The sequence below is a fragment of the Giraffa tippelskirchi genome, chromosome 5 (genome assembly GCF_054371585.1).
Source record: "Giraffa tippelskirchi isolate mGirTip1 chromosome 5, T2T-mGirTip1v1.2.pri, whole genome shotgun sequence".
In the NCBI taxonomy this organism is placed as follows: domain Eukaryota; kingdom Metazoa; phylum Chordata; class Mammalia; order Artiodactyla; family Giraffidae; genus Giraffa; species Giraffa tippelskirchi.
In genome coordinates this window covers 7,607,769-7,670,321 of record NC_137279.1, presented here as the reverse complement: position 1 = coordinate 7,670,321, position 62,553 = coordinate 7,607,769, and the positions used below count along the sequence as shown (strand labels likewise).

Genomic DNA, 62,553 nt, shown 5'->3' with positions numbered 1-62,553 from the left:
AAATAGGAATATTTTGGGAATTAAATGTGCTAATATATACAAAGCAATTAAACTAGTGCCTGGCACACAGTTTTGCTATTATTACTATCATTGTTAGTTTCTGTTCTCCTGTGAACATCTGAAAACCCCTATCTTAGTTTATATATACATAATCCACATCCTTCCCTGCAGAGAGCCTGAGAGATGAGGGCAGGGAGGAGTGGAAGCTGGAGAAACAGAGACGCACAACCAAAGGCGACTACTTGGCACCAAAGGCTGCTGGATGCCCCCCTCCCGCTTACCCCCCTTGCCCCCTATCCCACCCCAGCCAGACTGTGCTAATAGAATTCAGAAGGTAATACAATCCCCAGGCTCTGAATTCCTTGAGGACCCTGGCTGGGGGCGACGGGGAGCTGGCAGGAGGCCGGGAAGGCAGAGAGGCTCTGATAAGGATCAAGTACCCACAGCCCTCGCATTTCAGCCAGGGCTGCCTCCTGAAGCCTGGCCTCTGCACAGGTTTACAGATTTTCTGCAACTGGCTGCCTGGAGAGAAAGTGTGCAAGCTCAGAGTCTCAGGAATGGGAGTCTAATGAGATCCAGGTGTGGAGAAAACCTCACGTCCCTTCCCCTTGTTCTTGCTGCTTCCACCCGGCCTGGGAGGAGACAAGAGTGGCCCGATCGGGGTGGGGGGGGGTCGGGGGAGGGGCCTTCCTCTGGGGGGACCTGGTGGCCAGAGCCCCTCCCCTCCCCCACTCTTCAACATCCTGCTCCAGGGCTGGAGTTCAGAGAGGTCCTCGCCCTGCCCGAAAACCTGGATGGAGGCAAGGCTTTTGTTCCTTTTTTTTTCTTCCTCCAGGAAGAACAACAAAAGTGGAAGCAACAAAATACAAGAGAGCTGGGACAGAGAGGAAAGGAGGGCAGAAAACACACACCAAAGAGCCTCATGCTCCCAGGCTGCGACAACATAGCCCTTGCCCAGAGGGCCTTGTCTGGGGACAGAAACGTGAGGCATCCCATGCTAGAAAAGGAATAAGACAGAAACCTATTAACAAGGACATGATGTGCGGCACCAGATAGAGCTATAAGGGCTGGTTATATCCCATTGTTGCAATACTGCCTCTGCCAGAAGAGAAGGGCGGGGACAGGCAAAAACATATTTTTGACCTTCTTAGAAACCAACTTCTTGGCAAAGCATGAACAACTTTGGCAATAAACTAGCTGGAGTGCTTCCTGCCCTCTTCTCACTGAGGCTTGGAGTCCACGCTTCCAGAACGCTTGTCTACACCAGACGCTTGTCCATTGTCCATTCTCAGTGTTGGTGGTCATTTCATTTGTAAAGCTGCTCTGAACCTCGAATTAGCAAACACTGAACCATCACTCCCGGGGGAAATATGGTGGTAGGTTCCTGTGGGTCTCTGGCTACAACATTTTCATCAACCAATCAATACACGACCTTGTTTTATGTGTTTATTTAATATGTATTTTTGATTCATTAACATTGGACGCACAGCCAACAGCACTATAACTCACGCCTGAGTGAAGTTCATCTAACCCATGTCTTTTCTTTGTGAGGCACATCACAGCCGTCTTGTGCTGGAGGCGGCGCTTCAGCGCTGTGCTTGGGGGCCATTTTAAACAGCGAAATTGTCAACAAAAAGCACAAAAATGCCAAAAACATGGCACTAAATAAGCCACAAAGCAGACACTTGTTTACAGTATGAGAGAGGAAAAAGAAGGCAGAGCATGCCTTATTTGGCCTCAGCTGCAAATGTGCATATCAGCTGACTCAAAATTTATGCATCTTTATGCATGTCCAGGAATGATCTTGAATACACAGCAAATATTGATTTTAGGTTTACAAATACATTTGAGTGAGTAGGTTGAATTTGCAAAGATAGAACCCCACAAACAATGAGAATTGACCATCCATTATCTCGTTCATGTTTTCTAACAATCCCTTGTGGTGTGAATTATTATTCCATTTTAAAGATTGGAAAACTGAAGCTCAGAAAGGTTGTGCAATTTGCACAATGCAATACAGCTAGCAAGTGATGCTTTGTATTTCACTGACTTCAAATTTAAGACATGTCACTTGGAAAAAATACCCTGCCTCAGCTAAACCTTTATTCTGTATTTATTCACTGTACCTAAATGGACTTGCTCAGCTGTGGCTGTGAGTTCATGTATTTTGCCTACCTGATGTAAGAACGCTTCTGGGGATTGGGGAACCATATCCTCCAGCCCCTCTCCCCGGATAGAAGCTTCATAGGTATAAAAAGGGTCTCTTCGGCTGCTTATCCCCCACGAGTTCTGGAAGCAGATTCCTGAAAAATCACCCAGATCCCTTTCCTGGATTCAGTTACTGCTACAAGCTCAAAGGATGTGTACTCCGGGCAAGTATGGGAGGCCACAGGGAGGCTCTGCACTGATTGATTCAATGGATGCAACAAATATTGGTCCCCTGTTGTTTGCTTAGCTCAATGCTGAGCTCTGCTCAGGGTCTCTGTGAAGACATAGGGAACATCTCGATCCTAGTCCTCTTTCAAGGAGGTTGCATGTAGTCTGGGGAGACTAAATAGGACACACACGTCATGGGCTGGTCAGAACCACACCAGGTGCAGTGCCAAGCTTCAGGACAGTGGGTAAGGGGATCCCTGAAGGCTGGAGTGGGTGCTTCTCCTTAGAGAAGGAGTATTGAACTGGGCCTCATGGGGAGAGGGATAGAAAGAAGGAAAGAGGGAGGGAGAGAAGGGAGTCCAGACATCACAAAGGAATGACCAGGCATAGCCTGTGAGGAAACCAGTAGGGCTGGAGTCTGGGCTTTGGGTTCAGAATGGGGCCAGGCAGTCCCCAAAGACCATCCAGGGAAAAACCTGTGACAGGAAGCAAGATAAGAGAGCTGTTGGCTAAGGGTTTGCGGCAGGGGTTGCAGAAGGCAGTACGTTCTCTCAGTTCCCTCCCAAAAAACAGTGTGTGGAACCCAGGAAAAATTCATCCAGGTTCCTTTCCAGTTTCAGTAGAGCTTCAACCCCTCCCAACTTCTGAGTCCCTGGGCATGAAGAGCCAACACAGACACCCAGACTGACAACAGGACAAGCTATAGAGAGGATGCTACGCCCAGGCTGGGGTTCTGTGGCAGCCATCTTTACCTCCAGAGACCTGGAGCTATCTTCACCTCCCCAGTCTGGCTTCCAAATAACACCATACTCAAAAGAGTCGCCACTGACCTTCATGTCACTACATCCAGGCACGTTTTTTTCAGTCCTCAACTAGATATTTCTCTCCTAGAATGTAATCGTCATGAAGTCAGGGAATTTTGCATTCACCACTACAGTCCAGCCCCCAGTACAGGCTGGCATAGAAGATACTTGATGAAGTCTGATGAATGAGTGAATGAACTGTCTTCCGTTGGCTTCTGTGATGCCATACTCTCCTCCTACCTCCTTTTCTGCCCTTTCTCTGTCTCTCTTGTAGACTCGTCTTCTGCATACTGACATGGGGGGCGGGGATGACTCTAAGCCTCTATTCTAGGCTCTTTTCTCATCTAGGTTCTCTTTCCTTGGGACATCTTATTCATTACCTTCAATTCTCATCTGTGACAGATCGTATAGTCCAAGGATAGATACATTTTTATATTTATCCCATCCCACATACTCTTCTTACAATGTAACTGACACTCTTCCACCAAAAAGTGGGATCTGAGTTCCCTCCCCTTGAATCCAGGTGGCAGCTTATGCCTTCTTGGGCCAACAAAGTATGGTGAGAGTGATAGTATATATGACTTCTAAGGTTTGGTCATGTAAATGATACAATTTCCACCTGGCTCTCTCTCTTGGGATTTTTGCTTTTAGGACCAATCCATCCCCTTGTGAGGAAGCCCAGGCCACATGGAGAAGCCACATGTGGGTGTTACAGCCAACAGCTAAGCTAAGGTCTCAGCCAAGAGCCAACATCAACATCAGATAATTCCAGCTCCCAGCTCCCAGCCATGGAGAATTCCAGCTGAGACCTCAGACATTGTAGAACAGAGTTAAGTCATCCCCTCTGTACCCTGTCCAAAGTCCCAACAGACCCAAACCATAAGAGATAATAAATGACTGCTGTTGTTCTAAGTCACTCAGAGTTGAGGTAATTTGTTACTCATCAATAGACAACCACTACACCATCTGTATGCTGATATCTCCTACACTTATATTTCCATCCCAGTCTTCTCCTCTGATCTCTGGAGCCATATTCCAAATGCCTACTCATCATCACCACTTGGAGGTCTCAAGGGAACCGCCATCTCACCATGACCAGAGCTGAACGCTAATTTTCCCACAAGTCTGCTCCTTTTCCAGTGTTTTCTTTCTCAGTAAACGGCTCCACCTTCCTACCATTTTCACAATCCAGAAACTTAGAACTCATCTGTAACCCTTTCTTCTCTCCCCCGATCCACAACAAATTCTGTTAATTTTCTCTCTTAGATATCTCCCTAATCTAACAACTTTTCTTCACCCTCACTACCAGCCTGGCTCAAGCCACCAACACTCCTCAGCCTTCAGCCCTGCTGTTCCCCATCTTCCCAAACCTCACTGGATTCTCTCCAGTCCCTTCTTCAGACTGCCATCAGCGCAGGAGAGCACTCAGATGACATTTCTGTGTCCTTAAGCTCAAGACTAGAATACTTAGCATGTAATACAAGACCACAGGAGATCCAGCCCTTGCCTAACCTCTCAAAATCTGGGCCACCCTCCCCTGGATCTCTGCTCTGCCCTCCACTGCCATTTGTCAGTTCCGGGACTGAGCTGTGCTCTTCCCAACAGAGGGACATACACAAGTGCTCATCTTCCCAGGAAAATCTCCTTTGTTCCCTATCTTTCACCTAATCAATTTTTATTCATTCTTCGGATGTGATTCTCCCCCATCCTCCCTGTATGATCTTCTGTCAAATGCTGTCACAGCTCCAGATACTCTTAAACCATAGTGTATCTCTGTCTGCAACTGCACATCCTCCGTGAGATTCTTTGATCAATATCTCCCTTACAAGAGCAAAGGCTCTGGGCCAGCAGCAACCATATCTGTTTCACCCCTAGCACAGGGAGAAGGCGTTCTGTAACATCTACCGTTTATGGAATGAATGATTTAGGGAGTGGAGGATACAAAGTGGATAGGTGAGTGGCAAGCTACAGCCTTGCGGGCCAGGAGCACATTTCTGAGTTTTAGAAAGTGAAGTAGAAAAGTGAAAGTCGCTTAGTCTTGTCAGACTCTTTGTGACCCCCATGGACTATACAGTCCATGGAATTCTTCAGGCTAGAATACTGGAGTGGGTAGCCTATCCCTTCTCCAGGGGATCTTCCAGACCCAGGAATCAAACTGGAGTCTCCAGCATTGCAGGTGGACTCTTTACCAACTGAGCTATCAGGGACGCCCTTCTCAGTTTTAGGAGCCCAGTAAACCAGGGAGATTTTGTCATGAACTATTCGGCACACTTTCTCCTCTCTGGAAGACACAATATTTTCTAAACTATAAATTGCCTTCAGGTTTCAGACCCCAGTACCAGTGTGTGGGTGAGGGGCATAGGGGTGACAAATCACAATTAATTTAAAACCAGGGATTCAGGGGAATCCCCTTGCCCAGGACTGAAACAGGAGTCAGCATGGGGTACAAGGCTTGTGAGACAAGAAGGGAAGGTGAGCTTTAAAAAGGGACAGAAGGATGCTCTTGGGTGAAGATGTAACGTTGGAGTCATTGTAGGCTCTTGTGGCCCAGAGAGAACACAGGCCCTATAAATGGCAGAGGCAAAGCCTAAGGATGGAGAGAACAGAATAACCGATCTAGAACTGCTTGTGGTATGGGACAATAAATGGTTTAAGCCAGAGCTTCTCAACAACACTACTGACATTTTGGGCCACATAATCCTTCATTGTGGGTGGCCGTCCTTATACATTGTAGAATATTGAGCAGCACCCCTGGCTTCCACCTTCTAGATCCTAGTAGTAGCCCCCACCCTGCCCCAGTCCCAGCTGTGAAAACCAAAGACTCCAAACAGTGCCAAATGTTCCCTAGGGGATCAAATCATCCCCTGTTGAGAACCACTGATGTAAGCCAGCTGAGCTTAACTGCTACTTGTAGTCAAAAAGCATCTTAAGTGATATAGCATCCCCCGAACTTTGTTTACTCAAAACTAATCTCTTTTCACCTTTGCCCACCCACGTCTTCCTCCAGCCCCAGACCCGCTCTGTAATCACAGATCCCATTGGCATGATTACACTGCGCCCACCCATCGCCTTCCATCCTAGCCTTCCTTACCTCTGCTTCCCCTGAATTCTCAGAATTCACTCACGGCTGCAGCCGCATCCCCAACCATCTCTGCCTTCACCATCTCCTGCCATTTGCTGAAGGAGCAGTTACTCGCTTTTGCTCGGACGTAGATCTCTGCTACTTCTCCCACACATCCAGTGAGGCCACTGTAAGTTTCCTACAGACATTCCTACTAAGGCTCCTTCCCCACACCCCCATTCCTGCCTCATTCGTCTTATCAGTCTATCCCTCCATCCACCCATTCATCCATCCACTATTTAATTCATGTTTTGCACATTTAGTGGGAGCTGCAATAGGCCCTGGGTACCAAATGTATAAGATATGGAACTTGTCCTTAAAGAGCACACAGCCTGGCTAATAAGACAGTTTACTAAGCCAATGAGAAGTGCTACTCATGTTGAGGATATTTGACCTATTACGAAACAATGTGTTTTCACACCCTGAGCAACCCTCAGATTTAATTACGTATTCAAGAGGATGCTGATAACAAACCCCATCGATACACGAAGCAGGTCTAGCAGGACCGTATCTGCCAGTGTGGCTAGTCCAGTTCCAGTAACTCAATGAACTTGGGAGAAATAAGACAGCCTACATTTCAACGTGTTATGTTAGAGTCAGACTTTTTTGCTTCCCCTCCAGACTGTTCTCCAACTGGTCTGAATTAGTGAGGTCCAACTGTTTCTATTTAAAGAAAAAGGCAACGAAATCTTCAGGGCGTGCCTCCAAAAATCATGCCAGAAACACACACACACACACCGCCACCAAGTCCATCATCCACACACTCTGCCCTAAGGACAGGGATGCACACTGACGCACACTGTCAGGCCGTTGAGGAAAAAAACAGAAATCGGGCAGCCGCTCAAACAGCTTGTAGCTAAAGAGATGGAAGGATGGCAGAGGGAGGGGCAGGGCAAGAGGGGGTTTGGTGAAGCAACGGTTCCAAGCACAACAGAAGAGCTCTCGCCTGAAGATTCTGGATTTCCTCTTTGGTTCTTTCAAAGAATAAGTCTCTGGTTCTATTTGGCTGGGGGACCAGCACTTGTGGGGTGTGGCCTTGGGCTCTCTCTTCCCCTTCACAGTAACTCTATTGTTCAGAAACTGCGGCCAATTTATGGAAAGAGGTGGAATGTTTATGTAACTGACTCTGCTTTAGACAAGACGTTTGAAAGGGGGGAAAAAAATGACAGATGGAAGGAGGCCAGTCCAAACAGGGTTTTTCTTCCTTTCTGGACACAGATGTTGGAAAACAGAGGAGAGGAAAGGAGGGAGGGGAGAGAAGAAAGTCAGGGACTGAGAAGGAATGCCAAAGTCCGAGCTTGGCCAGAGACGCCCGAGTCTGTCTCTGTGGCCCTGGGCAGAGCCTTGGAGCACAGCCTCCATTTTTGGAAGCTGCTGTTTTCATTAAATAGGTCAAACCAGTCAGAGCAGCCCTGGTGTGGGCTCTGGATCTCATTAGCCTAAAATGGGTGGGGTAGTGCTGGCTTGTGAAGGAGTGTATCCCCTGGTGTGTACTTGGGGGGGTGGGGGGCCAGGGATGAGGGAACTTCTTTACTGCTTTCCCCAAAGCCAGGCCCCAGGCAGCTGGAGCTGCCAGGAGGGCCAGACCACAGATGGAGAACGCGCTTCATTAAGCAAGGAGTCCGCTCTGCAGCCTGGGGGCCCAGGCAGGCTGGAAAAATCAGAACTGCTTTGAGCAGGAGTCTCAGGGACAAATCTCACTCCTGCACCCAGCCCAAGTGGGCGAGGAGTTAGGAGAAGGAGCTTCGTGCTTATAACTACCCCAGAATCTTGGGAGCTAACTTCAGACATAGAAGGCTGCACCAGGAGGAGATGAAATCTTTATCTTCCAGATTACAGGATTCGGGTCTTTGGGAGCACCTATCTAATAGGAGAGACAGTTTGTTGCTCTCAGGGAACCTCAGTTTCACTGGGAAAAACTCAATCCTTGAATGCAGGGATCTCCCCGTAGACAGCTCCTGACCGAGTCTCCAGTCTGATTGGGGAGGCAGGACTGTAGCAAATGAAACACATTTGAAACTCATATCAGATTAGCATGAAAACAGGCTCCAGTGAATTTTGCACGAAGTGAGGACATGCTAAAGGAATTACATTTAGTAATACTATGTAAGGGAATTACACTTACAGTGAGATGGGGTTAGGGATGGTTCCTACAGAAGGCAGTTTTGAGCAGCTGAATGGCCATGGCTTGGCGAGGACAATAGAACAACAGACTGAGTGTGAGTGTGAGCTGCAGCCTTAGCTCTTAGGGAGCAGGAGTCAGAAGCCCACCTCCCCGGGGTTCTCGAGTTGACTGGCTCGGGGTGGTGAGGCAGGGCCTGGGTGTCCAGCATCTGACAGCAGGAGAATGAAGACGAATCGACTGACCGACAAGTTTTCCCCAAGGGATTCCAAACCAGCTGCTGGGATCTCTGGGGCAGGCTGCAATGACGTCTCTGTCAGCACACGCTAGAGGCCAGAGACCTGTCCAGTGTCCCCCAAGAATGAGATGGCTTATCATTCCTCATCGAAATGGGGACGCTGTGGAGAGGGGAAGGGAGGTTACTAAAGGTTATGCTGGGCCCACAAGCATGAACCAGGCCTGTTCCAGATAAACCAGGACATTTTGCTACCATCCCTTCCTAAAATCTTTAAGGCTCTAGGTGTGTGGGCAGTTGAGATTTTAAGAAAACCAGAACATTAGCTTCAAATATCCTCCTCAGCACCTTAATTCTATCTGATGATTTTTACAGAAACATGATTATTTTATATATATATATATATATATATATATATATATATATGTAGTGTGTGTGTGTGTTAAGTCACTTGAGTCATGTCTGACTCTTTCCAGTAGTCATGTATGGATGTGAGAGCTGGACTATAAAGAAAACTGAGCACCAAAGAATTGATCCTTTTGAACTGTGGTGTTGAAGAAGACTCTTGAGAGTCCCTTGGACTGTAAGGAGATCCAACCAGTCCATCCTAAAGAAAATCAGTCCTGGATGTTCATTGGAAGGACTGATGTTGAAGCTGAAACTCTAATACTTTGGCCACCTGATGCGAAGAGCTGACTCATTTGAAAAGACCCCAATGTTGGGAAAGATTGAAGGCAGGAGGAGAAGGGGACAACAGAGGATGAGATGGTTGGAGGGCATCACTGACTCAATGGACATGAGGTTGGGTGGACTCTGGGAGTTGGTGATGGACAGGGAGGCCTGGCATGCTGTGGTTCATGGGCTTGAAAAGAGTCGGACACGACTGAGCGACTGAACTGAACTCAAGTGAACCCTGTGGACTGTAGCCCACCAGACTGCTGTGTCCATGGGATTCTCCAGGCAAGAATACTGAAGTGGGGTGCCATTTCCTTCTCCAGGGGATCTTGCCGACCCAGTAATCAAACCTGGGTCTCCTGCATTGCAGACAGATTGTTTACCAATGGAGCTATGAGGGAAGCGTGTGTGTGTATACTTAGGAGTATATATGTGTGCTCTGTCAGCATATATACATACTTATGTCTGTATCAATAGATAGATTGAGATATATACGCATATAATACAGAAGTTTCATGAATTTTCAAAAAATATTCAAATTAAAATGAGAGACCTCAAAAAACTTAATTCTCGTAGCAAACCTCTTGGGACTATGTCCTCTGCTTCCCAAGGGGCACTATCAAAGATGTACGTTATCCGTGGTTGCTCAGATCTTTGAGACACCCTCTCGATATTCTGACAGTTCTTCAGGGTATATACCCCACCTTCCCAAGGGAAGAAAAACAAAATGAAACTGCTCATTTTCCAGTTTCCCTTGCTGTGAGAAGGCAGATAAGGGATTTAAGTTCCACCAGTCAGATGCACTTTTTCTTGAGAACAGTGTTACCTAAAGACAGGATGTAGCAGGGGTCATCCTTTTTGCTGGTACCAGATTGCTGCAGGCCCACTGCGGGTTGGAGGCAGCGGCTCCTGTGACCGCCAGGTCTACAGTGTGGCTCTGGGAGTTGTCCTAGAAACTCAGCTGGAGTCTATTTTTTCAGTCCTCCCAATGTCCATAATAAATCTCATTATACTTAAACCAGATGGAGAAAATTTCAGATTTTTTTTTAAATTTATTTTACAAAGAAGGAGTATGTTATTTCAGATGATACAGGGGCAAAGTTTGAGGAGAATATGGCTACACAGTATGAGGAAAGGGGCTCATCTCGGGGGAAATTTAGCTCCAGGGAATGAAAGTGTTAGTTGCTCAGTCGTGTCCAACTCTTTGTGACTCCCATGGACTGTAGCGCTGCCAGGCTCTTCTGTCCATGGGATTCTCTAGGCAAGAATCCTGGAGTGGGTTGCCATTCCCTCTTTTCCAGGGGATCCTCCCAACCCAGGGGTCAAATCCAGGTCTCCTGCATTGGCAGGTAGATTCTTTATCGTCTGAGCCACCAGTGAAGGCACGGAATGAAGTGGGACTCTAAAGCAAGCCCATCTCATTTATCCAGTGCCTGGCCCTGGCCTCTTCAACTGGGGTCCACATCCACTGGCTTCCTTCTGTCCTTCCCCCCGCCGTCCCACATCTCGGGCGCTCCATCACATTTTCTGCTTTTGTATCTTCACACGGATCCTCAGAAGTAAAGAGTAGAGGGATGGTTCTGCCTCCTGAACCTTCTCTCTATGGTTCAGAAGGGGAAAATGAGGTCCAGAGAGGTAGAGTCGTGGCCCCGAGTGTGTAGCGGCCAAGGGCAGAGCTGGGATGACACGTCCATTCTTAGTCTTTGTCTGGCTTCCCAAGCTGGGATTTCCTGGATCCGCGAGCAGCTCAGGTCCCCGTACACCTCGTTAGTTTGGTGAACAGTGAAAAGAGCAGCCCGACTCAGATGTTTCCTCTCCGCACTGAGGTGGAGTCATCTCAGGTACCTCACTGGCCCTCTTTGAGCTTCAGTTTCCTTATCTGCTAAATAAAGGCGTTGGAATAGCTCTCTAATTCTTAACCTTTTGGACATCATAGACTCTGTTAAAACTCTGATCCTGTTTCTCCTTGCCTCCTGCCCCATAACAGACATATAATATGTTCTGTAAAATTTCGAGGGGGTTGTGGACCATTTAAAGTCCATATTTTCAGTGAGGAGATTCAAAGTTTTAACCAGATTCCTCCCCAAAACTAAAATCCTCACATTTTAAGAACACTGCTCTAAGATCTCCATGGGTGATGATTTTGGAGAATTCAATGCTGAAAAGGCCTGTCTGCCGGTTTATCTTGGCACTGCCCCTGGAAGGAGTCTTTTGCTCTACTGAGCCACAGTTTTCTTATCTGTAAAATAAAGATAATACTACCTGCCCTAGCAACCTTATAGGATTGTTAGGAGAATTATACCATAATTGAAGTAAAAGGTTTTATAAACCACAAAATGTTTTATAAATGTGAGAGCTCAATTAACTGGCTTACTTTCTCCTTTCCTAACATCTAGGGGCTCGTAGTGACCTGCAGCCAGAACTCACTGAATTCCTGGTATGAGAGGTGAACCCTACCTGTGTTCCCTTACTGACAGCTGGCCCTTTACCCATTCCTGGGGCTTCAGCGAGGCTGCGTCACGTTCCACAGTCTAGGCCTGTGAACATCATTTCCATCCAAGCTGCCTTCTCCTTGTAACCCTCACATCCCTCCACTTAACATGTTGACATGGGCACAGTCAGCCACATGGTCACCCACCCAGCTCTGTTCCACAAGGTGGCAGAGAACAATCGGGAGGGAGGGCAGACTTGGTGAGTACAGTGCCATCTGTCCCAGCCCTGTGGTCCTCTCCATCACGTTCCTATTTCTCAGAATACGTGTCGAAATTTGGGGCTCAGAACATATGAACCCGGGACTCATTCCCCTGGGATATTCACAGTCTGGGGGGATGCAGAGACAGGCACATGCACCCTGATTAGAAGTTAGGACAGACACATTCTCATCCGGTTAGACTCACCCGGGGAGGGCTGTCTGTCACAGGCTTGACCTGGCCTGCATGGCACCAAGGCACGACTTCAAAGGAGGGGTGTGGTAGAGTTGGCAGTCACTCGGGCATGTGGCTTACCTTCCTGCCAGTATTTTCCCTGACAAGACTTTACTTGCCACCCACATCCTGCCTCTCTGGTAGCACAGAGGATTAAAGACCACTTGGCTCCTAACAGGCAGGGGCCCTTGCCACCCCATGAACACGGCTGTCTGCAGCCCCTTCCCATCCCCTGCCTGGCCAGTCCTGGTTCTATTCACGCTAGGATAGCTCATACCTCCCTGCCTGGGGAGTAGGGTTGATGGGGGGAGGGAATGGACCAGAGCCAGGCCATCCCAAGACGTCAACCCTCCAGTGCTGGGAGTTTTCATTGGAAATGCTGAGAGTGGCAGAGCTTTCAATGCTTTTCTGTGGTCCCATGGCCTTGAACTAGAGAGCTAGGCTGGAGGTCCTCAGGAAGCATGAATATGATGCCACGAAAAGGGATGTAATGGTGAGCCAGGTGGGAGATTCATAATTCCTTGTACAAGGGATCAGCAGGATCCAGGCTTAGACCCACAGCCAGGCCTTGGCCCAAGGACACAGTATTACAGTCCAATATGGTAGTCACTTGGGCTCCAAGATCACCGCAGATGGTGACCACAGCCATGAAATTAAAAGACGCTTCTTCCTTGGAAGAAAAGCTATGACAAAACTAGATAGCATATTAAAAAACAGACATTCTTTGCCATCAAAAGTCCGTCTAGTCAAGGCTATGGTTTTTCCAGGGGTCATGTATGGATGTGAGAGTTGGACGATGAAGAAAGCTGAGTGCCGAAGAATTGATGCTTTTGAACTGTGGTGTTGGAGAAGACTCTTGAGAGACCCTTGGACTGCCAGGAGATCCAACCAGTCCATCCTAAAGGAGATCAGTCCTGGGTGTTCACTGGAAGGACTGATGCTGAAGCTGAAACGCCAATACTTTCTTTGGCCACCTGATGTGAAGAACTGACTCATTGGAAAAGATCCTGATGCTGGGAAAGATTGAGGGGAGGAGAAGGGGACGACAGAGGATGAGATGGTTGGATGGCATCACCAACTCAATGGGCATGAGTTTGAGTAAACTCTGGGAGTTGGTGATGGATAGGGAGTCCTAGCGTGCTGCAGTCCATGGGGTTGCAAAGAGTCGGACACGACTGAGTGACTGAACTGAACTGATGGTAGCCACTAGACACATGTGACTATTGAGCCTCTGAAATGTGTCTTGTCCCAAGTGGTATGTGTTGTGTAAAATATGCACCAGACTTCGAAGACTTAATACACAAAAAAAAAGAATATGCAATATTCATTATTTTTATATGGATTACATCTTGAGGGCTTCCCAGGTGGTGCTAGTGGTAAAGAATCCACCTACAATGCAGGGGACCTGGGTTGGATTTGTGGGTTAGGAAGACCCGCTGGAGAAGGAAATGGCAACCCACTGCAGTATTCATGCCTGAAAAATTCCATGGACAGAGAAGCCTGGTGGGCTACAGTCCACAGGGTTGCAAAGAGTCAGAGCACATGTTGAAGTGATAATGTTTGGCACATGTTGGGTTAAATAAACTATATTATTAAAATTAGTGTCACCCATTTCTTTGAGGGCTTCCCTGGTGGCTCAGAGGGTAAAGTGTCTGCCTGCAATGCAGGAGACCCAGGTTCAATCCCTGGGTCGGGAAGATCCCCTGGAGAAGGAAAGGGCAACACACTCCATTCTTGCCTGGAGAATCCCATGGACGGAGCAGCCTGGTAGGCTACAGTCCACAGGGTCAAAAAGAGACATGACTGAGTGACTTCACTTCACTTCTTCATTTCTTTGAAAACTAGAAAAAATTTTTTCTAATGTGGCCACTAGAAAATTTAACATCACGCACCTGGTTTGAATTATATTTCTATGGAAGAGTGTTGGTCCAGCAAAAGTGAAGCGAAGACCCCGTCCAGGCTGGTTGGCTTTGGAGAGAGGACCAGCAAGGAAGGGTCTACTATGGCCCCCTCACAGGCCTCACTGTGAAGTTCAGCTGGGGTTAGGAGCCTCCTCAGAACAGAGAATGGGCCCAACCTGAACTAGAACAAGAGCTCAGGACACCCATTCCTATGCTGGATCCTCTCAAGACGAGCGCCCTTATTCCCTCACTCTCAGGGCTGGATTGATGAACTTGTGGCTTGTCGTGTAGGAGAGGGAGGAGATGCCCCCTCCCCACACCGGGGATGCTGGGGCCTCTGTCTAGGGGACCCTCCCTGCTGGACCCATTGGGGTTTCAAGGACTGGGGGAGGGCGTGGTGGTAGGGGTGGTAGCCATTTCTTCCTGCTGGGAGGGCTTGTCACAGCCTTTGAGCTCAGAGAAGAGAGATACCCCTTCCAATGCAGGGCGTGTTCTATTATTTATTAACCTTGAGGAGGGCTGCCCATGCCGGCCTTCCAGCTGGTTAATTGGATTTCATGACAACTTTTTTAAAGGGAATTTTCTGAGGAGCAGTGTTGTGTCCTGCCCCAGGGGTCCTGTGAGGTTTCCTCCATCTCCTTGCAAACACAGCCACTGCTGTATAACACGGGGCTTTAATCATCCATGTCAAGCTAGTCCCAGCCCCATCGGAAGCTGTGGTGGGGCTCACATAGCCACTGATGCTCGGGCATGGGAAATGAGTCCCTTTCTTGGCTGAGATGAAGAAAATATATAGCGTGTCTGATATGCAGCAGACTGCTGGCTAATCTGTGTGCTGCTTCGGCTGTGAGTACAGCCCCTGGTAGGTGAACGTGTGCTGCTGATCAGAATCAGAATGTCATAGGTTCGCGCTTCCTTCTGGTTAAGGAGACATTAAAGGCCTGGTGTGCTGCAATTCATGGGGTCGCAAAGAGTCGGACACGACTGAGCGACTGAACTGAACTGAATAAACATAAGGTCTGGGGAGAATAGTTATTGTCAAGGCAGAGTTCCTACTTAGACAGTTGTTTGGAGAACAGGCGGCTAAACGCTAGCACGTTGTGATCTGCTCATTGTCCGTCCTCCGTGGTCAGTTCTGCCACGGTTAAGACTTCACGGAAAGGATGCTCAGGGGTGAACAGCAGGGGAGGCTCTGGCTGATCCACAGCCACTCCCTGTCCTGCAGCCTAAGCAACAGATAAGGACAGGTGCAAGGTCTGCTGTGCAAAATCTGCAGATATCCCAAGCTACATTTTCAAGCACAGGCAAGAATTGTCTCTGTTACGGTAGCATATACTGGAGAGCTCTTTTTAACTGTCAGAATGAGTTCATTTATAGAAAGGATTGCTGAATATGGTGGCTGAGCAACTTAGAGCAAGAAAGCAAGATGACCTTACGTCTAGCGTTTTCTTGTGCTGAGTTCTGACACTAGACGCTCGTAGGAAGTATGTGCCCACAAACAGCTGTCCTGTGGTCCCCAGAGAAGAGTCCTATTCCAAGGTTTGGAAGGAACCCTGGAGAGAAGGGATGAAAGGGAGGCTCTGAGGCACTGAAACCCCTAGAGACGAGGCTGGCAGGAGCTCAGGCAGCCAGGGAATCCCTCGAATTTCGTCCCACATCAACAAGGACAATGATCACAGAGCTATTTGCACCACATGCCTACACTGTGTAAAATGACTTACATCCTTATCTATTTACATATCCCACAAACTGGTACAGACTTCCCTAGTAGCTCATATGGTAAAGCATCTGCCTGCAATGCAGGAGACCCAGGTTCAATCCCTGGTTGGGAAGGTCCCCTGGAGAAGGCAATGGCAACCCACTCCAGTATCCCTGCCTGGAAAATTCCATGGACAGAGGAGCCTGGCGGGCTATAGTCCATGGGGTTGCAAAGAGTCGGACACAACTGAGTGACTAATGCACACAACGTGGTAGTGTAGGCATTACTATTAGCCTCATTTACTCATGCTGGAGGAGGGCATGGCAACCCACTCCAGTATGTTTGCCTGGAGAATCCCATGGACAGAGGAGCCCGGTGGGCTACAGTCCATAGGGTGTCAAGGAGTTGGACGTGAATGAAGTGAAGTAGCACACACACACATTTCCTCATGAGGAAACCAGAGCTCAGGAAAGTCAAGCCATCTTCTAGACACAAAATATTTATAGTGAGGATGTGCCCTTTAAACCACTTCCCAAATTTATGGAGAGCCAGGAGTGTAACTGAGGTCACTAATGCTAAAACCCCGTTTAATTCCTACTTTATAATTTAAAAAGATTCTAGTTGAAAAGTCATTATAGATGGGGGAGAGGATGTTACATTTCATACATCGTGGACCAGCTTGTAACAGCTTGGAAAGATTTCATACAAAATGTGGACCTTGAATTGGCCTTGAAGGGAAGTTACTCTTTGCATAAGAGGATACGGAGCAAGGTTACCCCAGGCTAAAGGAGAAGCTGGGGTGATGGTTTTGAGATGAGAAGGCACAGGTCAGCGGGGGAGAATACTGAGGAGACAAAGTGGCTGGAGTAGAAGGTGGGGTTGGGGAAACGGCCTGGGCTGAGATCTGGAGGGTGTTGAGAGGCCTGAGAAGGGGAGAAAATTGGTAGCCTGGTGATTCTGGACAATCAGCCACAGAATGGACGGGAGGGAATGCCTGGGGACAGATGGGGAGCTTTTGAGAAGGAGTGAGGTCTGGGGTAAGTTAGGGCTGTAATGGCAGTTCATTCTGGGTAAGTTAGGGCTGTAATGGCAGTTCACAGAGTCGGACACGACTGAAGCGACTTAGCAGTAGCAGCAGCAGAGAGAGAAAACTGGCCAATTATGGGACAGAGGGGGAGGCTTAGGGGACTCTGGGACTCCAGCTGGAGAATGTGGACACAGGCTCTCTTCCAGAAGCTGTCCTCCAGCACATCAGGAGGCTCCGCAAGACTAAGGGTCCCTGCCCATCCCCCAGGGCACTCCCGTCCGGGCTTGGGACTAGGGTCTCCCTTGCCAGCTCCTCCCTGCACCCTTGTGCAGAAAGACTGAGACATTCCCCTTTTCTCCAGCCTCTTGTTTCTCTAATTTTATGATTGTATGAAAATAAGGTTCCCAAATTGCCTTTAATTAGCTTTAATAAGACAGCCTTTTTGCTAATTAAAATGATTATTAAGAAACCATTTATTGAGAATGAATGCAGTTGTTAGAACCTAGGAGAATTCTGAACTCTTAATAATAATAACATCAGACACCAGCAGCCCCTTCAGACCACCAGTTCACCTGCCACACTCCTGAACTCAGAAGGGATGGCGCTCAGGCTAGAAGCCCAGGGTTTCGACACTGTTCCCTCTCCAGGGCACCTCCAAGAGCAAGCTGCCGCCTGCATTCCTAGGGCCGCTCCTTTCCTGCGCACTGGGGCTCTGACTGTAGAATAGGGGCCTGGTAAGTAAGCACCCGGGTTGGCCTATCAAAGAGCCTTGGTGTGCAGCTGAGCGAAGCTGAGCGGGCAGTCAGAGGGCTGGGAAACCTGGAGATTCACTTCACCTCCCTGGACCTTGGTTCCCTGGACTGCGAGAAGGGCGAGTGACAGCTTGAGACGGAGGCCTCTTCCGCTCTAGAGTATGGTGGTGCTAAGGCGCCTGATGGAGGCTGCACTCCTGGAAACGCACACCTCCGGGTGGCGGGGGATCTGGGACTGGTAGAGCCCCCCGTAACTCATTTCAGTTCTCCTCCTCTTCCTCTCCTGGGGGGCTGTGCAGGCAGCCGAGGCCAGGGACTGTGATCACGGAATTCGTGAGAAACCTCAAAGACGCCTGGCGCCCGCAAGCAAGGAGCGGGCGCAGGGCAGCGAGGCGCGACCCAGGCTCTGGCGCCGAGGCCCGGAGATGGAGGCGCGGAGACGGAGCTCCGGGGTCCCTGGGTTCCGGCCTGCGGCGCTCCCCACCCCACCCCGCCCCCGGCGGCGCAGCTGCCGACAGCTCCTGGGTGGCGGGGAACGGCTTGTGCAGTCCTTTTCCCTTCCTGTAGGAAGGGGGCTGGGAGCCGGGGTCTGCAGGGGGCTGGACCGCGGGCGGGGCCCAGCGGAGGAGGCGGCGGTCAGGTCGAAGGTGGCGCAATCATCTCTCCTGGAGGAGAGGCCCTGGGCATCTTCTAGGGATGTATTCCGGTCTGTGTCAGCCATCTCGGGCCGTGGGTCCTCTCTTCCCCACGGTCCTCCCAAGGTCCTTCCAGGGACCTGGCTGGTCAGTCTGAGCTCTGCTGCGCATGAAACATTTATGTTTGTTTTTAATGTCCCAGTGGCAAGAACGTGGGCCTCGAGTCCCCCAGTCCCGGGCTCCAGTTCGGTCGGCCGAATTTGCGGCTTTGTTGACCTTTCGTGACTCTTAACGGAGGCCTAGTTTCCGATACTTTTCTTCCCACGGGCAGCTCTAAGGATGCTATGCAAATACGGCGATGAAGTTGCCCAGTCGGAAGCTTGAGACCCGAGCGGTAGCGTGGGAGGACTGTGCACTTGACCTCAGCCGGCGAGGGCGAAGCTCGAGGCCCCAAATGCAGGGCTCGGCGTCCTTCGCCTCCTCGGGCGCTGGCTGGAGGCCAGGTCAGCGCGTCTGCCTGGTTCTCACCCTAGGACGGGTGGGAGACCGCGCTGGAGAGCCCTGGAGGGCCTGTTATTAGCGAGTCTGGGGTGCAGTGGCCGGGGGTGGTGGTGGTGGTTGGGATTGTAAAAGGTCCCCAGAGGGTTCCACGGGCCGCCAGCATTGGGAACCAGCGACTCCTTTCCGCCCCAGGGAAGCAAAAACCAAAGAGGCCTAGGTGAGGAGGGAGCGAGTGGGCCTCTCCGGGGTGCAGGTGGCCTCGGACGGAGTCACAGGCACGCCCACGCGCACACCCAGAGGGGCCCGCAGCATCCGTGCCCGCGCGCGCGCGCGCACACGCACACACACACACACGCCCGCTCACTCTGTCGCCGACACTCACACCCACCCTCGCTGCCTCCTCTGGAGGCCGGGATTCTGGCCGACCTGGCGAGGGGGCGCGGATGCCGGCATTGGGGTCCCGCCCCGCAACCCCGAGGGTCTCCGGCCCCCGGGCGGCCTGGGTCGCGCGGCTGCTGGCTGACAGCGCGGCTCCTCCGAGCCCGGGGCGCTGCGCAGAGCCCCCGCCGGGCCGCGCGGCGCTCGCTCTGGCTCTTTGTTATGCTAATTCCCCTTCCCAGCTGGTGCCAGCTGCCTGCACAATGAGCGCCCCGAGCCCTCGCCAGTCCTCGCCAGCCAGGGAGTGGGGGCGGGGTGTGTGTGTGTGTGTGCGGGGTGTGTGCGTGTGCGTGTGCGTGTGTGTGTGTGTGTGTGGCGGGGGGGGAGGTGTTCGGCGACCTGCGCTCTGGATCCCAGCTTGGCCCAGCCTGGCGGGGTGGTGAGCCGCCCCCCGCCCACCCCACGCCGACTCCTAAGCGGCACCCCCCTCCCCCGCGTCCTCCCCTCCCCCACGCTTGCAGGGCCGCGCCCCTCGGGGCCTGCCGGGCATCCACTGATTCATTCCAGTCGCCCCGGCTGCCGCCTCCAGGTGCCAGGGCTGGATGAAAAGTAAAAGGCTCCTCGGCGGCTCGAGAGCAGTGTGGATGAAAGGGAAGCAGCCGCCTCCCAGACCACACAGCTAATCCTCCCATAAACCTCGAGCAAATAAGGGGAGAGGAAGAACAGGCCGGCTACAGATGTGGAGCCTCCGGGGATCCCCAAATTAAAACTCGAGCAGGGGAAGCACTTGGACCACCACCGTATGACACTAATTGGGTTATGGGACCATAATCTTGGCTCATATGGAAAAAAAAAACACAACAACCCAACAACAGTTACAGTCACAGCTGCAAGGACTGTCTTCATAAAAAGAAGGGGGAAAGTCCGCTATTTTATTACTCGTAAACACGAGAGAGAAAAGGGTTCTCCGGTCTCCTGCCTGCGTAGTGCAGGCAGGCTGGTTGCTTGAAGAGAAGGACAATCTTTGCATCAGGCGGAGCGGCTGTGCCTGGCTGGCTGCGCAAGTGTGGAGCTAATGGGGGGTTGGGGGGAGAGACCTCTCCGGGAAGGGGGAGGGTATGTGTACTGAGACACCGCGGGGGAGCGTGGCGTTATCTGCAGGAATGTATTTCAGGCAATTGGTTAGCAGCCATATGCAGAAAACAATCATCTGGACCGGAAAACTCAAGAGATTTATTCTTTAAGAAACATCCCAAAGCAATGTCTTGGGTTCACGGGGCGGGGAGGCGAATAATAAGGGCATCCTGGGGGAAAGGAAGGAGTGAGCCGGTACAAAATTCTAGTGAAAATCTTCAGAAAGCTCTCTGGTTGTTTTGAGTCCCTGATGTTAAGGCCAGAAGAGATCTATCTTACAGGCCCTTTGAGGGCAGCCTCATCATTTGACAGATGGGAAATTAAGACCCAGAAAAGTTAGGGTATTATAGATGGGTAGACAGCTAGTGGGTAGCAGAGGGAGTAGTTAAAGCCAGGCAAGAACCTGTCCCCTAACTCCTAATCTAGAGCTCTTAGCATTAAGTTGGTTATAATTTTATGGTTAAGAAACAGCAGTCATTTGATCAGAAACCAATGCAAGAGACTGTAAGAAAACAAGAAGTTACACCATTTTAGAAGGATTGAGTTAAACCTTGTCTGCTCTATAGTGACAGTAAGAACCGGAAATCAATCAGTTCTTGCAAATTCCATCCCAGGGTTCTTCTGAGCCTTTATCTATTCACTCATCTATTACAACACCCAGATGAACCATGGCCCCAAGATTTCTTTATGGGTCCTTCCTGTGTAGGACTAGTACCATTTCCAGATAGAAAGATACATGCCCTCCAACCCTATGCTTCACGTCCCTTGCACGTTGTCATCTGGGCTAAAAGCAACTAGGTTAAGGCTGGACTAGTTAAGAATTCTAATTGATCATCCTTATTGGTAGGAATCCTACTAACTGAAAAACTAAAAATTTACTCCAGCTGCTGAGTTGCCAGTCATGGGGAGAACAAGAGTCTGGAGCTGGCTGGCCTGGATCTCCCTGGACAGGCCACCCCCTCCCCATGCCCCCTCGCAGCTGTTTGCTGGCTCAAATGACAGCTACTGGTTGTCACCTATGAGATCCTAGAGCCCGACTGGGTAGGAGGAGAATCTGTCCCAGAGAAGTTCTGGAGCCATCATGGCACAACACTGCATCTTCTCTCATTCTGGCACCAGTTTCTGTGTCTCAAACCATATGGTTCAGTTTTTGTGGTCACTTCAGTCCTAACAATCAACAAGCATCACTACAGGCATACCTAGCCTTTGGGGAAAATATATACTCTTGGAACACTGAGAGAGATAGAGATGTAATTTTTTTATATGTAATACTATTTTCATTTAAGTCATCAGTTAAGACTCTGAGTTTATAGACAACATAGGGAAAATATGAGATTTTGAAGTAGGGACAAGCACTCCATAGCTGAACTCTTTAAACTTAGGTCTCGTAAGTGGAAACTTGCGTAGTTTTTTTATAACTACTTTGAGGCCACGTCCTCAACGTTATAATTATACAGAAAATTCTCCTTTGGCCTCCATGATCAGATATAGGACCATGAGGAATAATGCTTGGTCTATTGATAAATCTATTTACTCAATACTGTATTTTTTTTCTGAGTAAAAATCAGGTCTAAGAGAATCATTCAATATAGTGTTTGGATAAACTTGATCTTCGGTTGAGTCAGAGGTTAGTGGTTTTTAATCTTTTCATTTGTAAAGGATACCTCTTACTCCTTTCACATAGCCAGTGTTCCAAAAGATTCTATCCTCAAAATAAATTGTATTTATTAAAGATAATGCCTTCATGTTTTGAATTTCTTCCCAGTCTGATCTGTGTTAACTCAGAGATGATTTAATTCTAACCAAAGGTAAAGAAATCTGACAAGGTACAGCAATGTGACTATTTCCTGCACAATTGCTTATTAGAAACTTTATGATTTCCAATAAGCTTCTGAAATATTAAAAATATCTCAGGAACACCAATGACTACTTTCTTAGCTGTCTAAGGGTCCTGGGTTCGCAGGTTTGACTGGGTTCAAAGGTTTGACACCATCCCCCTATTTCATTTCAAATTTGCTGTACAGAATCTAGGAGCAGAATACTTTACTTTCCCCAAAGAGGACCTAGTACTGTCACCTCCAGCCTTCAAGGGATTCAGGCACATTAGTGGAGAAGTTATGGAGGCTCACTACTATTTTACATCCATAATGTGTGCCCAGGCAAAGTCAAGTCACTTCCCTAATATGAAAGTCTTGAATCCTGACAACCTGACAAGGTGGGTATAGCATACCACCCCATTTTACAGACAAGAAAAGTGAGGCACTAGGAAGTAAAATGGCTTGCTGGCCAAGGCCAAGTTTCCACATTGCATTACATTAGCAGAGCTGGAATTTGTGTTCGGGGAGTTTGACTCCAAATCCCACTCTCTTAACCCTGTGCTACATTCCAGTTTCACGAGAAACCCACATCCCCTGTGCCCTAACGGAACAGGAGAGATGAGCTAATGCCTCTACCTACTCACAAAGACAGTTTGGTGGGTTGTCTGCAAAGCACAGCATCGACTTGAAGAACAATGAGAGCCCTTCCCAGCTCCCTGAAAGGACAGACAAGCCATTTCTCTCTTCTTGAAAATAAGGAAATCCTTTAGTCCCTGAAACGGTTTTTCCTGTCTTTATAAAGAGGTTTGACCCCCCCCCCCCAAAATTGCCTTCTTTCCTTTTTAATCTTTAGACTGCTCCTTAAAGAAAGTGAGTATACTCGGTGCATGCAGAGGGCTGCCCTCCTCAGACTTTGTCCCCTCCACTCTATCAGAGATCAACTCCCCAACCAGTTGCTGAAATCCCTTGCCTTGCTGCCTGTCCTTCTCCATCTTTTCCTTATTATGCACACAGGGGTGGTATGAGTTTTGAGGATGGTATAGATGCCAGGGCGCTGTGCCAGGTGCATTTCAGAGAGATCTGCACGCTTCTAGATGGCCAAAATACAAGGGTTATGTCACATCTGAACTGAACTGAGCTTAGCACCCTGCAGTTGTCTCAGAAGACATCTGCAGAAAAGCACCATGTCTTGAAATATCCAGGCTGGGTTCAGGTGCGAGCAGACCAATCAGTGTCGTGGAGAATCACACCTGATGCCTGGACTCAGCTGCTCCCATGAATGACCTGGACGGTGGCAATGTCTGTTGAAAGCCAGCCCCCCTCCCCAAGGTTCTGCTATTTACCCACTGTCTTGGGATGTCAGCAGGAAGCAAGGTCGCAACCTGCATCTCTGCAAGTTCTTTTCTGTGTGTGTTCTCCCCCCAAGATATGGTGTCTTATAAGGTTTCATAATTTCAAATCAAGGCAATAGTTGCCTCGAAAGGCGTTGAGAAATATGGGAACTTTCATGAGAAATGACTAATTTCATCTCCGTACGTTCCATCAGTTTCATTGCGGTCAAAAGCAGGTGTTTCCAGGCTGTGAATAAGTGGTTTGCATTTTAAAAATTAACAAATTGGACCAACACCAAGAGAAAAAAAAACAGCCATAGACAGCCCACCAGAGAATTGTTTACCAAAGAAGAAGAATCTCATGGCGATGGTTTGCAAACACCACCAGACTAGCTTGTGTAAATTCCCTCCGTTTAGTCATCGCTCTTCAGCCTGTCACAGACAGTGAAGGGAAATGCAGAAACAGGAAATTACAGACTATTTTAAACAGCATGTTTTATTAAACTCACTTGCTGATGCACTTTATGGCAGGATGCGAGATTCAAGTGTTCATAACTTACATCTTTGCAAGTGCTTTTCCTAAGTGAATTCTCCCAGCTAAAACATGGCAAGTACACAGGGCTGGAAACAATCTCTAAACTAGGAACTGTTTCACCTCAGGTTATGTAGCTACATCACATAAAATGGAGAAGTTTTAGCCAAGGGAAAAGACTATACCTTGCTTGTTCGCTATACTATAACTCTAAGAAAGCACCAGAGGCATCGTGTAGTTAATTTAAAAGATCCTTAATGCATTTATTTTAAACCACAGAATCAAAACACAACAATCTTAAAATGAATTCCTAGAAAATATATATTGTCTCTTTTATTATTTAAATATTGATTTCATTCTTATCTTCATGGGACATTTCTGCATCTAGTTTAAACCATCATTATTAATGCCATGCCAAATCCTTGTTTTTGAAAAGGCCTAGTAAAACTGGCAGCAATGTGACTTCACTACAAATACAATGACTACAAATTTCAGGGGCTGTCATAAAAATGGATTTGAACAACTAATTATTTTCAGAAACGTTTTCTGCTCATAGTTTGTTTGAGGGGTATAAAAGCTTAGCTGCATTGCAAATGTCCTCATGTTCCTGTCTGATATTTATTGTGAGTTTGACACCTCTTAACACCCATGTTTTCTGCAAGATCTTGGCTCTCGATATAAAGGAAGTACTCAAGGAAAGCTGTAGTACAAGTTCACGTTTGGAGGGGTGGGTAGCCTGCTTTGATGAAGTTGTCTATGAGCTCTAAAAGCAAAGACCTTACATTCACTTGCTTCAGCATCTATGTAACAAAGTAGCAGTTAAGATGTTCCACATTTCCATTGTCTTCAAAGATGAGGCCAAAGATGCTTGACCCTAATTATTGATTGCTGTCAACTAGTCTTTATTTTCACCTGGTTTAGGTTTTCCTACTTTCCCCCCAGGCTCCTGTCCTTACAATCTTACCCCTAGGACCCCTTCAAGGTGAACTACAGAATAATAGGATTTTAAGAATCGAAGCATAAGATGATGATTCCTTTGCCCTTTTAAAGGGCCTTTGCCAGGCTCTCATCTACAAATCAGCCACTTGAAGAGAGGAAGGACCAGAGGCTCAGGTTAATGATTTGGTTAAAGACGTGCACCTAGGTGCCTAGGGGAGTAGCAATTAAAGGCACACTTCGGGGAGCTGGGCCATTTTCTTGAGTGAAGATTTCCCCTCATTTAAGTTTTAAAAGTCTGGATTCTGGCCCTATGAGATTTTCCTTAAAGCAAAGAAAGCAGAGCAATAAGAAAAGGTGTTATTTCCAGGTAGAGAGACAGCAGTGCAATGTGCAGGGCGGTCTTGGCTTTTCCCATTTCCGAGGATATAACTAGAGAACCCAATTCACAGGCTTAACTTACAATGAAGGGGAGCCTTGTCCACTCAGGAAAATCTAACTTAATATCTCTTAAGTAGATATCACACAGGAGGCCATAATGCTTTCGTAACAACACTAGGAACATTTTTGATATTTGGATGGATGTTTAGGGATTATTTTTTCTTTAAAGAAAAAGTATTCAAGTATGCTGGAACTGTCCTACACTCAGAAACTTGATTACGAACTATGATGCATTTTAATGCTGCTGGATTCAAAGGCAGGCCTCATCCTTCAGAGAAGTACTAGTGGGTTCTCTGGAAAATCACCAACTCCATCATTTCACAGCTTTGGCCACCATTAATTATCTGGTAATGCTGGGGGAGGCGAGGTGGTTTAAAAACAAAACTTTCTTTCATATTCAAATTTCCACGATGTAGTATGCTCATAATAAGAATGCTACTTTTGGCAAATTAGTTTCCAACCAGCTTGCCCACTCCCTTTAAAAAGATATTTTTGGCCGCACCTCGTGGCATGCAGGGTCTTATTTCCCCCACCAGGGACTGAAGCCTCACCCCTGCAATGGAAGCACAGAGTCTTAACCACTGGACCCCCAGGGAAGTTCCAAGCTCACCTCTTTTATCAAATGAAATGTTAGCCTCTAAGAAAAACAATAATACACAATTAAATGGAATACCTCCACAGCTGTTTTAACCATTTATATATGACAACTGTCAATTGACAATCGCACAGTTCAAAAGGAATCAGTTAGGATTCAGTATTTATGGCTTCCCATTATGCTATTTTTTTCAGAAACGTCACAAAAGCCAAAAAATCTTCAGATCCTTTAAGATAAAACCTTATCCAACACCAACCACATCATTTATTAACACTATGCTCTTAAATCAACAGAAATCTAAACCTACAAACTAGGACCATTCTAAAACACCTGTTGGATGGGCTTCTCAAAAAGCACTCTCTAACTCTGGAAACGCCTGTGTGGCCACTGTCCATGACAGTTTCTAGCCCCTTTGAGTTTTTTTTAAAGGAGAATGAGCAACAGAAAAGAGAAACAGCCAATAGTCATTAAAATACGAAAATCTGAATGAATTTTGATCATTTTAATAAATATATATCAAGAAAACCTCACTTTATTACAACACATTCATATACAAGCATCTATCATCTAAGTTTTCAACGTCAAATGTTTATCAAATATTGAAAATAAAGGACAAAACATCACTAGACTATTCAGCCATAACACAAGAACAGGTTTTAAAAATTGGTCCTTGTGGACATTGTCCAAATGACGATCCTACTCATACACTGTATGAATGAGACCTATATTTAATATTAATAGCAATAATAAAAAAAGCTTTATCTTGGAGAAACTAGGAGGACTTATTTCCTCCATTTGGAATTTGGTTCCTGTGAAGTATTGTGTAAGGAGGCCCAAGTCAGTCAGTAACCTTGGAAATGGGAATACAGTTTAGCAGGAGGAGTTGGCTGGCGTGGAAGGATGTTCAGAGGGGCCCCTCTGAACACTCTTGCCAATGTACACATGAAAAAAACGACTGAGAAAAATGTTGGCCAAATACATAGGAGCTTTTGCCGACTGAGTCCCATTTCTCCAAAATAACTTTCCCCAAACGAAAATCTTTACATTCTTTAAGATAAAACCTTATTGATCACCACATCATGTATTAACATTGTGCTTCGTAATCAACAGCAAAAGTCATATATAAAAAACCACATGCTTTTATAATCTAAACGAGTGAAATGATGCAAAACAGATTAAAGTATGATGCATGCTACTGGTTCATGAACTTCATTGGACAAGAAAACAAAACAAAACAACCCAAAACCCAGAAAACCCAAACCCCAGCAACAGACCGTTGCCATAGAAAAGCTTGAGCAGCGAGTGCTGGTTTCTAACAGCTCTATTGTTTCCTCCATCCCTTTCTAAAAATGCCAAATCCAAAAGCAATTAGGCATCAAAAATAAAGGAAGAATAGAGATGCTGAATTGAAAGTTGAACGCAATAGTTCGACGTTAAAGATTTCCAAACAATATTGATCCACCCTGTGTTTCTATTTTTTTTTTTTCCTGTTTGTTAAATCCCTGCTGTACTCTGATTTATCCTTAATTTTCACGCTGGCAAAAATTAAGATAAAGTAAGGCACCAAAAATCGCCCTGTATAACACCTTTCTAAAAGCCTCATCACCCATCACAGGCAAGCCAGGAACTTGCAGGGATCACCCTCTTCTCACATCGTTGATTGTTGCCCCTGGTCAGGTGTTTCACTACCTCCTATCCTATTTTCATCTGTCACACAAGACGGTTGAAGCCAAATATTTAACAGCACCAGGAAGCCATTTCTTCTAGCTCCCTGTCCTTAGTCTTTTATTCAGAAAAAAATACTGTATCATAGAGAAGAAGCAGACATCCTTTGCTGGTTACATCGACTTGCTTACCAAATAACTACCTAATTAACTGGCAAACAGGTGGAAAGTTCATCGCTAGTGACAGGCTCCTTGCAGGTCATGGAAATAGCACAAGGGCACACGGTCCCCCAGTCTAATCTGCTGATCTTCTCGGTAAGAAAACTAAGATATACGTTTAAGTGTTAAGTCAACTGTCTTCTCGGTAACATCACCACATTTATGAGTAGCTCACCGATGCCTACAATACAGATGTTTTATGCAATCTGCTCTCCAGGCATTTAAACGACATGGCATGTTCATGGCATAATTGTATCAGTTGTACAAAACTATAAAATCCATTCAAAATAAAATTTATGAGCGCTAATTGATCATGCTGTGCATGCTTCAAAGTTTGCGTAAGAAGATGGCTCATATTTTACTTCCTTTGCTGCAGCACAGTTTGTTACTCGGTGAAGGCTCCTTTTTCCTTAAGGACTTCTTCCAAGACTCACTCTCATTGCTTTTTTCGTTATATCCAGTCTCAAAATAATCATAAAATTGGCCTTTGCCCTCAAAAGCAAGGTCGTTGCCCACAGGTCCATGGCTCAGGGGGCCACCATCCCTGTTGGTGTCATCATTTGCTTTCTCATCATTTAATTTGGCCTTTTCCTGAACACCAAGTGACCGGATATTAGTAACAAAGATTTCACTGGCAGGTATCTGGCCATCACCCTTGTAAACAGGTGCGCTGCCTATATCAAAATCCACCTGGTGGGAACAGCTTGGTAAAGGCAGAGGGGGAGAGGAAGAGGAAGACGAGGGTGGGGAGGAAGAGGAGGCAGTGGTGGAGGCACTTCCGACATTAGCATTGACCGAAACGGGTAAATTTAGGTAGTGACCACCACATTCCTGGTACAAGCAGCAGGCATGAAACTTTTCACACTCCTCTTTGGCCATCCGAGGTCGTTTCCGGTAAGGACAGTCTTGAGCCATAAACCACTCCTGGGCAGAGGCGCCATTGAAAGAGCAGGCAGGAAAGCACCAGTTATTCTGCATGATAATTTCTCCATGGATCCTTTTCATCAGATTGTTTATAAGGACAGATCTTCGGAGGTACACTTCAGGATCATCGATAAACTTTAGCTTTTCTAACGACATATAAAGGATGTGGGCTCGCTCCTCAAAGATTGAGATAGTCTAAAAATCAAAAAGGGAAGAGAAAGCTTAGGAAGTGGCCTTTATTAAAATATCATCACAGCACATTTCTCTCTTTGCAGTTTCTGGGCCTGGGGACGCTGTGGTCTGGTTTACCTCGGGTTCATTTACAGATGTTCTCCTGGGGGGCTGCTAACGTCTCCCCTTCCCAGCAGACTGGCTGGCGATGTCAAGCATTGGGGAATCCAGCCACAACGCAGACCTTGGCAGGGACAGGTCAGGATATCTGCTCTTTTATGGTGCAGTGAGGGGGATGGCGAAATGCACAAAACTAACCTATGCTGTTAGAAGTGAGGATGGGGGTTCTTTGGAGAGCTGAGAAATGGTGACTAGACAGGGACACTGGCGAGGCTCTAAGTTGCTGGTTACATTGTTTCTTTATCTGGATGCTGGTTCCATGGCCATTTCACACTTTGTGAAATTCATCAAGCTGGACTCTTTTGACACTTGGGCCTTAATGTGCGTGCTAAGTTGCTTCAGTCGTGTCTGACCCTGTGCATCCCTATGGACTCTTTGCAACCCTCTGAACCATAGCCCGCCAGGCTCCTCTGTCCATGGGATTCTCCAGGCAAGAATACTGGAGTGGGTTGCCATGCCCTCCTCCAGGGGATCTTCCTGATCCAGGGATCGAACCTGCGTCTCTTATGTCTCCTGCATGGGCAAGCGGATTCTTTACCACTAGCGCCACCTGGGAAACTCTGGGCCTTTATGTGTGTGTATACAAATATACACGCCCATACATACTCATCTATTCTATGTCAATAAATGCTTTTTAGAAGGTGCCAAGTTGCAGGTCATCAAAAGTATATTTCAAACCCTGGGCGAGACATCAAGGAGCATGAGCTCATGCTGCCTGTGCTGTTTTTCTGGGTTTCATTCTTGCAGTTATCTCTGCCTGATAGAGGGACAAAAATAATGAAAGAGGCTCAAACCCTAAAAGGAACTGCTGGTGGCAGGGCCAAAGTAGGTTTTTTTCTGGAATTGGGCAGGAGAAGAGATGCAGAGAGGAAATCAGAGGACTCACTCCCAGGTTGTGCGATGCCATTACTGTGTGATGGTTGGCACAAATGGGCAACAGTTTGGAAAACTGCTACAGCCACAACACAGACCAAAATGGACATAAAATGCTTCTGTCCTGGGATCCAGCTCTTTCAGGTCATTAAAAAAAAAAAGCTAACCTCAGGAGCTGTGAATTAAACCAGCCCAAGCTGGCCAAAGGCAGGAACTACACATACACGGAAAAGCCCAGCACCTGCCAATGCCTGCTGATGTCCTTTTATGAGCAGGGTCAGAGCAACATCTAAAGGCTGGGGGTGGAGGAGATGGAGTGAGAAGAGAGGAAGATGAATTAGAACAAAATTAAACATCCTCTCTGCATTTAAAACAGCTACAGCCTGGGTTATCCTCTCCTCCATTAAGTTAGCAGATAGTTTTTGAAAGAAGGTAACCATAGGAAAACGAACTGGTATTTCAAAAGCTTAGACAGCCAGTTTTAGACTCCTGTGTGCTTTCCTGATCCCGTAATTTTCCTCTTATTCATGCAAAAAAGTTAGTTTTGGTTTTTTTCTTGGGAATGAATTATATATTTTCACAAACAAAACATATGTCATGAATGCACCACGAAGGACACTTCTACTTTCATGCACATGTTCAAAGGATAGGGAGTCCACCTCTGAGAGGTCAGGAAAAGCCCTGGGTGACTACCCCTGTGTGGGCACACAGGTGGCACTGGCCACGGGAGCCTGAGTTCAGAGACGGGGAGCAGGTCTGGAAAGAACAAGTGCATTTCTGCACATGTGAAAGCACCAATCGCCATGAACCCTTAACGCAACTTGAGAAAAATGAAATCATGAGTAAAAAAAAGGCATTCCTTGGATTATATAATTCTGTTATTTCTGGACAGAGGAGTTGTTGCTGGCTCTTTCGTCAAATACTTGTGAAAAATAACACAGGACCCCAAAAAGTGACAACGATTAATATGGCACTGCTGAGAAGTGGCTCGTTTTCATTGCTTGGGTGGAACAATTTAATTTCTGGAAATGGATCAAGCAACTGTTACTAAGTATCTTAAACTCTTAATAAAAATAATGACTATTAAAAAAACATACTTTATGGCTACAGCTGCTGAGTGGTGGGTGAAAATCCTCTTCTTCCACATACTTCCTCTTGAAGTATGTGATCTTGGATGTTGTTATAGGATTTGAAATTCCCCTGTAATGTGATCCTGTGGTAATAAATCAGATATGACAAATGACATGCGGTTTGCCAGAGGTTCTCCAAACAAAATGCTTTTCTTTCCTTGCCTTCTAGAAGATAACTTGGCTACGTATTTGTCTGTACATGTGGTGATTAAAAATAAACATTAGTCTTAATAGTTGCTATCATGAGGAATCCTGTGACCCAGGCCAGGCAAGGATTTCTAGACAATTATAGAGGAAAATGACATATTTTAGCATTTATAAAATATTCAGAATCGTAATTCTATGCACAGGCAAACAGCAAAATTCAAAAAGGGAAGTAATGTAATAACTGAAATAATATTAGTATTTATTCAAATTATTTACTTAAATTCATGATAACACCAATTTTCAAACACACGTATCTTTAACTGCAAGTGCTAATAACTGAACAACTTTTAAATATTACTGGCTCTCAGTAAGTAAACAAATGATTATCTACACACTGGAGTTACAATATTTCTTCTTTCAAAATATGAAATTCAAATTTTTTTCATTTAAAATTAAACTTCAGGGTAATAAAAGTCCTCTTTGCTCTCAAAAATCCAACATATCAACCATGAATAAAAACAGGGTCTAATTTTCAAAGACCAAGCTTTTACTCCTTTCTAGCAAATCAGACATCACCAAGCACTTGTTTTCATTTTAGGTTTTTGGCTTTTTTTTCAATCTAGCAGCATGCAACAATCCAAAGGAACTCACCTTAGAGTATAGGAATAATGAATCAGGGAGAACATATTTTTTTCTGGGCTTACAATTTTTTTTACCTATAATACCAAAGCCAATTGTGTGCCTAATAAAAAGAAGAGCCACATAGCTGCTGGCCCAAAGGGCACATTCCTTTATGTCTCATGGGATAAAGATTTCATTGTCAAGCCCACCCAGAGCTTGTGTAGCACTGAGAGATCCATACAGTTCTAGAAGGTAGAAAATCAAAACTCAGACTGAAGAGTTTCAAGATCTGCTTTGGTTCCCTTAAAAATACAAATGCCTGACTTTTACCTGAAGGAGCAGCATATGGAAACTCAGGTCTGTATGCAATTAACATCACTCCTGGTCCTTTCCTTGGGGCCTTGGGATCCCTGGAGCACTCTCAGCTCAGGAGGGCACCCCAGACACCACCCTCATCTACCAGTCTGGCCACAGAGGGCAGCAGGGAAAGGTCAAAGGCCGTACCTGCCAGCGGGGGACCGGCTCCCCGGTCTCCCTGCAGGGGAGCCTGGGCTGGCCCCGGGGGGCTCAGGCCTCCGTAGCTGTCAGCCTCCCATAGTGTCTGGTACCCAGCAATTTCAGCAGCTCCTTCCGAGACAATGGGCTCGCAGAATCTATTCATGGACAGAACCAGAGTCATCTCTGACAGCCTCAGATCTGAAAAAAGAAAAAAAAAAAAAAAAGAAAATAGCCCTAATCAAGAGCAAGCCAGGGCATGGCCTTGGCATCTTCCTTCCTTTGCTTTGGGAAACTTTTACTTCTTGCTCCTCCTCTTTGCCCTGAAACATTTTTTTACTTTTTTCAAAGAAAAATCTCAGTAAACTCTCTTGCAGCTATTAGCTCAGCCTCTGTGTTCAGCAATCTGCATTTCATGGGCGGATCTTTAAAACCCCATTTCTTATTGTTCTCAGATTCCCCTCAGCCCTCTTCCAGACAGCTGCTTTGCCTTCTAAACACATTTTCCTCCTGACCTTCCCGCAGAAAATGTACCGCTAAGAGGCAAGGCCAAAACCCTTGCTGCTTCCTTTCTATTAATAAGGCGAAATCAATTTTCTAGTCAAGTCCCCCGAGAGTCTCTTTTGATGAAATCCACTAATCAATCAAAAGAAAAGGCTGGGGGAGGCAGGGATCTTCACCGGAATTCCATCTGATGCTCTCGGGTTTGCTCTGTTCCACTTGCCCGTGGCCCCTCTCCCTCGGTTTCCGCAGGGCCAGTTCCTCTACAACATGTTGGGGCTCCCTCCACTTTCTTCTCCCAAAGCGAAGCAGACAGAGACACACTTGATAGTTGTTTCCACCAGCCCTGATCGGCCTGAACTGGATCTGCCTCCAGTCAAAACACTGAGAGATGAAGACAGAAAATTGGCTCCAGTTTCCAGCCGTGAGTTGCAGTCCCACAGGAGCCAAGCACAACATCAACGGAGCAGGCGGAATATTAAACAGGAGCCAGGGCTTCAGGGCCAGAGGCAGCCGACAACTCTACACCGCAAAGCTCAGATGCAAGGCAGAAACTTTCCAATAGGCAGCACACCACTGCCCTCCTGTGCGGTTCACGCCCTTCCCCAGGGTCTGCGAGGAGACTGGGAGACCTCTCTGCTCTTAGATGCGCCCTGGGCTGCTTTGCACCTGGGGCGGTAGGGCCGTTCCCCTGGGGGCTCAGTGTCTTTACCTGGTCCTAAGTAGGGCTTGAGGTGAGGTCCAGAGTGAGTGCAAAGGGGAAGACGCCAAAAGACCCCGGGGCCGTAGATCAGTGGTGACAGCCGTGCAGCCTCAGTGCCTTATTAACCGCCAGATTCCTTTGAGACCCAAACCTCCACTATCTCACTTTGCCGTTTAAAGAACTGTCACAAAGAGTGATGTCAGGTCTGCTTTCTTGAAGACTGATTTGTCTTTGAAAGACACTAAGGATCTAATTCTTGCTTTCTTCTCCAAATTATACAGCTTGTAATGTTTGGGGGGTAAGGGTAATCTACTATTGTCTTGTAGGAGACTATTATTACCTACATGTTAAAACAAGGGTCCACTTCCAGGTAAAGGAGGACAGGAACAAGGTAAAGGGGAAATAGCTTAAGTGGAAATGTCCTTCTGGCTATCCGAGAAGCTCTGGGCAGCAGTGACTCCATCCATCACCCAGGTTTCTGAGACCAGAAATTCTTTCCCAACCTCACTGAAGAAGGAAGCCCGGCCTTCTGACATACAGGGGAGATGTCCAGGTCAGTGGCTACGATCAGGACCCAGCTGATTTGGGCTGCTAAACCACCTTTGCGGTTGTTCAGTTGCCCAGTCATGTCCGACTTTTTGCGACCCATGGACTGCAGCAAGCCAGGCCTCCCTGTCTGAATCACCTACCCCTTTTCTTTTAAAAGTGGCAGCAAGGACTTGTTGGAAAACCTTATTTCAAGAAAAAAAAAGTTCTGTAAGAAGAAATGGTCGGACACGCCGTTTATTCTGTTCTTGGAGTCAGCAATCAAGAAATGTAGACCACACTGATTTCACAAACTAAGCCATTCTATCACCCAATAGAATGGATGCTCAAACTCAGCATCCAAACAAGGTATCAAGCCTCATGATAATCTGTTCCCTGGAAGACTCTCATGAAATGGTCCAATTCTTACCCTATTCTAAGAGACAACTGTTATCAGGAAGTGCTACTGCCAGGAGCACAAGAATTATAGAGCTTTTTCTCCGAGTTCATAGCCCTGTCTCACTGACTGCAACAGTTATGTTCTCACTTGAAATTTACACTCACTTTTGTGTTGGATTCTGGGAATAAGATCCACGTTTTTTGCCTATGAGGAAATTTTATTACATATAAACTAAAGGAGGTTGACAAATCCATACCCTGTAAGACAAAAGAAACATTTGCAGGCCCCTAGCAGCAATTACCTTTGTTTAATAGGACATTATATGGGCCCTGTGCTGTTTTATGTTAGTAAGAGTTTGTTTATATTTTAATGACTTATCCTTGTATAGTTTCTTGGTTAAGGATTTCAGTGTTTCTATTTGTTAGTATTGTTTCCGGCACATGAAATTCTACTCTTATGCATTTGAGCTTGAATCATGGCATAATAGTTTTTATCTTGGCTGTTTCTTTCTTTTATACTATCTAGTTTCAGTAAGTTTTTTTTTTTTTTTTGAATGGGAGACTTTTACACACAAAACCCTCAACTGGAGAGGCTGAGTTCCACAAGTACTTTATATAAGTCTGAATAAAATATAAATGAGTTGGAATTATTTGGGAGCGGGGAGGAGATTTTGCAATTGAGTCTTCCTAGTCTATTTAGAACTTACACTGGGATGTTAGCAAATTAAGGAGGCAAGTTCAATGTTCATGAAGAATTGGAGAATGGGCCACTAAGCCATGATATGGCATGATTGTTTTATTTGTATTTTGTGTACACATCCGAACTGTCATTTTTTTCTCAGTACAATGAGATTTACATTGTAATTCTGCTACTGAGTTCAGAAGTTGAAATTCACAAACTTATGAGCTATGAATACCAGATACAGTCACAGAAATGCCCATTTATGGTAGGTTTTGTTTTTTTAACATCAGAGGTGAGTGGATGCAAAAGAAAGCTGTTGAAGTGTGTTTTGTCTATAAGAGGGTTTAAAAAATAAAAACTAGAAAGCCCTTAATCTTTTCTCCTCAGGCTCCTGCATGTCTGTTTGTCAGCCAAGGGAAGGTAGCAGAATGACACCTCAAGCATTCCCCAAAGGCCGAGGGCTCAAGTGTCAAGTTTTGCCAGCAAATGTTCACAGTAAAGTTACCAGGCGGTTTTACACACTATGGTTCTTCCAGATGAGCTGGGCTTCTTCTCTCCTTGGAGCCATTATGATGCTAATAGGAGTGGCTGGCACAGAGAACAGGCTAGCTGCAGATTCAGTGATGCCTGCCATCCAACAGGGGATCTCAGTCACTCTTTGCCCACCTCATCCCTCTCATCCATCACTGGAAAACATTTTATTAAGAGCATTAGAGCAGTTCAGAGGTCTAACTCCAATATTGAAAAGCACGGAAATAAAGAGCTGATATTTTCAATATACCTTTGAGGTTGTCAGCCTGCCCAGGTGGAATCAAGCCCTTGATCTGACATTGTCCCTAACAAGCTATCAACAGCTTGGGTTGGTGGTGGCAGGGTCTGGGTGAGTGGAATAAAAATCTTTCAACCCTTCCAAATAGGCAGATGTCGCTTTTCTACCAGTCCCTGCAGTACACCTGTCTGCACTGGGAGATATACTTCTCAGCTGCAGCTCTGAAAGGCCAAGAGATTTAGGTCGGATCCTGGGGCTGGGAATGGGGGTACCAAACCAGAAGGGAATGAGGGAGGTGACCCGGGGGTCCAAGCCCAGCCCGGGGCGCCAGGTCTCCTCATCCCACGCCCAAGACTGGGGTCTGAGGTTTGGAGACCCACCCCCTGCAGGCGGGACGCAGCCCGATGTCCGAGTTCCCACAGTGACACACCCCCCAGGGGTCGGGGGCCGCAGCCCAAGCCCCTCTCGGGGGAAAGCTGGCAGAGCCCCACCAGCCGTCGGCCGCGGGAGAAAGTAAACACCACCCCAAGTGTCTGGGAACAAAGGCAAGTTGTCTTTCCACGGTGCCGGAGCCGTGCGCCTCTCCTGAAGAATAAGAGCTATGATTACTCTTTCTTTTCTTCTTTTTTTTTTTTTTTAAACCAAGTTTCCTTCTAAGGGAAATAAACACCAAAGGTAGGATTCCAAGGAAATGACTCACGGCGGTTGGCAGGGCTCTGGCGAGGCTGGCCCCGGCCCGCGCTCCAGCCCGCAGCAGATGCCTGCCCGGCCCTCCCTTCCCTTCCCTCGCCGGCCAAACCCGCCCGGAGCCCCGGGGCTGCGGGAGCGCCCTCCGCCTCCGCGGGACCCGAGCGGCCAGGACTCGGCCCGCGCCTCCCGCCCGGCCCGCGCCACCCTCGGCCCGCGCGGCCGCCTCTCCCCGCCCCCGCCGCCTCTGCGGTCCCGGCCGGGCACACTCCGGAAAGTTGCTAGGGCCGCGGAGGCGGGAGGGGAGGAAGGGAGGAGAGAGGCGGAGGCGTGGACCAGGCGGGCAGCAACCGGGCCCGCCAGGGAGGTGAGCTGAGGACAGAGGAGCCGCCGCCGCCGCCGCCCGCAGCGCGGCCGGGCTGCCGAGGAGGGTGCGGGGGCGGAGGTGGCGGGGGACAGAAGGTGTCAGCTCTTGCAGCTCTTCCTTTTTCTTGCAAACGCGCGCTCTTGACATCCACCATCCTTCCCTCCCCACCTGCCAACCGCCGCGGCGTTATCCAGACCTTGCGGGGGGGGCTTGCCTCCTACTGACTCCGCACCCGGGGATACGCGACTAACAGGCCACTGAGGACCCCGGGGTGTCACCGGAGCCGCGGTCCCCACCGGCCCCTAGAGTCGGCTCGGTGCGCGCGCGGGCGGCGGCCGCTCCCGCCCGGGTACAGGCTCCGCGGCGCACGTCAGCCCCGCGGAGAAAAGCCCGCGCCGCCTCCGCGCGCAGCGGCGCCCCGGCTCCCCCACCCCTCCACCGGCCGCCCGAGTCCCGCTCCGGCCGGTGCGCGCCCACTGGGCGATCGCCGGGCCGGCGGGGGGCGCGGGGGAGCCGGTCCGCGACCGCAGACGCCCAAGGGGACCGGCCGTCGCCCTCCAACCCGGCCCGGCCTCTCCGCCCCCGGCCGCCGCCCGCCGCCCGCGCCCAGCCCGGCTCTTACCGCGGGGTCAGCCGGGAGGCGGCGGCGGCCGCGGCGCTCGAGCTGCTGCTGGCCCGCTCCGGGCTCGGCGCCAGCCCGGCCGCCGGTGCGCACTCCGCGCGCGCGGGGTCCGGCCCGGCCCGGTCCGGTCCGGGGAGGCGCGGGTGCTGCTGCTGCTGGTGGCGGCGGCCGCGGGTGCGCGGCGGGCGAGGGTCCCGGCAGGTCCCGCCGCCGCGACTGGGGCGCCGCGCCGCCGTCGCTGCAGACGTTTATGGTAATGAGCGGCTCTGTCTAGCGAGGAGCGTGTGAAACCCGTCAATCCTGTTTGCCATTTCCCCGTGGATTTCCGAGGAGAGGTTCTGCACGATGCCCCCAGGGTGAGCGAGGCAACATGACAAGCGCGCCCGCTCGCCTCCCTCCTTCCCTCCCTCCCGCCGCCGCCGCCCCCGCCGCCGCCGCCGCCGCCGCCGCCGCTCCTCCGGCTGCACACGGGGCGCCCTCCCCTCGCCCCCACCCCAGCCCGCCCCCTGCCTCCTTCCCTCCTTCCCGCCCTCCCCTCCCCTCCCCTCCCCTTCCCTTCCCTCCCGGTGCCCGGGGACACTCGGGCCCAGCTCCAGCCCGCAGCCCCGACCCCACGCGCTCCCGGGCTCCGGCCCCTTCGCCCTGGGGGGCTCGGCTGCAGCCGAAGAATATATTCACCCTGCAACCTTCTGAGATGTCTTCTCAAAAAATTTGGTTTACTTTTGTTGTTGTTGTGTATGCGTGTGATTTAAAAAAAAAAAACAAAAAAAGATTCTGCGCCTTTCCCACCCTTTGCAAAAGACTTTCTTCTCCTTTGCCACAGCAAACGGAGATGAGAAACAGCTGTGTTTGCAGGACCCGAGCAGTTTTCTTCTCCCCTCGCCGCCCGCCCCCGCCCGTTCCCCGCCGGAGCTGTGTGTGTGTGTGTGTGTGTGTGTGTGTGTGTGGTGTATCAAAAAAGCAACCTTGGTCCTATTGCAACTGGAATTGGCAACTCTTTCTGGGTGGGGAGCCTCCAGGGAAAACCTCCAGGAAAAAAAAAAAAGTAATAAAAGAGGTTGTCTTTGGTCAAGAGAATGTAATTTAAGCCCCGGAATCACATTATTTTGCAAATAGTAATTTTTCTCTATATCGGGCTCCACTGGAGTTTGTTTTTTTGAAACAATAATTCATAACTTCTGTCTAGGGACCCCTCCATAGTCGAGATGGGTCATTTCAGGTGCAATGAACGCAGAGGCTTGGAAGGCAGAGACCTAATAAAATGGGGGGGAAGGCACCTGCGCAAAAGTGTTACAAAGACTATAATGTTTGTTTACTGCTACTATGCCAGATGTGTTAAATATAACGCTTCTTTAAAACAGTGATCCTCCGACTGTGAAAAGCCAAACCTCTTGCTGCTGGCTCCCTAGGAATCAAGAAGAGGCACAGACTGAAAATTAGGGAGGAAAGGAACAAGATCAAGGATGAGGATTAGCATCTGCAAATTGAACCCTATCTAATTTGCATGTTTATTTCTTAGAATTGTAATTAAATTTGTGTAATAAATGTTTTCCATTTCATTCCTATGCTTAAAATTTGGGTGACTGACATGCAGTTAAGTGAATTTTTTTTTTCTTAAAGCAAATGTAGTTTATTCAATAAAGCAGCAAACAAATATTAAACATAATTAGAACTAATCTGCTTTGAAGGTATTTTTGTTGAACTTTGTACATTAAAGACTCTCAGAGGTTTTAAGGGTATTAGGAAGCTGAGAGAAGGCAATTATGCTGAAAACAGACTAACTCAACAGACTTCCAGGAGCACTATTTCATTTTTTTCCAAAAGATGTTTCAGAGTTGCAAGCCTAAAACTGGGAATTGGGCATCCATCTTGGCTTTATCCTGAACCAGATTAAATTGCATTGGGTGATGCATGTATAGGCCATTAGGATGATAATTTAAGAATTGTAAATATTCTTTGGGTAAGAATGTAATTTTCATTTCAGTGGGGATAGAGGGTAAGGAAAGATACAAGGGCATTTAAAGCAGTGCAAATACTTGAAAATCTAAATCAGTGTCTAACTCAAAGAACTAAATGTGAGGGCTTGGAGGCATGGCTTATTATTGTTTTTATCTCGCTATATTAAAGTTTTATAGCATTTAAAGGACTATGGGGAAATCCCCACATACCCTTGGCTGCGTCAAAATGCATAAATCCAAAAGGAGCAAATTAAGCATAAAATTGAGAAATAACACGAGACCTAAGACTCAGCATGGGTTGCACTGGCATCTTTGGAGCCTTGGCTCTGAGAAATGAGCCTTCTGGGAAACTGGCATTGCCCTTGGGTGGGGAGGGCTCTTGGCTTTAATGTTATGAAAAATGACATCATAACAGAAGTATGAAATCATTTCACTTCACAGTACCCTTGTGGTCCTGAGTATGAACTTGACCCTGTCTTGTTCAGATACGTTAGGTTAGCATGTTTTACCGAAAGCTTTCCCTGGTCTCCTTTTAATCTCAAGCTTAATGTTAGTCGAGATTTGGTGCTCAACTGTTGACAACATGAACTAATGTCTACAAGTAAAGGAGGCAGTCAAATATCCGTGGAACGAGAAACATCATTTAAAAATTTAAAATGAGTAAGTGGTGGCTATGGCACAAGGAAAGGACTTGCTATAAATCAATAATGAAATATTTGGAATGAGTGTAATTTATGAGTTGAAATATTCAACCTGAAGCTATGATGTCATCATTCTTGGATGGGTGTGTGTGTGTGTGTGTATGAAGTTCCAAGACAGAAGTTTGATTATGAGACTTAAAATATCTTGAGCTGCAAATTCTCTGAAGACAGTGATTGTTTTTTCTCAGTGAACAAAGAGAGTGCCAGACTTATAACTGCTGAAATTCATTTCTCAAAAACTTGTCATTTGAAAGGGGAATTTCTCAAGTAAAATTCGACATATTCAGATTACCATGGACACAGTGCCCACTTGGGTTATAAGAAGTATGAATTACTGGCATTTTTTAAGTGCAATCTTTTTTTTTAACAACAAAAAGAGATATCGAATATTAAATCCCTCCAATTCCTCTTCTCTTATTCTCAAACCCTTTCTAATTAGGCTTTCTTATCCCATTGCTCCACTGAAACTATCACTGTCAATGACACCAGTGACCTCCACATTGCTAAATCCAAAGGGCTTTTCTTGGTTCTCATCTTTCTTGATCTGTAAACAGCATTTGAACAAGTTGATCACTCTGTCTTCCTTGAAGACTTTTATTCTGTTTCCAGGACAACACACACACCTGGTTTTCCTCCCACCTTACTTGTTCTTCCTTCTCAGTCTCCTTTACTGATTCTCTGTGACCTCTGAAAGCCCAGTCATTGACCTTGTCTCTTCTTGAAACCACTCTTGTGTGGAAAACCCTCTGTCTCGAGGTTTCAAATACTGTCTATATTCTAATGACTCACAAATTTAGATCTCTAGTTGAGATCTTTCTCTTGATCTCCAGACTCCACTTAGATGTTTAAAGACATCAGAAGATTTACAGATCCAAAACAAAATCCCTAATTGTCTCTGTCCCCCAATTAATACCTTCCTTAATAATCTCCACTCCAGTTAATAAACCATACTATGGAGTCATCCTTGACATTGTTTTCTTTTACACCCTATATCTGATATACCCCCAAATCCTTAAGGCTCTAGCTTTAATGTTTTTCTAGAGGTTTCCAGGTAGCACAGTGGTAAAGACTCTGCCTGCCATTGCAGGAGACACAAGAGACGTTGGGTTGGGATCTTCCTGGGTTGGGAAGATCCTCTGGAGTTGGAAATGGCAACCCACTCCAGTATTTTTGCCTGGAAAATTTCATGCACAGAGGAAACTGGCAGGCCACAGTCTATGGGTCGTAAAAGAGTCAGACATGACTGAGCCACTGAGCACACACATACAGACTCTGATGACTTCTCATTATCTCTGCTGCCACCATCTTGGGCCAAGCCACCATCGTCACTCTTGCCTGGGATATTCCAATAGCTTCCTGCCTGTAATCCCTGCTTCAGTCTTTTGTCATTTCTATATTCAATCCCAGCCCAATAGCCAATGATGTCAATTTTTGCTCAGACTCTTCCTAAACTCTCTCCATTTCACTCAATGTAAAGACCACATTCTCACAGTGGCCTACACAGGCTGAAAGTGTCCCTTTACTTCCCTGACCCCACTCTCTGCAGCCACTTTGGCTCTAGGATGTCAGGCCTTTGCTTACCTCAGGACATTTGCACTGGCTATCCCCTCTGTCTGGAATACTCCTTCCCCAGATTGATGGATGGATCAGGGCTCCACCTTTTCCAGGTCTTTGCTCAAATATCACCTTAATAAAGCCTGACCACTCTGCTCAAAATTCTAACACTTCATCCCATATCTTATTTTACTTTTATTCAAAGAATTTATAGCCTTCTAATAAGCTCTGTATTTTATGTACTTATTCTATTTGTCACTTATCTCTTCTCCTAAAAAGGTCCTTGAGGGCAGGCATTTTGTCTGTTTTATTCACCCGTCTCCAGCACCTAGCACAATGCTTGGCGTTCTGAAGGCACTCAAGAGTATTTACTGATTAATTGAGCAATTAACTGAGAGTTTCACATGTGTACAGAGACCTAAACAAGGCTAAAACAGAGCTGCTGTGGAGTATGTAGAATGTGAAACAGGCAGTTCATTTTATCACCAACTCATTTGCCTATTCTAGAATTCTCTGATCCAGTGCTCTTATCTGCCCTGCAGCATTCGAGAACTTGAAGACACTCCCAAGATCCCCAAGCACCCAAACTGTTTCATGCTGCCATCTTGCTTGAGAATTCCCAGTACCGTGTTTTCATCCAAGTGGGTCCAGTTCTCTGGATTGGCCCTCCTTTCCCCCCAGTGCAGATTTCCACCCATTGCCAAGATGTTTGTCCTAAGCTCTCGTCTTCAGGTTACAAACTGTGTGTAAAGGTGTTCTCCAGGACCCTGTAGAGTCACTTTTTCGCACAGCTGCCCTTTCAGAAGCCAGGAACTCTTCTATTGTCTTTCTCATCTTCCATCCAAACTTGCTCAGAAACTTTCAATAATTATGTGCATTTTATATGTGAGCATTGACCTAGGCACTGCAGGTGAGGGAGAGACGAAAAAGACACTTCCCAGACTTAGGGAGTTGTCAACATAGTGAACAGCAAAAGGCAGACATAAAATAATGGTATTGTTTAGTAATTCGGGGCATAGAAGATCAGTGGTGGGAACCTTCAGATGGACTTATTGAAGCAAGCAAAATTTGAAGTTGATCTTGAAGGATAGGCTTTTAATGAGTGGAAATGGAAAATGGATGAAAGTATTTCAAGTGGAGGAAGCCATTTGAGGCACATTTGAGGTTGGAAAGCAAAAGCCATATTCAGACAACAGGGAGTATTCCAGTTTTATTGAAAGGGTAAAAAAAAAAAATCATGTGAAAGTAGAAGGTAGATGAGGTCATAGGATAATAAACAGTGAAAACCAAGATGAGTTTGATTTTAATTTAATAAGCAATGGGGAACAATAAAGGGTTTTGAATTGGAGAATGACATAGTCAAAGTCCAGCTTTAGAAAGAGTAGCATGCAGTGCAGAGTGGTGTTCGGAAGCCCAGGTGAGGGGAAATGGAGGTCTGTGTTACAGTGGTGGTCCCTGAAGAGGAAGAGGGAGACAGATATGAGATGTTGCAGTGTTGGAATCTTTAGGATATTATCATTCATGGGTTGTAGGGAAGGGAAGAGTGAAAGATAACTGAGGTTTCTACTCGAGTTACCATGTGGTTCAGTGAACCCACAACAAGTGAGAAGAGGAAAGTTTGAAAGGAATAGAGTGTGTTGCTTTTGCTTCTATTGAGTATGAAATGTTCGTTGAACAGACAGAGATATCTGACAGACAGACATCTGAATATTCTGGGGTGGCTGAGGATAGAATTTGAGAGGAAATTACAAAAATTTAGGATGATTTAAATAACTATGGAGGTTGAAGTCTTAGGACTTGATGAAGTAATTGAAGATATTACAGAGAATTTAAGACTAAAAAGCTTGAGTCAACATCTTGAAGAATCTGATAAATGCATTTATTCAGAGGTGAAAATAATGTTTTGGCCTAATGTGTGACCTCTTTTAGGGATATTTGTATTTAATGGTGTACTAAGTCCGCTTTGGAGTAAATTTAAGGAAGAAATTTGGGATGGGGGTGGTGGATGTGGGGTAGCAGGCAGTCTTTTCTGCTGTCCCAATATCCCAATACGGAAGTGGTTACATGCTGTGTTTTCTCATGTGACTGAATCTACTAGTTTGCCATCACAGGTGGAAAGGGATATGATATTTCATCAAAGAATCCTGAGAAAATCCCTGAAAAGAAGTAAATCGTTGATAATGAGCTTGGAGTGTTATCTGTCTCAGGGATATTTGTCCTGTAATAGGAATCTCCTAAATACCCACACAAATTTTAATCAAACTAATTAATAATTAATGACATCATTTCAGATATAATACAAGCCAATAAATATTATTTCTGAATGAAAATCACACAACATATATGATCCCTTGTTCAGGGTCCTTTTATGGGCACCTATATTAGTGAATAGGTAGGAATGATTTACAGTTAACATACTAATTATTTGTAGAGATGTTCTTTCAACATATTTGATAATTTTTGCCACTCAAAAGTTTCTGTTAAAACATTTAATGCGGTTAATCTTGTATTAGATACAAGAGTGTGTATTTGGGTGTATATCACCCCCACTATTCTTCCCAAGTCTTCAGGGAAAGGATGGGTCATGTGGGGCATGGATGTTGGGTGGAACCTGGATAACCAGAGACAGGGAGGGAGGATCCGCCCCCCCCAGCCCTGTGAGGTTTAAGAGCAAGTGCTTACATGTTGTGGTCAAGGGATAAGGGACTGGATTGATTGAAGTTAGCACTAAGGTTTAAATCTTCATATGTGGAAAGATGGCAGTGCTATCTTCAGAAGGCAGAATTATGTGAGCAGGAAATGGGCAAAGTGTGTGTATGTTGGGGGTGGGGTGGCTTTAATGTTTTACATTTGAACTGAGACAGTAAATAAATGAAAAACGGTGACATGAATACTTTCTGGGTATTCACTTTTTTCTATTCTCTTCTCTTTTTTCTTCTTCCAAGGAGATTTCCCTACCCATATTCCTTCCCCTGGTGGCTCAGATGGTAAAGAATCTGCCCGTAATGCAGGAGGCGCAAGAGACTCAGCTTTGATCCCTAGATTGGGAAGATCCCCTGGAGAAGGGAATGGCAACCCACTCCAGTATTCTTGCCTGGAGAAGTCCATGGACAGAGGAGCCTGGTGGGCTACTGTTCATGGGGTCTCAAAGAGTCAAACACAACTGAGCAACTATCTCTTTCACTTTCCTTCCATTCCTTCCTTTGGGATCAATGGCATATTGATTTTTTTCTTGACCACAATGTTTTTTCTTGACCAAAAACTTCAACACATAGGTCCACCTGTGCCAGAGCTCCAGTTTAGAAGTCTGAATTTCTGAATGAAGAGGTGCAGTGTTCCATCTATTACTTGAAGACAGATTTTGGTGAGGTCAGGGTTGGCAGGGTCATGTGAAGGGATCCAGAGCTGGCCAGCAGAGTGAACTCCAGTTCATCTAAAGCCTAAATAGAAATCTCACCATGTAAACAAGGATAGGATCCAAAATTCATAATTTTGTCATCCTTTAAAAAAAACCACATAAGCCAAGGGGAATGAGACCCCAAACAGGAGCAGTCTGTGGAGAAAGTGTAGCTGTTTATATTTTGGTTTCAAAATCCCTTTACTTCCTTATTTCCAGATAAGTACATTGTTATAAGGGTTTCCCTGGTGACTCAGACAGTAAAGGATCGACCTCCAATGCAGGAGACCTGGGTTCGGTCCCTGGGTTGAGAAGATCCCTTGGAGAAGGGAATGGCTACCCACTCCAGTATTCTTGCCTGGAGAATCCCATGGACAGAGGAGCCTGGCTGGCTCCATGGGGTCGCAAAAAGTCCGACATGACTGAACAACTAACACTTTCACTTTAACATTGTTATAAAACAGATAAGCTAAACATTTTACGATGCTGAATATTAGAACAGCAGGATATATTTTGATATTGGCTATGCCATCATACCAAGAAGCATTTATTAAGTGGCTAATAATTACATTGCCATATAGAGAATTATCCAACATGGTTATTTTCAGAAGCTTGAGGATTTATAGAAAATTAATTATTTTCTTGGCCCGCCTTTTTGCCTTATAGATGTGTAATTTCCAGGGGTCTTTTTATCTTGGTGTATTCAACTTTTTTTTTTTTTTTGCCGTTTTTAAAATATTAAAGCCTCAAAGAAGCATTTTGGAAGCCGACCAAGGCAAGGATATAATCTAATTAAGTAAAATTTTAAGCTATATAAAACTGTAGAGATTTAACTGTGACCCTAGTTCTACTTATTAAATATTACCCAATTTGTTGTAAGTGATATGCTTTCTCTTTACCGAACAAATCAACACTGGATTTAAGCAGAATGTATGTGCTTTTCACAAGCCTGTTTGATTTCCACAGATCAAACATTTTATAACACAGACTAGGAGAAGGAAATCGGTATTGTGAGGGCATAAAGCTCTAATTAGGATGAAAGTGTAAGGGAATTATGGCACGTGGTCATCCTTCTGCCCATCTGTAGACATCAGCTTGATTTAGATCATTTTATACAACATCCGTGTACATGATGCCAGTGGAGTAAACCGACTGTATTGATAACTAGTGTCAGGAAAGGGGAATAAGGAATCATGTTTCAGCAGGGGGCTAGTTGAAGACAAATTCCTCTTTGAGCATTTCATTTTGTACTCCTAGTTTCTGAGCAGTACAAAATGCGTAGGCATATCAAAGTTCATAACAAAAACTGCTTATGCCACCAGGAAGATGTATTTATTTTCAACAATGTAAAGGGGAAAGCATACAATTGAGGTGGAGAGAGAGAGAGAGACAGACCTGCCGCAGACATCACCTGAGTAGGAAATTACACATCCCGCACACACACGCCTGCTCTGCACACACACGCACAGAATTCATCTCTGACAATTTAATTGTTTAATGGTAGGACTAACAAGGAATCCTTTCTAAAGTAATGGCATATAAAGGCTTCCCAGTGAAGTTAATATTCCTGCTGCATTTGATGGGTGTTTCCCATTTATGCAGTTCTGCCCTAACAGACTCCCGGTGTTTGATGGGGGGAAAGCAGGAGGGGGGGGGGCGTGTCTGTGCTCAATCTGGAGAATGCCTTAGCCTGTGACCTTAGCCTCGAAAGCAATAAACCTGAGGTCACCACTGGCACCAGAGCAGTCGCTCGCAGCGGTTGTAGTGTCTCGGCTTGCTGCCTGAGGATCTGGCCTTCGTGGACCATAGGCTGGGTGTTCTGAGCACAGTCCTTGCTTCTTGTACAGTTGTTTCTTTTTAGTTCGCTGGAAGCGGGACTTGGCTGCCCTTTGTGCTGAGTTTCAGGACTCTGGTTTGACCAATCTTCTGGATAATGAAATGCATGATGTCTCAGATGCTAGGGTTTGAATTCTCACCCTGAGCCACAGTCTCTTCTCCTCATATTTCCTTATGGTTCAGCCTGTCTCATGTCTGCGCTTTAATTGGATCCCTGGGTGGCCTTCCTGTTACAGCAATGTACACAACCACGGATGCTCCGCAAGAAGAATAACTGTGCCCAAGAAACATCAAGTTCTCAAAGCAGACCTTAAAATGGTCTCATGTTATAGTTTTCATTCTTCTTTTTAAAATATATTTATCTATTTTAACTTGGAGGCTAATTACTTTACAATATTGTAGTGTTTTTGCCATACATTGACATGCATCAGCCATGGGTGTATATGTGTCCCCATCCTGAGCCCCCCTCCCACCTCCCTCCCCATCCCATCCCTCAGGGATCATCCCAGTGCACCAGCCCTGAGCACCCCGTCTCATGCATTGAACCTGGACTGGCGATCTATTTCACATACGGTAATATACATGTTTCAATGCTATTCTTAAATCAGTACATTTTACATTTATTGTTCTGGTTACTTAGCTTTGAAAAAAAGAAAAAACAAAACTTGCCTTGCCTGCATCAGAGAACCCCAGTGGTGTTGGTGGAGATAGAGTTTGACCACAACAGAGAAGTTGGTTTGCTGTGGAGTGGCAGTTGCCTTTGATTGTGGTCCGGCTCCCAGGCTGCCTGTTCCTCTCCCAGAAGCTCTGTGTCTTTCCATCTAGGAAAAGGCTTAGTAGGCAGAGTTGAAAATGACAGACTATTTTTAACACACGCTTTGTATCCCACAGTTCTGGTTCTTACTTCTATTATCATTACTTATTCATAGACTTTTATTCCCAAATATCATTACCCTTTACAGTAATAGGATCAGCAAAGCAACCACTTAAAACAAAACAAACACACGCAGGAATCCAAGGCACAGAAACGGTTCCCTCCCCCCATCCCCCACCTCCAGCTCTCTGCCTCTCTCTACCAGGCACTGAGCAACTCTGCTGCTTCAGAGATGCCCCTGTCATGGGGGCTTGGCAGTGGGAAATGATGTGAAGACTCCAGCAGTCTAAGGGAGCAGCAGTTCAGTTCAGTCGCTCAGTCGTGTCTGACTCTTTGCGACCCCATGGACTGCAGCACGCCTGGCTTCCCTGCCCATCACCAACTCCCAGAGCTTACCCAAACTCATGTCCATCGAGTTGGTGATGGCATCAGCGACTCGAAGGGAACAGCAAGGAGATAATAACGTACACCGAAAAACGGAGGGGAGAAAGAAAGGAGCGGAGAAAGGTGGAAATCAGGACGAGAAGTAAGAAGAATATGCACTGTGCATCTCCTAAACTCAAGTTTCAGTGGAGGAAAATGCCCCTAAAACAGATTCCACTTAATTTAGAATGACTCTAAAGTGGGATCACCTACTTATTCCTTGTACAGCAACAATAGCCATGGTGCACGGAGTGCCTCCTTCATACCTGATGCTTTCTATATGTTATCTGGCTTGTACAGGTTTTTAACAGCAGGTGTGATTATCTCCATCTTACAGTTAAGGAAACTGAGGTTTAGAAAGGCTAAATGACTTGTAAACAGTTGTATACCTCAGTCTGGTGGGCCCAGAACATAAACTTAGATTTTATGAGTCTAAAACTGCTCAGTACAATTTTTTCGTCCTGACTCCCACTGTGTTATACTGCATTGTATTTTATTCAGTCATTTCTCTCTCCACTCATATATTTATTTACATATACACCAACTTGTTCCAGAAAAGATCTAAGATAGTATAAAGGCCTTGGAGCTGCACATGTATTAGGCAGCTTGCACATAGCAAGGACATTCTACTTATTTGTTGATTGAGCTGTAGAGCATCAACTGTCAAGAGTTCAGAATTCTTTCGCTGCGGAGTTCCCTTCCTTTTTTATCTTTAAAAGTAGGCCAGCCAGAAACCCATCTGTGCAGGATGGCTTGGGCCCAGAGACTGAACTAACTAATCTCCCCAAATCTCGTCTACGTCTATGCTTCTATAAAGGACTAGATTAACATGCTGTACGGGAGTCATTTTTTCTTTACTAATTAATTACAGAAATGTAAAAATTGAATTGTCAGGAAGGAAAAAAGTAACGTGACCATAGTGTAACCTGACAACAACTACTTCAGCCAGGCGATCAAGCTCAACATCAACAGTGATAAATCACAGTGATAGTATATACTCTTGATATTATGTGATGAAGATGGTACCTTATCTCTGCAGTCTCCCTGCCCAAACTCATAACTACAAATCTAATCATGAAAAAAATCAGACAAACCCCAACAAAGGGACTAAAAATGCCTCACCAGTATCCCTTTTAACGGTCAAGGTCATCAAAAACAAGGATGGTTTGAGAAACTATCACAGTCAAGAGGAACCTAAAGAGATAGAATGACTAAATGTAGTATAGTATCCTGGAACACGAAACGACCTTAAGTGGAAACTAAGGAGATCTGATTAAATCTGATTCAATTAATTTTAATGTATCAATGTAAGTTCATTAATTGTAAAATGTACCAAACTAATGATGATAATAATGGTAATGAATGATCTCTGTTTGTTTCCCAAGGAAAGCCATTCAGCATCACAGTAATCCAAGTCTATGACCCAACCACTGATGCTGAAAAAGCTGAAGTTGACCAGTTCTGTGAAGACCTACAACACCTTCTAGAACTAAAAAAAAAAAAAGATGTCCTTTTCATCATAGGGGATCAGAATGTAAAAGTAGGGGGTCAAGAGATACCCTAAATAACAGGCAGGTGTGGCCTTGGAGTACAAAATGAAGCAGAGCAAAGGCTAACAGAGTTTTGTCAAGAGAGCACATCGGTCACAGCAAGCAGCCTCTCCCAACAACCCAAGAGACGACTCTACCTATGAACATCACCAGATGGTCAATAACAAAGTCAGATTATATTTTTTGCAGCCAAAGATGAAGAAGCTCTTTATAGTCAGTAAAAATAAGACCTGGAGCTGACTGTGGCTCAGCTCATGAGCTCCTTATTGCAAAATACAGGCTTAAATTGAACAAAGTAGGGAAAACCACTAGGACATTCGGGTATAACCTAAATCAAATCCCTTTTGATTATACAGTGGAGGTGACAAATAGATTCAAGGAATTAGATCTGGTACAGAGTGCCTGAAGAATTATGAACAGAGATTTATAACATTGTATAGGAGGTAATGACCAAACCCATCCCTCCAAAAAAGAAATGCAAAAAGGCAAAGTGGTTGTCTGAGGAGGCCTTACAAATAGCTGAGGAAAGAAGAAAAATGAAAGGCAAGGGAGAAAGGGGAAGAAATACCCAAATGAATGCAGAATTCCAGAGAAGAGCAAAGAGAGATTGGAAGGTCTTCTTAAATAAACAATGCAAAGAAATAGAGGAAAATAATAGAACGGGAAAAACTAGAAATCTCTTCAAGAAAACTGTAGATATCAAGGGAACATTTCATGCAAGAATGGGCACAATAAAGGACAAAAGTGGTAAGAACCTGTCAGAAGAAGAGATTAAGAAGAGGTGGCAACAATACACAGAACTATACAAAAACTTAGCGACTGAACAAGAACAACCAAACAAGTGTACGATGTCAATGATAGGGGAAACTAAGAACGGGGTACATGGGAACTCTTCGTACTATCTTCTCAATTTCGTTTGGTACATCTATGACTTCTAAGAAACAAAATCTATAAAAATATTTTCACACACAGACACACTGATGAATTGATCAAAATTATTGGAAGAAACAATGGTATGAGTAGAATATATGTCCTTTTCTCAGGTGAATTGATCAAGATCATTGGAAGAAGCAATAGTTTGAGTAGAATATATGTTCCTCTCTTGAAAGTCTAACCCAATTATCATGATGAATGTTTCCTGTTAATCTCTGGATGTTTAACTGGCTTTTGAATAACTGAAGACAGGATCGAGATGCTGAGGAACGGTCACTTAGTTCCTGGTTCCCAGTAAATAATCCTGGTTGAAAGAAAAAATGCCGCCACCGCATACACTGAAGGAGACTTTCTGGCTCTAGGATGCATATAACTCAGCTTGGGTTCCAGAACTTCTAGGGCTGGTACTTTGCACCTTGGTCTAACATGGAGCTACTACGAGGTGTCTGTCTCATTCTTCCCAACCCAGCTAGGGTTCCTGAACCACTCCAGAAGCTGATCAAATAATTATTTTCATTCAAAACTCCAATATCACATCCTGTTTGGTTTACTCTTTACTGGGGACTCCCAAGGTCTCACATGTAGCAGTGCCAGTTATGTGGTCGCCAGTAGGAATTACAGGTACTTGCATATCACAGGGCAGTTGTTGGAGATACATCAGTCTCAATATCTTTGAAATTTTGGTAATTATGAGGTTGGCTACTGTATATTGATATTTAATACATTAATAAAGAAGCACATATATCACTGAATCAAACATTTAAAAATATTTTGGTAATTGTAGTTTAATCTAATTGATTTCCTTTGTAATCATATGGTGCTTCTAATATATAATCAAAAACATTTTTCTGAGAAGGGGGTCTAAAGACTTCTGCAAATTTCTTAAGAGGCTCATGGTACAAAAAAGTTTTAGAACACTTGATGTGGTGGAATAAACACTCATGAGTCCTAAATTGTGTGAAAAGTGAAAGTGTCAGTTGCTCAGTTGTGTCTGACTCTTTGTGACCCCATAGAATGTAGCCTGCCAGGCTGCTCTGTCCATGGGGCTCTCCAGGCAAGAATACCGGAGTGGGTAGCCATGCCCTCCTCCAGGGGGTCTTCCCGACCCAGGGATCCAGCCTGGCTCTCCTGCAGGTGGATTCTTTACCATCTGAGCCACCAGCTTCTATCCAGTCCTCTAGTTTCTTCATTTTCTGACCAGTTCCCACCTTGGGGGAAAAATTGAGCAGATCAAATTTGGTAACACATAGGGAGATGCTTGTAAATTGCAAAACCATGTATGTGTAAGGAATCACTGTTATTATTGTGACGTTTGAGCATTTGATAAAAAATGACTTTTTACCAAGGTTTTAAATGCAGTTCATTGCTAGGAATATTTCTCACTCAGTGATTTAGACCAAGGTTTTAAATGCAGTTCATTGCTAGGAATATTTCTCACTCAGTGATTTAGACCATGCTTATATGAATAAAGTGAAATGAAAAACAGAATCAATTCTCTGGATAATAATTCATGTTAATAGTTTCCTCTGTTTGCCTGTAACACCCAGATAATCAAAGAAAATGTGATTTTGACTTGAATTACCAGCATAGCTGTATCACAATTCTCAACTCCACTTTGAATGTATAGACTGAAGTGCCAGCAGTGAAGTTTTCCATACTAAGAGGAATGAGTGTTTTCAGATCTTTATTCCAGAGATACTCCGGATGTGTGCACTGAGATAGACCATGTGTTCTAAAGACATCCGTGGTTGACTCTGCCCTGAAACATGTACACGTCATTAATTAAAAATTCTTCTGTGTTAGGCAACAGCTTCATCTGTTTTCACAGATCCCTAAGCCACTTGAACTTCTGTGTAACATATGTCTCAGGACAGTGTTATCTAGTTAGATGCTCAGTATGTTGGTATCAGAGAGTATTTTAAATGGAGAGGTAGGCTTACTCTTGCCTTGCAGTGTATAGATATTAAGCATTCTACACAGAACTATGTGCAGTCATCTTTGAAGAAAACTTACAAACGAAATGTAAACTGAAAGGACTTGGATTAGATAGACAATCAAATAAAAAATGCAATTGGAAAGTCTTAATAAATCTGATCTCTTCCTTCCCTGGTGTAAAAATACATGTATTCATTCAGTCTAAAGAAATCAGTAATTACATTTTCTTTCTCTGCTATCTCCCAACCGCCCCTACTTCCAACTTTTCATGCACAACTATACAAATGTAACTCTAAAAAGGAATTTAACTCAATTGATGATGCATTTATGTTGAGAAGATACACCATACCTATATTAACTCTCTGGAAAAGATTTGCAACAAAAAGAAGATCATCTGGAAATTAGACCTTCACTTAATAGAGAAAGCATATTACATACTGTGTTGGTTCACGAGGGCTGCCATAATGAAGTGCCACCAATTGGGTGACTTAAGCAACAGAAATTTGTTTTCTTACAGTTCTGGAGGCTAGATGTCTAAAACAAGGTGTTGGCAGGGTTGATTCCTTCTGAGGCCTGTGAGGAAGAATCTGTCCCATGCCAGGCCCTTAGCTGCTGATGGTTGGCTGGCAATAGTTGGCATTCCTTGGCTTGTAGAAGCATCACCAAGATCTCAGCCTTCATCTTCACAAGGCATTCTCCCTGTGTGTATCTCTATGTTCAAATTTCTGTTTTTAATAAGGACACCAGTTATATGGATTAGGGCCCACTCTAATGACCTCATGGTAACTAATGACCTTATTAGTCATTAGCAGTGACTTTATTTTCAAATACGGCCACATTCTGAGATACTGGGTGTTAGGACTTCAACCTATGAATGTTGTTGGCGGAGGGGACACAGTTCAACACATAACACACAATCAAGTGTTCAGTATACATCTGACACACTGAATTGAAAAGTAATGTACTTCTGAAAAGCTAGAGGGTCATGTATATGGAAGGAGAGACTCCCCAGAAGTTCTGAAGACAGTGCAACCTTGTGTATATCTTAGCAGCTGAAGTATTACAAATCTCTATCCTTCCTTAAAGTAACTTCTAGCAGCTGTTCTTTATATTTATTCTGCAGTATCGGTAACACCAAAGAATGAACACATTTCATGGGGTTTTATCTGAAAATGTATATGAATGTTCCACCAATCCTCCCTAACATAGGTATGTTTTCTAACACATGCAAAGCTTTCCATGAGTTACACTTGGGTAATCTTGACTCTACTGTAAAGATGGATCATGCTTACCTTGCAGTTTCTCATTCCCTCTAGAATATGTTGGTTTTGACTATCACACAATTTGAGGAGGGTGTCCTTACTGCCTAAAGACTTTATTCTTCTGAGAATGTGTCCAAAGCAGGGAGACAGACCCTGGGATCAGTCTTTGATTAAAATAATTTGAGGGATTATGTTTAACCCAGACTTAAGCTCCGAACAAACTTAAAGAAGGACTTATTTAACTGCTTGTTTTCCCCCTGATTTCTATTGAGGATACTCATATACACAGTTAAAAATGTCAATATTCTATAAGTCTTATAATTAAAATCAATAGTCAGTATCCCACCCCCTCCCTACTCTCAGTTATTACTACCCAGAAACAACCAGTTGTAACACTTTTATGTCCTTCTTTTGGTATTTCTCTTCCTATTTCTAAATAACACTTTATAATGTTTCTTCTTCATATTTTTCACTTTGAATATCATGTATTATTGACTTCTGTGTAAGATGAGGCTTCAGAGCTCGCATATCTCTTCTTGTTCGTCTCTCTTCATCTTCCTAATATAGTAATGTCATGATTTTTGGTTAGGTGAATATTTATTTAGATCTTTATGATTATGCAAAAATTTTCCACAAATAGCCATGTAGTGAACCTTTTTTATAAAAGAAGTTTTTTTACTCTTCTGTTAGTAATTGTCAAGGTTCAATTTCTTCTTTCCTTCCTTTCTTTCTTTTGCTTAGTTTTTTATGCATCTATTGTTAATTCACCTCCAAACTCACTGCGAGAGTGGAAACTTCCCTTCAATAGTTCGTAGTTGGCCCTCTAACAATTTCTCCACTCACTTCCAGTGAGTTCCTTCGGGTTTCCCACAGGTGACGTCTAGTGAGCCAGCTCCAACTAGTTCCAGGGGGTGGCCACCTGCACGCTGGCTGCAGTTCACCACATCCCAGTGGGCAGCTTCCGGTGGACCAGCTTTGCCCTGTGGTACCCGAGTGAACATCTCCACCAGCTAATGGGCCTCAGCAGCTCCCTCTGTGATGAGGTCTGAACACCAGCCTTTGGGAGAGGCGGCTCTTCTGAGTTTATGCCTTCCTTGGTTTGGGCCACTCTGCCTCAGCCCTAGAAGAAGTAACTTGGTATTCCTGTGTGCTTTAGGTTTTTTTTTTTAAGGGATCTGTTTCTATTTTTTTTAATTGAAGTATAGTTGGTTCACAATGTTGTGTTAGTTTCAAGTATAGTGATTCAGTTATGTGTGTGTATATACACACACACATTCTTTTTCCGATTCTTCTCCTTTATTGGTTATTACAAAATATTGAGATATTGAGTAGAGTTCCCTGTGCTAAATAGGAACGTGTATATGTTAATCCCAAACTCCTAATTTATCCTTCCTCCCCTAGGGTTCTTTTTTTTTTTTTAAATCACATTTAGTAGTTAATCATCTACAAAAAATAATTCTTCATAATAAATTTTCCTTGTCTCAGTCAGAATATTAACTTTGCACATCTGAAAATGTCTTTATTCTCTTATTTGTTTCCTTGGTTTAGTTAGAGAATTCTATCTAACCAAGGTAGGTAGAAAATAACTTTCAATAAGGGTCAAAAATAATTTTCCTTAGGATTTTGAATACTGTTACATTTTTCTACTTTCCATTGTTATTATGGAGAAATGTGTTGCTGTGCTGGCTCCTCATCTGTTGTATATATTTAAAAAAAAAAATCTTTGGAAGCTTTTAGGATCTTTTCTTTATTACCAGGGTTCTAATGTTTTATGATGTATCCTGGCATGGGTAAGTGTTGGGCATAATCTGAAAACTCGTGTCATTGAGCTCTAGGACATTGTCTTGGATTATTTCTGTAATAACACTCTCCTCTTCATTTTCCCTACTTATTCTTTCTAGAATTCCTATTACATGGATTACCTGTTATTCCACATTGGTCTTCTAATTTTCCCCTGTCATTTTCCATCTCAGTCTTTTTTTCCCCTTCTGCCACATTAAGTCAACTCTACCTCACAATCTTTCTCTGTTATTGTGTGTTTTTATTTAAGAGTGAGGCACTGACAAACTGTATTCAAGTCTTTGTGTGAGTGCTGGTGGTACTTCTAGAATGGTGATCTTCATCCTAGGGTTCAGGACATGGGACATCGGGAAGCCAAAGACAGGGATACACAAGGTGGCCAGGGTGTACAGTTTTATAAGTGCTCTCTGTAATCAGTATCAAGTCTCTTGGGTTGGTCAAATTTCCCATCTTCTGCTTCAGGGCATCAGCCTGGATGCCAGCATTCTTGGGCGTCAGAATAAAGAAAAGCAATGACATGCTCATCTTTCATATATAGACTTTCATTATCAGCAGGGTATCCCTTCTCTGGCTTCCCAGTGTCCTATGTCCTGCATGACCTGGTGCACTTCCTCCAGGGAGCAGACCAGTCTTCCACTGGGATGATTCACAAGTAGTCACTATTTGAGGGGAAGAAGGAATCTGAGTGCTGTAACTGCTTCCTATATGGATTTACCCTGTCCTGTTTTTAGCCCCACCTAACCAATACTTTGAGGTATATGATACCCATAATTTCTGAGTATTTCTGAGGTTCTGTGGAGTTCATTGTCTTGCTTCTGGGTCAAGGCTATATATTGTCACCCTGCTTAATTAATTTATATGCACAGTACATCATGCAAAATGCTGGGCTGGATGAAGCACAAGCTGGAATCAAGATTGCCAGGAGAAATATCAATAACCTCAGATACGCAGATGACACCACCCTTATGGCAGAAAGTGAAGAAGAACTAAAGAGCCTCCTGAAGAAAGTGAAAGAGGAGAGTGAAAAAGCTGGCTTAAAACTCAACATTCAGAAAACTAAGATCATGGCATCTGGTCTGATCACTTCATGGCAAGTAGATGGGGAAACAATGGAAACAGTGACAGACTTTATTTTTGGGGGCTCCAAAATCACTGCAGATGGTGACTGTGCCACGAGATTAAAAGACACTCGCTCCTTGGAAGAAAAGCTGTGACAAACCTAGACAACGGTTCATATAGTCAAAGCTATGACTTTTCCAGTGGTCATATGGATGTGAGGGTTGGACCATAAAGAAAGCTGAGCACAGAAGAATTGATGTGCACCATCAGCACCACAGAATTTGAACTGTGGTGCTGGAGAAGACTATTGAGAGTCCCTTGGACTGCAAGGAGGTCCAACCAGTCCATCCTAAAGGAAATCAGTCCTGAATATTCATAGGAAGGACTGATGCTGAAGCTGAAACTCCAATACTTTGGCCACCTGATGCAAAGAACAAACTCATTGGAAAAGACCCTGATGGTGGGAAAGATTGAAGGTGGGAGGAAAAGGGGACAACAGAGGATGAGATGGTTGGATGTCATCACTGACTCGATGGACATGGGTTTGAGTAAGCTCCGGGAGTTGGTGATTGACAGGGAAGCCTGGTGTGCTGCAGTCCATGGGGTCACAAAGAGTCGAACACGACTGAGCGATTGAACCAAACTGAACGCTACTTTGCCTCACTGTTTGTTTAAGTTTCAGCATTCTTTTGTCTAATAAGTCATTTACCACTCATCTATCTACTTTCTAAATTCTAACATGTTATGCTATCTCCTGTCTCTTTCTCATTGCCTTTCTTGGCTATGTCTTTTAGGAAATTGCTTAATTTCATGTTGTGAGGTCCTGGAAGGAAGTGGAGGTAAACGTATGTGCTTAATCTTTCATGTAATTTGATCATAAGTCTCTTTTGCTTCCTAAAGTTTCATTCCAAGAGATATGGAATAGAAGAAAAAATTCTCCCATTAGGCCTGTAGGGTGGATCTAGATGGAAATGCAAACCTTACTATTTAGAGAACAGAAAATTTGGATCAAGATATCCTACATGCTGCTAAGTCACTTCAGTTGTGTCCGACTCTGTGCGACCCCATAGACGGCAGCCCACCAGGCTCTGCCATCCCTGGGATTCTCCAGGCAAGAACACTGGAGTGGGTTGCCATTTCCTTCTCCATATCCTACATGAATATAACCTTTTAAGGCCTCAAGCATCAACATCTCTAGCAAATTAGAAATTCACTAAACTCATAGATTAAAAAATACAATCAAGATGGCCAAAATGAAAAGGAATCTATACATTTCACAACAGCATGCTTCTTGACATGAATGGACTAGATAATCTGTCCCCAATCTCAAAACATAATTAGAAACAGAAAGTTATACCCTTCATGTATCTAAATTGGTTTGCAATCTAAATTATTTATGAAAGAGAAAATTAGCCAATTAATTTCTTTCTTAATATTCTCCATGTTAAGAGATTTTCTATTGTCACTTATCTAAAATTTCAGAGAAAGAGAGAAAAGGGTTAGGTAGAGATGAACAGAGAGGAGCCAGTTTTGAACAGTAGAGGCAATCGCTTGGACCTATAGATTCATTCATCAGTAAATTTATATTCATCAGCCACCAGAACTATGTGAAAACAATGTATGAAAATGTCTGCTTCTCCTCACTCTCACCGACAATTGACAATCTAAAACAGTTTTAAATTTCTTGATATTTTGTATTTAAAGTGGCTTTTTGGGGTACATTTGCAATAGATATAATAATTTTGAAGAGTTTAATGCAGTTTTAAATTTCTCTTAAAATGTGAAGCTCACTGGATGATGTCTTTACTCACTGAATCAATATTTCATTGTTTTAGAGAGAGGGCAGATACAGCTAGAAAAACAAAGTTATTGTTCAGTTCTGACTGTCATTTTTTGCATTTGAATGAGAGAAACATCTTAAAAGCCAGGCGTGGCTGAGAGAGAAAATGTCAAGGCTTCCCTTCACATACCAAAACCAAAGCTCAGAGATCTGAACATAAAGTTCAACGTAACAGAACTTGGAATATGAAATAAAGCAATGTCTCCTTGCCTGGAGAGGAAGTGGATGGCATTTCCAGCTGAAGGATGGAGTGGGAGGAAGGAGGAAGATTCAGGAGGTGCAAGATGAGTGAGGAGAAGCCAGAGATTCCTGAGACAGGATCCAGCAATCATACTCCTGTGCTTAAGGGTGAGGGTGCACACAAGCTCAGAGAAACTTCAGATGGATTGAAGGAGACTCTGGTTATGTCTCGGCTTGCACTCTGGGTCGTGAAGGATAAAGCTTAATCTCTTCCCACTTGAGAATAAATAAGGAACACCGTCTGCAAATGAGTGGCTCCTGGCAGCTTCGTTTCCTATACACAAACTGCTATTTTAATAACAACAATAATAGGTAATTATAAAAGCTTTTTTTATGGGCTGGACTGGATGAATCACAAGCTGGATTCAAGATTTCCAGGAGAAATACCAACAACCTCAGATATGCAAATGATACCACCCTACAGGCCTAATGGGAGAATTTTTTTCCTATTCCATATCTCTTAGAATGAAACTTTAAGAAGCAAAAGATCAAAATGATCAAATTACATGACAGATTAAGCACATATGTTTACCTCCACTTCCTTTCGGGATCTCACAACATGAAATAAAGCAATTTCCTAAAAGACATACGTCAAGAAAGGTGATGAGAATGGCAGAAAGTGAAGAGAAACCAAAGAGCCTCTTGATGAGGGTGAAAGAGGAGAGTGAAAAAGTTGGCTTGAAACTCAATATTCAAAAAACTAAGATCATGGCATTCGGTCCCATCATTTCATGGCAAATAGATGGGGAAACAATCAAAGCAGCGACAAATTTTATTTTCTTGGGCTCCAAAACCATTGTGGATGGTGACTGCAGTCATGAAATTGAAAGATGCTTGCTCCTTGGAAGAAAAGCCGTGGCAGACCTAGACGGCGTATTAAAAAGCAGAGACATCACTTTGCCGACAAAGGTCCACATAGTCAGAGATACAGTTTTTCCAGTAGTCATGGATGGATGTGAGAGTTGGACCATAAAGAAAGCTGAGAGCCGAAGAAGAGATGCTTTCAAACTGTGGTGATGGAGAAGAATTTTGAGAGTCCCTTGGACAGCAAGGAGATAAACTGGTCAATCCTAAAGAAAATCAACCCTGAATATTCGCTGGAAGGACTGATGCTGAAGCTGAAGCTCCAATACTTTGGCCACCTGATGCGAAGAGCCGACTCATTGGGAAAGACTGTGATGCTGGGAAAGATGGAGAGCAGGAGGAGAAGGGGGCAACAGAGGGGGAGACAGTTAGATGGCATCACCGACTCAATGCACATGAGTTTGAGCAAACTCCAGGAGATGTGAAGGACAGGGAAACCTGGCATTCTGGAGTCCATGGGGTTGCAAAGAGTCAGACATGACTTAGCAATATTCAATATAAGCAGCAATATTCAATATGAGGAAAAGAAGGTTACCAAACTTAGCTTGAATAGAAGATGCCCACAGTTGTAGAGTAAGTCTGTAGCATGAATCTAAATAATACTTTATTGTTCATATTTATAGGCATGCTCACATTTTTACTTCCCTAATATAGATATTAAGGATGTGAAATCTTCCTAGCTTCCACTTCAGCTACGAGAATTTTTCATTTACTTTTTCTGGTGTGGAGGCAGTATAAATTTTGTTGCTTCACTTTACACCTTTTGTTGTTTCTGACTGCAGCATTTGCAAATCATGTTTAATTTTGTTTGCCCCGAATAACAATGAAATGCTAATACAGGTATATATATTTTTCCTATTCACACTTCACACTCTTATAGTAACAGAAGAGCCTTAATGCACTCTGTCCTCTGAGGAAGCTTGTGGTAAAACAGGAAAAACATTATGAATAATTAAAAATATGATATTTACTCCTGGAGAAAGATGAATCTTTGAAAAAAAACTCTGCCAGCAGAAAGCATCACAATCAGGTACCATATACTATGAGTAATAAATAAATTGCTAGTCTTTTCAGGTGTCAAGGGATTTCACAGTCAGATATTCATTACTATCTCTCATCAGAGATAAAGATGCTCAGCTTGATCATTAAGGGGAAGAAAAATAAGGACGAAGTTACTTCTTGTTAATTCTTATCATTCTTCATTGTTAGCTAACAAGTAGGTACCAGATGCTTATTGTGCCCAAACTATAGTTATAAAAAAAAATTGGGGGAATTCTATGCTGAAGAAATAATTCTGAGACATTCCATTTAAAAATATTCAGACCTAAGGAAATTAACTTTTCTTTATTGTGGAGATCTAATATATTTTGTGTGACTGGCCATTTGGCCTATAATTGTTTTGTATATTATTACAGAAAAATCTCACTGTTCTCTAGGTAAGGAATATGATCAGTTGAAGAAAGAAGTGTTCTGTTAGTCAACCTAGCAAAATCAATGGATACAGTAATGGCTCAAATTCAATAGACTTGGGATCCAGCTCCACTGTGACCCTAACAAGTTGTGTGACTTTAGACAAATGACTTCACTTATCTGGGGCCTCTGTTCTCTCATGCGTACAATGATGCAGTTTGATAATCTTTAAAATAAACTATTGCTCTAAAATTATTCCTGATTCTGCATGCAACATCAGTTTTCAAATTATTTGAATATGATATATAAGCCTGTATTAAATATAATTAAGTCCTTGGTAATTCAGAATGCATTTCAAAACAATGTATAATGTTATCACTATGAATGCCTAGCAAAATTCTGGTTAATCAGGTTTCAGACTAGTGAAATCCTCATTATTTCGGCTTTTACAAGTGTTTTACACAAACAAAATTCTAATTGTAATGAGAAATTTACCCTCATTTCAATAAAACAAAGCCAAATTTTAAAATTAACCAAGAAAGAAAGGGATGTAAATCCCCTATATTTGGGTTGAGGGAGTTTGCAAATAACATTCTGACAAAAAAAAAAAACAACACTCTAACATTCCAGTTCAAAGTCTCTCACTAGTGTGAAAGGCAGATTATTGGCTTCAGTTCAGTTCTGTCTCAGTCGTGTCCGACTTTTTGCAGCCCCATGGACTGCAGCACGCCAGGCCTCCCTGTCCATCACCAACTCCCGGAGCTTGATCAAACTCATGTCCATTGAGTCAGTGATGCCATCCAACCATCTCATCCTCTGTCATCCCCTTCTCCTCCCGCTTTCAACCTTTCCCGCATCAGGGTCTTTTCCAAAGTGTCAGTTCTTTGCATCAGCTGGCCAAAGTATTGGAGCTTCAGCTTCACTATCGGCCTTTCCAATGAATATTCAGGACTGATTTCCTTTAGGATGGACTGGTTGGACCTCCTTGCAGTCCAAGGGACTCGCAAGAGTCTTCTCCAACACCACAGTTCAAATTCTGTGGTGCTGATGGTGCATATCAATTCTTCTGTGCTCAGCTTTCTTTATGGTCCAACCCTCACATCCATACATGACTACTGGAAAAGTCATAGCTTTGACTGTATGAACCGTTGTCTAGGTTTGTCACAGCTTTTCTTCCAAGGAGCAAGTGTCTTTTAATCTCGTGGCACAGTCACCATCTGCAGTGATTTTGGAGCCCAAGAAAATAAAATCTGCCACTGTTTTCATTGCTTCCTCATCTATTTGCCATGAAGTGATGGGACCG

The 62,553-nt window shown here is 44.9% G+C and overlaps 1 protein-coding gene and 1 long non-coding RNA gene across 14 annotated transcripts; one reads left to right on the top strand and one right to left on the bottom strand.

Annotated features, from left to right (window-relative positions):
* Positions 1-26,422: 26,422 nt before the first annotated feature.
* On the bottom strand, positions 26,423-38,528 carry SERTAD4 (SERTA domain containing 4). 13 transcript variants are annotated; one of them, XM_081489669.1, is made up of 7 exons: positions 38,404-38,493; positions 35,951-36,159; positions 35,692-35,855; positions 33,040-33,244; positions 32,369-32,560; positions 31,064-31,179; positions 26,423-28,937 (listed from the first exon to the last, which is right to left on the bottom strand). In XM_081489669.1, exons 5-7 carry the CDS (start codon positions 32,541-32,543, stop codon positions 28,170-28,172), a joined length of 1,059 nt encoding a protein of 352 aa, XP_081345795.1. In that variant the 5' UTR covers positions 32,544-32,560; positions 33,040-33,244; positions 35,692-35,855; positions 35,951-36,159; positions 38,404-38,493; the 3' UTR covers positions 26,423-28,169. The 13 variants fall into 13 exon arrangements, with proteins under 13 accessions (XP_081345795.1, XP_081345797.1, XP_081345802.1 ...); XM_081489671.1 differs by having other exon boundaries at positions 38,293-38,488; XM_081489676.1 differs by lacking the exons at positions 35,692-35,855; positions 35,951-36,159 and adding an exon at positions 37,615-37,884 and having other exon boundaries at positions 38,293-38,491.
* On the top strand, positions 36,856-52,958 carry LOC145506040 (uncharacterized). The gene is made up of 2 exons (XR_014053468.1): positions 36,856-36,992; positions 49,743-52,958. It is a non-coding gene; the product is annotated as an uncharacterized LOC145506040 (long non-coding RNA).
* The last annotated feature ends 9,595 nt before the right edge of the window (positions 52,959-62,553 follow it).

Bases quoted from the DNA above. Each gene is read 5' to 3' on its own strand.
- SERTAD4 (XM_081489664.1), bottom strand. From the start codon at position 33,319: ATGTTGTGCTTGGCTCCTGTGGGACTGCAACTCACGGCTGGAAACTGG. The intron at 32,561-33,039 runs GTGAAGATCCCT...TTCTTTTTTCAG, and splicing joins GAGCATCAGATGGAATTCCG to ATCTGAGGCTGTCAGAGATG. The intron at 28,938-31,063 runs GTATGTTTTTTT...TTTGATTTTTAG, and splicing joins TCAGCAGCTGTAGCCATAAA to ACTATCTCAATCTTTGAGGA.